Source organism: Streptopelia decaocto (genome assembly GCF_964273445.1).
Source record: "Streptopelia decaocto genome assembly, chromosome: 1".
NCBI lineage: Eukaryota > Metazoa > Chordata > Aves > Columbiformes > Columbidae > Streptopelia > Streptopelia decaocto.
This window is the reverse complement of record NC_138663.1, coordinates 47,529,111-47,601,199: the sequence shown is the minus strand read 5'-3', so window position 1 is coordinate 47,601,199 and position 72,089 is coordinate 47,529,111. Positions and strand designations below refer to the sequence as shown.

Below are 72,089 nucleotides of genomic sequence, written 5' to 3'. Positions count from 1 at the left end.
TTTACAGTGAGAGTGGTGAAACACTGGAACAAATTGCCCAGGGAGGTGGTAGATGCCTCATCCCTGGAGATATTGAAGGCCATATTGCACAGCGCGCTTAGCAACCTGATCTAGTCAAAGATGTCCCTGCTTGTTTCAGGGGGGGTGGACTACATGACCTCTGAAGGTCTCTTCCAACACAAGCCATTATTTGATTCTATGAAAACAGAGTTCTCATGCATCAGTCCATTTGGTAGCCATGACAGTGCATCAGTAGCCAATGCACATCCACTCCTCACACCAATGCCCTCTGCTGCTGACCAGTACTATGGAAATAAAGCTTTCATTGCAAAATCAAATTGTTGTCACAGTCCTTGACTCAGAAGTCTGGGAAAATGTGAATGGAAAGCAAATTCAGTACCTGAGCATCTTGCGGAAGGCTCAGAACAACCACTCTAAGCACTGAAAATTGCCTCATATATCCCACGAGAAATTAATCATCATCTTTGTTAGCTCTTTTAGGAGAGAGAGAGTATGTGATAAAGTTCTAAAGGTCACTGTATCTGGTGCCTCAGGTGGGAAGCATTAAGTCCTTGTTTTCCCTCATCAAGACAAGGAACTAAGATATAACAGGAAAAAAAAAAATCATAACATTGAGGAAAACATAAAGCATAGTAAATACAAAACATTTCAAAAGGTCTTGCCCTCTGTCTGGTGAGATCTTCGCTAAAATATTTGCCTTGAAAAGCTACATCTGTATGGAGTTACCCTTGTATGGAATAACTAACGTTGATATCCTAAACCCCTGATGGATACAAGCAGGCAAACAGAAGAGAGGATTTTATGGTTTACTTTATGCTAGCTAGCAATATTATATAAGTTGTCCTGTAGAAACACTGTTATGTTTGACAGATCTGCCTCTCCATCAGGGACCACCACTGCCAGAGGTGCAGCTGGAGAGCTTCTGACATGATGGTGAGGCCTCTCCAGGTCTCCAACACCTCCTTCCCACCCCAGGATTAGGATAGTCTTGTAAAAGCCCTGTCTCAGGAGAAACCTCCGTGATCTCATGCAAGGTATGACATTTATCAACTTCAGAAGGAAGATTTTTTCAAATCATGATTGAATGGAGACAAGCTTGCCACTTGATCATACCATGTGGGAAGTATGAATGAAAAGAAAAAATGACCAGGGCAACTCTTTGGATTTCAAGATGGGTTTGAAGAGATACTGCATGAGAAAAGAGAGGAAAGAGGAAAAAGCAGCTACTTTGTCATATCTTTTTCAGTGTGTCTCACTACCAGCCTGCCGAAAGGTTACACAAACCATAGTCAGATCCTCACCTGATATCTGTCTCTTTTTGCTGACTTAAGAATTCTGAACATCTTCCACACTGATCAAACTTTTGCCACTGTTTTTCCCTCGGTTGTACAGAACAACTCAATTGGCTTCTATGGAGTTACTCCAGTTTACATGAGATGAGAAGTTAAGCAAGAATACCCACATTATTATGGGAACAGAAATTAATCTCTTAAAACTTAATTTGAGTAGCATCAGATATCTGTCTTTTAACATTAATGTGGGCAACAGTCAGATAAATGTCAGTGTGCTAAAAGTCCAAACAATACTATTTCTTCAGACTGATTGATCTACCTTTTCAGATGTTTGCATTGACCATCAGTGTCTAGACTGTGGTAAATGTTAATAGAAATACACCAATGTAACTCACTGTTAATTTTGTTGACTTGGAGGTAGAAGTTTTCGAGGTTCTCACTGACGATTGGAATGCTCTTCAGCTGATTGAAGGAGAGATCCAACTCAACCAGTGATGTGATATTGAAGGCATTGCCTGGTATTCCAGAATCTGTTAATTTATTGTGGGATAAACGTAAATATTGCAGGGCTTTAAAACCTTGGAAGTACTCATCAGGAACATTGGAGATCTGGTTATTATCAAAATACAGCATGAGTAAGGAGTGAGGCAGTCCTGTTGGTAGCTTTGTGAGTCGATTGAAGCTTAAGTCAAGATACAGAAGTGAATTCAGACCTTTAAAAGCCCCAGAAATAGAATCTGCTTTCAACTGGTTGTTCTGGAGGTGAATGACAGTCAGATTCACAAGGCCCTCAAGTGCACCAGGATTGACTTTTGTGATCTTGTTGTGACTTAATTGCAGGTCATCCAGAGTTTTGGGGAGTGGTCCAACAGCTTCAGTCAAATTGTTGTAGTTAATGTGAAGTTTCTTCAGATTCTTTAGTTTAGAGAAGACTCTTCCCTTAATTTTTGAATTTTCCAAATGATTGTGATCTAGGATCAGCCACTGTAGGTCTGTTACATTATCAAATGTATTCTCTTCAATACCCTCAATCATATTGTTTCGAAGATAAAGGTATTTTATTCCACTCGGTACAATTGGAATGGTTTTCAGTTTTAGATTGTCACAATACATGGCAGTAGGGTAGCTTAGTGGACAATTACATTCTGGGGCACAGACTGCTGAGGATGGCCCAAAAGGATCATAACCGTAATCATCTTCAGGACCATAGTAATATTGGCAAAAAATGCCACTAATCAATAACAGAAAGACAGGTAGGGAGTTTAAAGCCATCTTTACAATACGTCTCGTCCCTGTAAGGTAAAAGGGAATAAAAAGTTATAACTTTGACTTTTTTCTCTCCTTCAGCAAGATGTGAAATTTTACCACATAAATTTTATAATTAAAAACATTAATTATATATGCTACATTAATCATATTTTCTTAATTAATCTAAAAAAAATATTAGTTTTTTAGCATTGCATTGTTGTTGCTATAAATGTAAAGTCCCTGTCTTGCTATAATCTGCCTTTGTGATGCAAAATTGCAGGCCATTCTGCTGTTGTAAATAAAACTTTCTTTACATCTTCCTGCATTCATTCATTAAGTCACAAGAAGGATAATAAAGTCCAAATTTTTTAAACTTGGCACAGTGGAGTTTTCAGTTTTGCTGAAGGCCATGTTCAGAGGCATTTCAGCAATTTAAATTATATCAAGCATTCCTAATGTAATTAATTCCCTCATATAAAAATAACGTGGCAAATTGACTGAAGTTTGAAAGACCCAGGGAAGTTACAAACTGAGGATAATGTGTATAGTGTGTTGTTAAGATGTCTGTAACTTGAAATATCTTCTTTTCATGGATTATATCCAGTAAAGTATGGTCCACTAAGTTTCATATTCACCTGAAAAACAAACTAATAGAAATACATAGCAGAGTCTCCTGGTCATATCAAACAAGCAGCACTGCATCTATGTGCATGAGTATACTCTATCTAATATGGGTCTACAGTGGATCTGAAATGACTGAATTTCAGATAGTGCAAATGTTCTTGCAAATGCTATGTATAACAATAAATGTGTTGATTACATTATATGACCATTCTAAATCAACAGAACAATAAAGCACTGGCTTCACATAGTTGGTCTTCCAGTCCACATGTAGCAACAGGACATTTAGTGTCCTTGGGGATGTTTTGCTGTGATCCAATATGAGTGGTCTCACCTCTACTTTGTAAGGGCATACCTTTCTTGTCAGCTACTCCACAAGATGCTAATCTGTAAAGATAAGTACTTTGCTATTATTTCTTACTATCTAGGTAGACAATGTGTTGGAAAAGTGGGTCTAGCATCACTGAAGTCAGTGAGCTTTGATTTTCACCAGCAAAAAGCAAGGCTAGGCATACTCAGCTACTTTCAGACAGTGAGATGATTAAGAAAATCCTTAGAAAGTTCTTGTTCTCAAGTAATCTGAGAAAGTATGTGAAGCCTGTAAACACACCACCAGACATTGATCTGAGATCTGGGCAATCTTCCAGTCGAGTAAGTTAGTCTTGCTTTTGGCTTTGTTTAGTGTTACACAGAGTACTTAGTGTTAAAATGCAGGGCCATAGCTAGAAAGTCGTACCTAATTATAAATTCCCTTGATTTTATTGACTTGATAAAAGATACATCACATTCTTGTCATGTAATAATCTCAACTAATGTACCTCTAGGCAGGTCCTATTGATCTCATGCAATGCAGCACAAAGAATTTTCTGAAAATGTTTTCATGTTATCCCCAGTCAATCACCTGTAAAGTCCCCCTTCTAGATATTAAGCTGCTGTCCCCTGAAAAAGGAAGAGGATTGTATATCCTTTCCATGGTGTTGGTCCCATCACATTTACCTAACTACAAACTAAAGAATAAAGTAATCATTGAAATATGAGTTATTGGTGTAATTTCCTTTGTCCTTCATTACTGCATGAGAACATGAAAACTCAACCTACAGTCCCCTGCTGGTATAAATAAGTACAGCTCCTCTGAAAGCAGACAGTACAGTGACACAATTCAGCTCAAAATCTGGTCCTATTAAAGTACAAGACATTAAGGATGGGAGACTAACTGCTTCTGTATTCAAAGTATAAGACAGTGTAATGAACTTCTTGGACAACACTATTTGGCCTTACAGTGACATTTTTATACATATGCATAATTTTATAGTTTAACTGATAAAGTAGGATAAACATCCTATTTTAAATTCAAATTTTACTATTCTTCTTGTTTCAAATTATGCTTGTAATGCTGAATTTTATTATTAATATCATAGGCTGAGAGATCTTTTAAATAATATAAAATGTTTAACTGCTTTGCAAAACCCTGGAAGTAATTTAAAAAGTTAGGTAGCAAGTGATTTGAATTATTTTATTAACAACATTTTAAAATGTAGGTGACAGTTCTGTAGTACAGAGGCATGTGTGGATGTGTGTGACAGAAAATAGTACAGTAAAATACACATGTAATGCAGCTAACTTGTTTTAATTATGGATTTCTCATTCATGTATCTAAATGTTTCTCTGTCAGAAGTGTAAAAGGTAAATACATCATGTACACGTGCTTATTTGTTACACTGAACTGTATGAATCCAAAAGATAAAATCAGAATACATTCTTAGAAATTTATAACATAAGCATGCTTGAACAAATTGCCTGGTTTTGTTCTAACTAGTTATGGTGTAAAATACCTGTGAAAATATTTATGAAGTTGTTCAGGCATCTTGCCAAAACATACTAAATAGCAAATCCACAATTTTGGAATAATGCTTACTACAGTACAGTAGACAAAGTATCCAAACTATTGTCGAGCTAGTCTGTACTGCCTTAATTCTAAAGTCCTTGTGAAATAAAATAAATAGAATTTTATCAGTCAATCAGTCTTAAACAAAATATACCTTAATTCTGCCACATAACATCTTACAGAGTTTTCAAAAGATTTAATTTTGAGATTCAATAGTATCTTTAAAGTGTGCTTTAAAATTAACTAAAATTTTCAAAATACCTATAATTTTCCTCTAATTGTTTACTTAATTATTTAAATAGCAGAATACCTTGTCTTATTTGTAAAATGAAGGAAAATGATTTAACAAATGGAGTTTGTGGAGTTCTTACTAACAGATATGAATGAATAAGTAAGCAGTGAGTAGTCTTACAAATTTCTTTGTACTGTATATCAACTCTTCTTTTGAAGTAGAAGAAAACAGACTGTAAATAAGTGCAACACTGATGCACAAAATATGTGAGGTTGTTTTAAGGAAACTGAGAAAGCGAGTCCACTAAGCAACTGTTGATTTGTGTTCAATTTACAAATTGGCAAACTTATTCTGACATGTTTTCACATTCCCATTACAGCTACATTTAAATAGCTGAACATTTTGGTTAAAACATGCAGCAACACTTACCTTACTGCCTTGAAGTTGCTTTCCTTAATTCCCAGAGCAGATGCAATAAGGGACTGTATCAACCAATATATGCTGTAAACAGTGTCAGGAGGTAAAAGTCTGCCAGATCTTCTGTGTTACAAGGGAAAAAAAAAAAAAAAAAGCCCTAGTCACGCTGTTCTCTGAAGCTGCTATGTCATCATGGTGATCTTGTGGTGTGGCATGTACAAAAATGCAGCTCTCTAATGAAGTGCAGGTGGATACCATATTATGTACAAGGACAACCCATCTGTTACTCCTGTGGGATGAGAGAACGATCAGTGTTTCACAAATCTGAGAAAGTTTAGACCACTAGCCATAGCCTTATACAAGGAATTTTTGTGTTTTAGAGGGAAAACTTTTTAGATTATAAAATAAATTGCAAACAGACTTTTGTTTTCCAACTTATTTTATACTGCTAGACATGAGCTAACAAATAGTGCTCAGACCTCAATGCTGCTCTGCTTCTTTAGCCAACTGACTCATTCATTTTTCTGCCGTTTTAACTATCTTATGTCCACAGTAAAAGAAAGTTTTAGCTTGAGGATCAGAACTAAAGGTGCAGGACTGTCTTTGAATTATAACCTTTTCTGCAACATTAAATACTGAGTTTGAAATTTCTCCTGCAAAACATTGGAATTTACTTGGTCTGTAGATTTACTTTGGTGATGGAATGCATGTTTGTTTAATAAAAACACATACCAGGAACAATTTTTTTAGCAGTTACTGTAAACTCACTTTATATATTTGTTCATTTTTGCACTTACAGCTTTCTCCTGCTTTTCAGAATCTGGAACTACTCAGCTTTACATTGTCTGTTTCTTATTCCATGGATGTAGTTCAAGAATGCATCTTAAGGCTTGGATCAGATATTATTTTCACCAGGCAATGCCAAAAAATAATACACTAAGACAGTAACTGTTTAAAGTGGGTCTTAATGTTTCCATAAAAACCTTCCTTTATCCCTAAATGGTGGATGTCTTGCCTTTTTATGGGGCACAAGCTCTTTCTTGTTAAGTTAGGTGGGCACAAACGTGATATGTGCATATAGAGAGCATGCGCAAACAATTTTAAAGTGTCTTGTGTGTTTTAACTGTAACTGTGGGTACAGATCAAGTTTCTCAGCTATTATCGACTGGCTGTCTTTATGAAAAATCATGGTACAGGATGCAGCTGGGCTGGCAAACCCTCACAACTTCCTGAAGACGAGGAGTCTGGATGGGGGCTTCCCCTAAAACCTGCTGCTGATGCATCGGGGCCTCCCTGCCAGTGCAGGTTAACAGGAGCAAGGAGAGGTCTGGTGTAATTCAATGCCCTTCACTGAGAACAGGAAACAAACAAAATTATTACAGACCTCTGTGCTTCTGCAATAACACAATTAGCAAACAAATTTGCTCAAGACAAGAGTGCCAAGTGCCAGTTCAGCCCATGGGGAATGACTGTTACTCTTTTGATGTTCTGACATCGCTCCTGTTCTCCTGGTGTGGGAGAACCATTTACACGTTAGGAAAGAGATGCTGATGACAGACCATAACTACATTATTATCTGAATTATGCAAATAAGTGACTGTGAAGCAGTGGGATTACAGTAGTGAATTAAGCTAAGTAGGTGAAGAAGTGTGCATGGTACCAAAACTAGAAATGTGTAAGTGGACAAAGCTGCTGTTGTTCTGTGTGTGAACAAACAGAGAGCAGATGGAGTTTCTCATGCACAGTATGATACATATCTGAAAATTGCTTCATTAGTTTCAGCTGGCCAAGGAAAAACCTAAACTGTAGCCTTGTCTGCAAATGGAGAAACAAGCAGGAGCATTTAGCAAAATTGGAATAAAGAAAATATTTTGAATATGGAAACAGATGCCCTTTAAGGCAATAATAAAGGTTCTTGTGGTTTGCTCTGCGACAGAAGGTACAGCAAGCTGAGCAATGGAGCATAGTAATTGTAAAGACAAATCCAAGGGAAAGGAACTAGTTGTGCTTTTTCTGATCAAAGATTTGTTTTGAAGGACAAGATCAATATTATAATTTAATACATATATTGATCTCTCACTAATAATGTAGTTTTACATTTGCAGTGCAAACAGAACTGTGTGTTGGCTATAAATACAGGATAGAGCAGGCTTAACATGGTTTTGGCAGTTATATTTATGCACAAGTTGTTTATTACAATGTTTTCTGTAGGTGCAGTACACATCCTTTTTCTCATTCTACTAACAGAAATATAAAGCATGCATATCCTAATAAATTGTAGAAAAATCTTATTAAAGAAATGTAATGATATTTTGCAATAACTGTATGTTAAAAGCTTAGATTACATAAAGTTCAGCTGAGACTTTTTGATTCATATAGTTCCTGTCTTTTTGACTGTTTTAAACTAGTGATATGAGTTGCACAGTCAAGGTGAAGAATCACATGCCTTTCAAAGATAAGTTATAAAACAATAGATTTTCCCTTTTCTCTAATAAGATTTTTGCCGTCTCTCCATACTGTCTCTTCATCATCATTTTTTTATGCTTTCCTAATCATTCTCTTCTGACTCACGAAGGACCCACCTGTTAAATCTCTGGGAGAGCAGGTAGGGACTAAATCCCAGCAAATGGAGGTATGGCTCCTTCTGCAGCAAAGGATGGAAAAATGAATGCTTGATTTCTTCTTTCTAGCCCTAGTTTTTGTGGTTTGGGGTGGGTTTTTTTGGTAGCTTTCCGAAATCATTAAACAGCATGGGAACATACTCTATCTAATTTCCAAGGAGTACACAAAATAATGTGTAAATTCACGTATAACATCTAAGTTGAAAGCCAGTTATGAATACACTTCATACCTGATAATGTCAGAATATATTGATATTTCAACTTTACAGCAACTGTGCTGTTAAATAAGCCATCTCAGTTTGTTTTCTCCAAAATTAATTTTCTGTCTTTTTCCTTAGTTTTCATTTTCTTTAACGGGAAGTGTGATCAAAACCTATTCTCATCCAGTTTTCTTCAGCTTGTGGTACATGAACAGAAATATTCCTTCTATTTGATTCAAAGCTCCTTTCTTGTTAATTGATATTTTCATGGCTGTAAATGGCCAAGAGTCTGGTAGGTTGTAGTGAAAGAATCTGAAGGCGGAGATCACTGCAAGTATAGAACTTTGCACTGGATGAGATCTAGATTTCAAATATTGTTGAGTTACAGTACAACTGTTTTATTTCTTCACTTATCAGTGATATCTTTTCTGCCTTTTGCCTCCTGTAAAACTTTGTTTATAACTTCTACATACTTCTGCATAAATTGGAAACTCCTCCCAGACTGTTTGCTTTTAATCTTTTTTCTTAAAAGTCTCAGGTTACTAAAACATAATAGATATTATCTAAACCAACTGCTTCCTTTTAGTCTTAAACCTGTGTACACATCTGGTACACAGATGTGTACCTTAAGAACCAAGAGATTTGGATGCCCAAAATTCAGAATAGGATATCTGGGTCATAAAAGCATGTAGTCCCAAAAGAAGTGTTTTACATGTTGCCATGTAAAATGAGTAGTGAGTTTTTGCACTGATCACTCATTATTTAAATAATACTCTCAAGATGAAATAAAGGGTAGTTCATTTGAATTGGCTACCTGCAGCAAAAGATAAAGAAATCTCCATTAAGGAAAAAGGCTGTTTTGTGGGCACCATAGAGCAAGACACTTAATTGTAGAGGGGCAGTGTAGTGTTTATGCATGATGTTCTCCATATCTCTTAAACAGTGAATATATAGCCTGTTACCCTATGTATAGTGAATAAACAAAAATATTGTATTGGCTCAAATCTCCAGTAATATTTATACAAATGTTTTTGTGAAGTCTTGCAGCATTTCAAAAATATTACTTAAGGCTGACTCATTTCAAATGAGTTCCACTAAAAACAATTCTGTTCCGGATTCTGAAGGATGTAGGTGCTTATTATTTTTTCATCTGAAAACTTCCATTCCTTCAAATTGAAATTTTATTTGTTCAGTGTCTACACTGCACTTACATGTTAAATGGAAAGTGTTAGAGCACATACTATAACTATTACAAAATTTGTGGTAATCCAAATTCTTTTTTTTTTTTTTTCCTTTCTCCTAAAAAGGAAATAACAGCTTTGGAAATTTACAAAAATGGTAATAGTGGTACGACCTATTAGCAGACCGCAACAGACATTTTAGTTGAACATGGCTCTTTGTGTCGTTCTGAAAAATTGCTCACTGCTTTGCTTCAAACTTGACAGCATCTATGTTCCAGTACTATTAGCCTCCTCCCCATTGTTTTTCAGACTGTTTTTGTACTAGACTGCACTTAATTTCATTCAAATTGTCAATGGGAAAATTCCTTTGAGTTCATCTGAAGGTTCATCAGACCTCTTTTATGTTAAGAACTGCATAGATGAAAGCAAGATGCTGTTTTTAAAACAGATTCCTATACATATGTACTGTTCTTTGTGTTGCACCACTTAAAATGTGGAAATCTATGTATAAAAAAAAAAGCTAGGTGGCCCTGGAACATGAACCAAGTCAAATTATTCCTAATGTAAAGAATGTAATAGGATCTCAAGGAGATGCTGAATTTGTGGGAAAGTTGTGGTTACAGGTAAGAATTATAGTAGCAGCTCTGTATTTTAAACAGTACAGGTAATTTATAGGAAGAGAAAGAGATGGCCTTGGAAAACTTGGTTAGCTCTCTGCCTGTTGTTTGCACATGTGATGCTGTATCAGTGTAGACCTCCTTTGAAAATCATTGGTTACTAAACATCTTCCCCTAATCTAAGCATAAGCAACGTCTGTCTGCTTTCAGAACACTACTTTAAGGTCAGAAAGGATGTTATAACACACCATCTACCCTGAGCTGCTCTATAACACAAAACTTTAAACTTTGTCTTGTTACTGCTGTACTGAGTTCAACAAAGCGCCTTTGACTACATATGCTCCAAACAACATATAACTCTCATCTAAGGCTTAAAAAGTTTGGGAGTTTTCTAGTTCGGTCTAAAATTCTGACAATTTTTGCCCAGGTTACTTTCAGGATCTGGCAGGTTATGACAGACACTCAACACTTTCCCATCTGTGGGCAGAGGGTTGCATCTTGGGGCAGCAGCTGACATAATTCAGACTGCCAGTTGAGTAGGGTTTATTTATCATAGTTTTCATCCTTGTGTCTGCTACTGTTTACTTCCTGGCAGCACCCAGAAGTAGAGGTCTGGTTCCCAGGCTCATAAGAAGGAGCATCTGCTCAGTTAGCACAGACCCAGGATATCCACACTCAGTACATTTGTCTTCTGTTCCCACTTGAAGCACAAACATCAGGAAACTTTAGGCTTAATGAACAAAACAGGGTTGCCAGGTGGTACAGGAATAGGAGATCGCAGGGTGGATGGTGAGGTCCTAGGGAGCTCACAGCTTCTGTCTGTGCATGCAGCTGCAGTGGGCAGGGACTGCTGGTACAGTCTGCTCCAGGAGACCTCAGTGCAGGTGGGAACTGCTGCTTCCTGCAAAGCTATTTTATTGTGTCTTGCTTCTCCGTGAGATACTGTCTCCCAGAGAGTTCCTATAACTGCAACCATTTGCCTAAAGTAATCCAGCAGTATGGTGCTACATGTTTTAGTTTTAGATAGTCCTGTGAAAAGCCAGGAGTTGGACTTGGTGATCCTTACTGGTCCCTTCCAACTCAAGATATTCTATGATTCTATGTAGCAAGCAGCAGTTTGGTGTGCAGCCACATAGCTTTAAACATGATGCCCAGACAGCCAGCACATAGGATTTGCCTTCTCCCAGTTGATGCAACCCTCTGCTGGAACACATCTACTTGGTGATAAATTCTGTTTGCCATGAAGACAGGACATTTTGGGAGCCACTTACTGTGCAGTTTTTTAAAGTACTGTTCATTGTCATTTTTAAAATGAAACACCTTGGAATATTCTACTGCTACTACTAGAAGACCCTGTTATCCACCAAGTTTACAACCTCATGAGCAAGTAAAGGCTTGCTAGATAATATCTATTATATCATTAGTTATCTATTAGTATCTATTCTGACATTATTTGTCACTTAATTCATTACCAACTGAATGCTGTAACAGATTTTTGCATTCTTTTTCCTGGGACTCATGGCAAGTTAATAACCCTGAGACATAGTATTTACCCATTTGTAGGCCATGAACTGTAACAATGCGCTGTTATTCTGGTGTTACCAGGTTCATTAAAATGGATTGTTAATGAACCAAAGATCTCTTGCATGCCTTCCAAATACACTTATGTACAAATTATTATGACAATCCAAATTGAAAGTATTTATTACTAATAAATATTATTTCATTTTTTCCTTTCAGGAAAAAAACCCTTGGTATTCCTCATATGATAAAAGTTCATCAGTCTGATGAAAGTACGTCAGTCTACTACTCTCCAATGTTTACTTATTTTTTTTAACACATTTTATTTCTACCTATTGTCTTGTGCCTGTTCACTTGTGGTTCTGTAACATTACTGGAATTTATTTTCCTCTTCATAAAGTTCAGCTTCTTCCTACTATTTCCAACCATGCTATCTGTGGATCCGTCACTGACATGTTCAGTGCAAATGAGTTTTGGTTTTGCCTTATTATTCATATGCACAGAGACACTATTATGTATATTTTATATTTCCTCATTCTCCATGTCTCATACTTTGTTGTTTTGTTTTTTTTGTTTCTCCCACTTCTAATTGTGTTTGACTTTTCTATTGAAACAAATGAGCTTATGGGTAAAATTGGCCTTTTTTGGTTGTAAAATCAGGGAGGAAAAGGTATGTAAGGACAATCTCTTAAACTCTTTTTAAGTGTAATTATATTTTTCTCCTAATTTTTTCCTCCCAGACAAATTTTCTCATCCTTTTCCTGTTTGGGGACACTGAGCTCCTCTTGGCTGGAAATATGCTTTTGACCATCTTAAATAGTCAGCTTTGGCAACCACCAGATTCCAGTACAGTGATTAACTTGTGTCTATTCATCATGAGGAGGTCCAGAGTGGATTTACCTCATGTTGTATGCAATACCTTTTGTCTTGGGAATTGTGCAGTCTTGAGAATCTCTACTGATGCTTTGTTATGGGCTTCATGACAGTGCTGGTAACATCTCACAAGATGAAATCTCCCATTAGAAAAGCTGTCTATTTCATAAATTACTGCATCTTATATCTTTTTAAGATTACCTTCACATTCTCTGTTCGCATTCTTTTTACAAATGGTCTCAGATGCTGTACCTCAAACTTAGGTTCTGAGAGACAGCAAAAATAGGTGTCTACATGCATGCTAGTAGTCCAAACACTTCTCATGGTCAATGAGGATCTAGTAAAAATAGTTACACAGCCTAGGGAGTGATTCAGCTTTCTAACACAGACACAGTAACAGTATTCAGTTACCTTAATGTAGGCAACTGGTATCATTTGAGATGCTCTGAAGTATGTAGCTCACCTGTATGGGTGATGAGAAAGGACTTAAAGACCTGTCCCCTTTTCAAGTGGCAGTTGATGACAGGGCACAGTACTCCACAGTGCCTAATAACAAGGCATCTGCATTTAGGCAATTGACTGTTGTCAAGGGCCTTCATTCAAATGGTGAGGGAAAGACATCTACTGCTGTCTGACATGTCCTGGACTGTCCAGCACATCCAAGTGGGGCTGGCTGCTATGACTCATGACCTTGAGGAGACCCATTCTGTCTTGAAGTAGTGGGAAGAGACCAAGAACATCTAAACAATCTAGAATGACATTAAACACTTATGTTTTGATACCTGAACTGTGTCCTTGGAGCTCCAGTCCAGGAGATAACCAGTCTCCTAAGTGAGGTAATATCCTCACTTTGTCTAAACCGTCTGAAAGGTATTTTGTCCAACAATTTTCTCTGTAGACTTCTTATAGCTGAGTATTCAGCACAACATCTGCAAAGAATTGTCACAGAAATAGAGCCAAGCAAAATGAGATGTAGAAGCCTAGAAACAGTCATGATCTGTTTTCCCACAGGTATTTTCCATTTTCTTACCACCTCTAAAAACATAGTAATAAACAAGCCAAAATAAGGACTTTTCTGAAAAATGAAATAAAAATTTAGAAAACAGACCTCTGCTTCCAGTAGATCATCACCTGGGTCCTCACTGAACAGTTTTATTTTGTTTTAGTCAAGCAAAGCTTTTCAATAGAATTCATATATAATTTTGTAAGCTATAGACATTGGAAAGTATAGAAACGGTTTAAGAGATTTTGTATCACATGCTTTCACAGGCTTATTTTGAACTGACACAAGAGTGTTTAAAGTCTAATTTGCTCTCTATCCACCCAAGAAGGGACAAGCTGCACCAACATTTCCCTCATCCTGTGAATGAATACACCACTTTCCAAGTATGCTTTTTCACCTTCCATAGATTCTAGACCTCTGCCTACTTAGCCTGACTCTTTTTTCTCTATCTCTCTTTGTTTTTTTGTACTTCAGTAAGCACTTAATTACAGTAATTGTCTTTGGATAATTATGTATCTGTATATTCATACACGTTTGACAAATGGCAAACTGATTTGGACCAAAACCTGGAATCAACATTTATCCCTTTAGCTTCCTTGTAGTATTTTTCATGTTTTCTTAGTATCTAAAATTGCTTTTGCTTATATAGATACATTATGCTACAAAACAGAGTAGCGTTTTCAAAGGTGCTGCACCTTTTTAGAATAGCAATATTAAGCTAACCTAGAAGGAATTTCTTTCCTTCTCTCTTCAAATGCTGGGTTGTAATTTATTTTGGATTGTAGGTATGGAAAGTAAAACATTGCAATCAAATGCACTAATTCCCCCAAACTCTTAGATCAAAACTCCGTGTTATCAGCTGTTCAAAGATATAAAAAGCCAGAGATAAACTTCAACATGAAGGGCTGAAGAAAGCATTCCAGCTGCCTGAGAAGAAAAACTAGGAAAGCATTCAGATAGCAAACAGCTAAAAACATCCTCAATATTTAGGTAGATCAATGCAAAATATTAATGTTGCCGTACTTAAAATTATTATACAAGCAAATGGATTACTTCCCCTTTAGGTTCTACCTGTACTAGTAAATCACATAGTGGCCCTGACACTAGGAAGTCATCTTTTATAGTATAAATTTATTAAAAATGGCTTTTCCATTATTCTGGCCTGAACTGAACAATTCCTAGGCTTGGTTTGGGACTTCTAAATCTCAACAGAGAGTTTAGATGAAGCCATCCTGTTTTGTGGGGTAAGATAGACTTACAGGAGACATGGGGCTAAGCCATGCTAGTTGGTCCAGAGCTGTAAAATGGCAAGATTTCACTTAATAATACAGATGCAGCTTTGGAGTCTGGAATATAACCTGAGCCATCAATAAGAAAATATACATTCATGTTCTAAGGCCTGCTGACATTAGCTGATCAACCACGTGACTTTTATCAAATTATAATTTCAGGATTTTCACCATTTTCTTGAAATGTATGTGTGTTTGCATGTCTGTGTGCATGTCACTCTTGCTTTACACTGAAGATTTGAAGAATATACATCGATTATTTTTAATTTTCAGAAAAGAAATAAATATGTTCCAGAAATAAGCTCTGATTCCAAGCTTTAGCAGAGTAATAATTTTTAAGTGGAAAAGCTGGTTTTTCACTTGGAACTGCTGACACAAACTTAGCTACAGCAGTACTGGTGAGCAATGCTGTAATTTAGGTCATGTTCCTATCCCATAGATAACTTTGATAATATGGCTAGCCAGTTGTGGTATAGCAAAATCCATTGCCCCTTTTCCAATCTCTTGAAAGCAGAATGAGACCTTTTTTTTTTCCAGAGCTGAGCACCACACATTTTTAGTAACTTTGCTCATGAGTGGAAGGAATTTACTTTGTGTTTCAGCTGTTAAATCTTTGCATTTATTTTGGAACTTCTAGCACAATCATTGAATAACTCTTAGAATACCTGATGTCAGAAAACAATATAAACAGGGTAATCATATTAGAAAGATCCACACCTTTTATAAAAGAGTTTTGGTGAGTCTTTCCTGCTTTTCTCCTATCCTGTTGAGGTTTACTCTTCCACCTTTCTGGGACTAAGAGGGTTTTTTGAGTCGTGCAAATGTTGATGAACAAGCAAGGCTGGTTCTGAGCACATGTGTGAGCCTACAACCTCATGTCGTCTCTCTCCAGACCCATCAGAGATTTGTGCTGTCTCAGACTGGTGACTTTTCTGTGGAACTGACATGAGGGTCATTCTTTCAAGTAAGTGGAGAATAGATGCTCAGGTGAGCCCACAACATTTTGATTCAAGGCACAGTGAAAGGAAAATGTGTTGTGGGTATGTTCTGCCTGGTTTTCTACCTCAAATTATTTTACTGACTTGATATCTTGACCTTGGACCTGCCTCATCAATAGGGATCTGTTACTGGATGGTTGGCCAGCCCTGGTTGCAGCCACTGAACCAGCTCTGCTCTTCTTCATTAGGTGCTGTGGGACTGTGCACTTTTCTCATGAGGTTGCTGCCTTGCCTCGTGTAACTACTGGCTCCCAACTTTCCTTCTCTTGCACAGCTGCCCTCTCTTGCTGAACCCTGACAATAACCTCAGGGAAAATACAAGACCCTGAGCTTAAATGTAGCTGTCTAGCTGGACAGAGGCTCTGGATGAGCATGGTCATGGCAGCAAGAGCCTCCTGTTGTACTTGGGGTCCTGGTACCGTGTATGGAATCACAGAGTAGTTTGGGTTGGATGAGACCTTTAAAGATCATCGAGTCCAACCCCCTTGCCATGAGCAGGGACCTCTTTCACTAGACAAGGTCACTCAAAGCACCCTCCAGCCTGGTCTTGAACGCTTCCAGTGATGGAGCATCCACAACTTCTCCAGGAAACCTGTTCCAACGTCTCACTACCCTTAATACAAAGAATGTCTTACTTATATCTAACATAAATCTACCCTCTTTCAGTTTAAAACTGTTGCCCCTTGTCCCTGGTATATGCTATATATATATATGTATTATACATATCCTCTAGAATCACTGTAACAGGTCCATGTCTTGTGCTGGGAACTCCGGAACTGGATGTATAACTCCAGGTGTGGGTCCCACGAGAGTGGAGCAGAGGAGAGAATCATGCCCCTTGACATGCTGGCCATGCTTCTTTTTATGCAGCCCAGGATATGATGGGCTTTCTGGGCTGCAAGTGCATGTTGCTGGCTCATATCCAATTAAGTTTTCACCAGCATCCCCAAGTTCTTCTCTGCAGGGCTGCTCTCAATCCATTCATCACTTAATCTTTACTGACACTGGGTTTGCCTCCACCTTCATGAGGTTCACATTTTATACATTCATGTACTACCACAAATGCTCTCATGCCAGCCCAGAAGATGCCTGTGAGGTTGCCAAGAGGCTAGAAATTGCTTTTATCTCCTCTCTCTCATTTGAACTGGGAGCTAGGGTGGCGGGGGGTGGGAGGCATCCTCAGCTTCCTTTTCTGTAGGGCAGAGCTTGGGTAAATGGTACTTGTCTTCACTGATTCCTATTCCTGCTTTTTATTTTTCAGCTCTGCAACATAATCTAAAATCATTGTTCAGTTGTATTTTTCCATAGTGTGAGAACATTCCTTCTGCCTAAGATGTAGGGAACACAACAACCCTGTGGGTCAGAATTCTGACAAGGAAGTTCAAAGGAGATATTACCATATCAGAATAATTTAGCCCTTTGATAGCAATAAGGAGCCTAACTACTTAACTGTTTCCATAACAATCAAACTATCTGCATCTGTTGAACAGAAATTCACAGAGTCTTCTCTATCTCCCTGTAATCTACATGTGCAGTGGCTCCTACTACACACCAGAAATTACTGAGATGTCTTTAAAGAGCTTGGTGTTGGAAATGAGCAGTAAAGGATAGAAGAGGGAAAAAAATAGCCAAAAGGTTAATATTTTTGTTTAGTTTTGTTGATGTCATGATGGAACATTAAATCGCCTGAGGTTTATGGTCTGCCAGTCTCTCTCCATTAGCCAACACTTAAAAGACAGTGCGTTGTTTCAAGGTTTCATTGCAACATATCCACTTTCTCTTTCCACACGAGAATGATGTGTATGGACAAACCTCTGAAGGATTATTCTCAGAAGGGAATAAGCCTTTTGAAGCGTTTCATTTCCCCAGAGTTTCTAACATAGCCAAACATTGTTTAGAATTATTCTGTCTTTCATGTCAAGATTATTTTATGCATTCTGAAATTCCATTTCTTTTCCTGCACTCTGGAATTTGGTTTATACTTGATAATCTTTTGATTCCTGCAAGGATTCAATACCTTAAAATTAAAAGATGAAAGAATGCATCAGCAGAATACTACGTGATTAGCTTAATTGCTTCTGAGTTTTCCTGTTGAAAGGGCTTTCTGACGTGCGTTTAGTAGCACACACATGGTCCCTATTTTCCATGCCTTTATACTGGGATTTGAACACTTTCAAAAAGTTACTGTGTGGAAAAGCAATAGCCTAATTCATCTCAATTAAAGTCTTCATCTGGAAGCAATAATATGAGTTGCTCAAATCTGAAGTTTAGAAAAATAGTAGCAAAATCCTTAAGGCTTTTTCATTCTAATATTATATGTAGTTTAATATATTAGTTGAAAATTAATAAAAGGCATAAGTATGCTTTATTATAAATTATATATTTCAATACTCTAGAGTCAATAACATAAGGAATTGGGAAAAAAAAATGGAACTTTGCGTGATTTCCTGTCAGCTATGAAAATAGAAAGTTTTGTAAATTGTGACCATTTGGACAGAATAAAGCATATTCTACTGTCCATTTTGCCAAATGCTAGGAGCAACAAATCTACCCATTAATATTTGTGCATGTAAGTAAAATAATATGCCATTTATCACCAGATATCATTACTTGCTTCTCTCTATTTGAGTGTGAGCCAAAGATAGTACCTGGGATAATTTTTTTGGATAAAGCTTTTCTGGATGGAGATGGTTTACTGTTTGTTTGCTTAAAAATTACCTTTTGTATTTAGACAGTGGATAGCATATTTTGTTTAATTCCTCTTCAAAATTGAGTGTCCATCTGTAGATTTCAGTTCTTCTGACTGAAAACACTGGAACTATTCATGTGAGTAAATGCAGATACAAGGCCTATAACATTTGCCATTTTCCAATAACTTCACTGTGTTGCTGGCTGCAGCCATACATGTGGATTCAGAAACATGACTATTACTATCACTGCTTTTCACCACACTGCAGAGTCTCTGATTTTGTTATTAGCTCCTTTTTTTTTAATATTATGTTATAATATTAAAAATGTGTAAATATATATGTATATGATTAGAGCAATACAATTTTTTCATAGTTTTGTCCACTCTTTCTCCCACATATGTAAGTTGTGTTCCAGTTTAAGCAGGCAGTAACAGAGTATTAACATTCTTCTTGTCTGCTGACTTAAAACACCCACATGGAGGTAATCTCCCAAGCTTCCAGGTGGCATAATGTACACGATGAGCAAGAGAACAGCCTGACAAAGCAGTTTTGAAGAAAACACAACTTTGTATTTCAGAAAGTTTGGAGTTTAAGAGGCAGGGAGAGCAGCCCTCTGTCGTGCCTGCATTCAGGATGATCCTCAGGCACTTATGGTACAATAACAGCTTTGGACTTCCAGAGCAGGAAGCAGGGCAGGAGACCAAGGGCTGGTTTATGTCACTGTAATGTATCCATTGATCAGTCTAGCCAACTGTTTGTGTTGAGTTTAATTCAAGCACTAAAACAGTTCTTGTGCCTTTTCAGGACATGCACAGATATTTTGTTCTATTGCAGCTGGAGTTGCTGGAGCATTGTCAGAGCCATGTTTTATGCTAAATTTTATCAACTATTTTTAGTTCCACTGTTTCAGTTTGAAGTTGATGCACTTCATACTGAACATCTCACAGTTCATGTGTCCCCTTCAGTGTTGTGCAAACTTGTCACTAACATGAGCCCTAATTTATTTTTCTTTTTACTGAATAAATTACTTCCAACTAAATTAGCACTGACTAAACCCTTTTGGTGTTTTAAAATTTGGAATGGCAAAAATGCAACCACTTAGTAATGGCTTGGTAATGATGATGGAAAATAAGGCCATTTCTTTTAAGAAAAAAACAAACAAACAAAACAAAACACAAGAACAAAACAAAACCAAAAAACAAACAAACAACAAACTGCAACAAACAAACAACCAAACAAACCCACGAGAAAGGTTGGTCAGTCCATGTAGCAAAACTGATTTCAGACCAATGTATACATTCAGAGAGGATGAGCAAAAACACATCCATGTGCAGAGAGTATTTGAATGTACAAAATGGTTATTGATTTCACAGGTATGGACTCTGATTTAAAAGAAAAAATAGTCAAACAACAGAGTAATTACGTGAATTTGTGTAGACTCCTTTCATAAAGCCTCAGAAACACATTTCCATATGGTTTTCACAGTTTTGTTACTGTCCCTCGGTGACACTAGATGGCACTTCAGAGTAGTGGTAGAATCAGAAAGTCTTTTGTAATCTTTTCTAGTTATTTTGCCCACGAGATATAGAGGCATTAAAATAATGTGAGCATTGAACAAAAGCAAATTTTCTCAGCTTTCTGCTAATTTTTGTATATGACTCTAAAGTAGCTAGTGCTGTCTGTTTAAAAGAAGTAGCAAAAATAAGCAGAAAGAAATTATAACAAAGCTGTTCACAGGTAAGTCAAAAAAGCCAGGTTGTGGGCCAAAGAGCAGTTTTTAGAGGATTTGAGAAGCACTCTGAGGAGGGAACTGAAAAAATCTGTAGGCTTGGAATTCAGAGTAACATGTTGTTGACAGAGATTTAAGAGATGATCCTTTCATGGAAATTAAATTATATGTGAAGACATTTATACATCACCAATCAGGTATATGACAACGGTCCATAACTTCGTGGACTTTAAGAGAAACCATCCAGTTCCCTTCTGGCCTTAAGAGACAAGCATATATGAAGGAACTAATTAATTTGTAGTCAAATTTTGAAAAATAACAATCTTTAGCATTATATCTTTCTGGGAAAAAAAAAAAAAAAAAAAAGGATACTACAAAGGACCTTTCCTTTCCTTTCCTTTCCTTTCCTTTCCTTTCCTTTCCTTTCCTTTCCTTTCCTTTCCTTTCCTTTCCTTTCCTTTCCTTTCCTTTCCTTTCCTTTCCTTTCCTTTCCTTTCCTTTCCTTTCCTTTCCTTTCCTTTCCTTTCCTTTCCTTTCCCTTCCTTTCCCTTCCCTTCCCTTCCCTTCCCTTCCCTTCCCTTCCCTTCCCTTCCCTTCCCTTCCCTTCCCTTCCCTTCCCTTCCCTTCCCTTCCCTTCCCTTCCCTTCCCTTCCCTTCCCTTCCCTTCCCTTCCCTTCCCTTCCCTTCCCTTCCCTTCCCTTCCCTTCCCTTCCCTTTTCTTCATTATTTTCCTTAAGTGGAAGATCCATCGTTCTGTATTTATATGAAAAGCAGTCTTAAAAGCATTTGGCTTCCCACTGCTTTGAAGTCTTCACAGAATCTCTGTGTGGATAGGGTCTTGTCAGTCCAACATTGTAGGTATGGCTACACAATTTATGGAAAACCAACAGTGTGTTTACCTTTTGAATTTGTCATAGTCTTGCTGTGTTCTCATGTTAGAGGATTTGCTTATTTGGCTTTATCGCATAGGGCTGGGGATCAGGAAAGTCCTGTTATCTTTGCAGCCCTTAGTTGTTATAGGAGAAGGTATTTCATGAGGAACAGCTTGTGCTTTAGCACAGAGGACAGCAAGCTTGGTATGGGATGTACCATAGGTGTTACAGAGGAGGATAGCTCAGATATTTTCTTCTGGACTAAAAGTTGCTTCTGTTTTGAAAGAGAAACCTTAGTATGGAGAGATCTTAAAGCCATGGAGGTAGAAATGGGAAGATAGTATATATCTTTAATGAAGTGTTAGGTAATAAATAATCGTTATTATTTATTCTATAAGTCTCTTCCTGTAAATTGTATCTGTATCTGATAATCTGAATCGTGGACATACAAACCCTGTGGAGTTGTTCAAGCTAAGGCAATGCCTTTGCTCTCTATTGAAATGCTAGTGCCTAGCTTTCTGCACACAGTCTCTCTCTGAATAACAGCAGATATCTAACCAAGAACAAAAAATATCTAACTGGTGATTTTCTGCAGGGTTTTCCCTCCAGTGACAGAAGGATATCATGTGCTGGTAGATTTATTCAAAAATAACACTCAGAAAATCTGAAATCCAGAAGAAAAAACATATGCAAATGTGGGAAATCATTGGCTGCTATATGAAGATGGCTAAAAAGAGTGCAAACACACTTATTCTATGTAATGGTTTTAGTGATTCACAATAGTTTCTTATTATTTACTACCTGAAAAAATGACAACTTTAAAGAGAATATATTCATTTTCTAGAAAAAATACCTATAAGTGTTAGGCATGAAAAAGTTTCTTGAGGTAAGAGAATTTCACACGCAGTGACCATGTCAAAGATTTTCAGTTTTCAAGACTCAATAATAATTAAAATTCTGACACACTGTGTTACGCTATCAAAACAGAAAATAAAGACAAACACTTTGGAGTTTGCCTGTATTACATTATCCTTTAATATAAATGACATATAAGTTTTACAAATTAGAGAGATTGACCTTGAAGTATTAAGAGGCTGCAGAAGATCCTTTTAAGGTGACATTTTTACTGAATATATGTTTAGCTTTGTAGATTGACATTAGAAATGTGCAGCCTAACTTTGATGTGCCCATTGGTATGGGCTGATGAATCCCAGTTTGCAGAGGGCTTCAAATCAGTCTAAGAAGATACTTCTAGGAATGGTGTCCCAGCAATGTCCAGCTAGGCCTTGCAGTTATTTCACTTCATATTTTGCTATACCTATTATTTTGCTTATAATCTAAATGCCACAAATTCATCAGATGGGGAGCCTGCATATCTCTACTTGACAATTAAAAACATAGTTTAAAAAAACAAAAACAGTAAAAGATGCTGACAAATGTACCATGTAGAACAAGTGAACAGTGAACTGCTATTATTTTTGGTTTAGATATATACATGGATTTATACCAATGACTAATACCATACTCTGCAAGGCAGTCTCACTGAAGTAATTAAAACTGCTCTCGTGACTAAGGTGAGAGGGATTTGCCCTAGAGAAATGTAGTCATTGAGCTCCAGACATAGGTTACAAGTTTCGTACTGCAGACTACTCATTATTTTGTTCAATAGGATTATGTTAGGCTAATCCTGAATAGCATTGCTCTAGAAGAATGGCAAACTTAAAAGAACTATGTGTACAATATGAATTTATCTTATTTTTCCCAACATAATGACATTAGCAACAACTTTATTTGCCTCTGCTAAATAGATACATTCAGAATTAGCTTAGTGTTATAGCAGATATTTTTAAACCTCCAGGGCTTGAAATAAATTTAAAGGAGGTAACTCTCACCTTCTCAAGTCTCAAGATGATTTGAGAGTCCTTTTTCCCTCTCTTTTTTTTTTTTTTTTTTTTTTTTTTGGTGTGGCTATAAAATTAACCGCAATTGCTATCTCTTTTTTTTTTTTTTTTTAATGTATATCATAGCTTCACAAATATTTACTCCGAATCTCATATACACTGGAATCTGAAAACCTGTAGATTTCAGCAAACTGAAAAATACCACAGAAAGCATGCTGGAAAAGAAGGCTGAAATAAGTCAGTTTAAAGCACAGTTGGCAATTCTTTTTGGTATGCTTGATCTTGTACATCTGTAATGATTAATTTATTCTAAATCAATGGATCATCTCCACTTCAAAGTGAAGCTTCTGGTATTTGGCATTATTTGTTAGCAACAATTTTTTGAACAGGCCTATCACAACAGGTACTTTAGCTGAAACAGAACCGAACGCCATCTTTAGACATCTATTTATAATTTCCAATCTGTACTGCAGAGCGTTCATGGATACATCGGAAAGCAGAGGGCTGGATTTCCCAGTACTGCACGGGGTTGCTGAAGAGACTCACACCGGAATAGCTTGCCTTTTTGGTGTTGTAGCCAAGAGGGCAAAAGTCGTTGATACCGATGGAAGCAATTTTGTTGTTGTGAAGATAAACCACCTGAAAAGCACAGAAGTGCAGAAGTGAGAAATAGAGCTGTCATGGCACATAAGGTAAATAATTTGACGTCAAATACTTGCTATGTATTGTGCGATGTTTTACACAGTAAATACCATTTTTTCCAAACAAATGCTTGATTACGCTTACCTTTTGAAATACCTAGAGTATAACCAATTAGAACTAATTTCTACAGAAAGAGAAGAAACTGCAAAGCGTTCTAAGAACATTACTACAATTTGATCATACTGTAATGTAAAAAGGAGTCAAAGATGTGGCATTATTAACACAGTGCTGTGGTTCAGAAGCACGTGCTGTGTGTAAAGAATATATTTTGTGCTAATTTGTTTCTCTACAGCTCTAATGCTTTTGCTCTCATGAGTGCAACTGTACAAGACTCAGAGCCAAAGAAATCACTAAGGGTGATTTAAAATAGCTGATGATTATTATGTTGCTCCAGAATCACTATTTCTGACAAATTTTCCTAAGCTACATGCAAGTGGTGATATACATTTGGGAGTCTTCATTCTTTGGGAGCTTTCTGTCCTGTGAAGTCTTAAACCAAGTGCAGAAATATTTTAATTAGTTCCAAGAAGCCATATTTCTAGTTATCCATCCACACAGACCTCAAAATACTGCATATTGTGTCTCTTTGCCCTCCTAAAAGCATAGCTTTGTGAGTTACCAAAGGGACTCTTCTTGGGAAAGGTTGCAAAACGTATGTCAGAGTGGAAGTGAAAAAAAAAGCAACAGAAAAAATGTTATTTGAAAGCAATTTTTGAGTAAAGAGGAAATTAAAGTACACAAATAAACCCATATTTGTTGCGTCCCCTCAGACACACGGAGATACAAATGCACACCTCCAGATCTACATACCACTGTAGCCACACTCGCACAAAAATCCGAATAAGAGCCTTCCTGTTGTATGTAACTTTTCCATGCGTATTCAACAGTTTTGCATGAATACTGTATATGTTTCTGTTCAAGAGTGAATAACCACACAAATACCAAACAGAATCTTTCAACTATTGCTCTCTGAGACAGTATGATAAACTTTACCTGGATATATTTGTGTTCACCCAGCCCACCAGGTACTCTAAGAAGTTCATTGTTGTTCAAATGGAGCTCTCTCAGATGAGGTACATTGTTAAGAGAGCCATTTTCAACTGAAGAAATACTGTTGAAGCTAAGACCTAATCTGAAAGAAAAAAAAAGTTAAACTTTCTTGCATAATCATCTTCCTTGGATTGTTTACTTCTACACACTACTGTATAGAACAGACCAAGCTAATTTTCAGAAATATGTGTGAGGTACAGATTCATCACAGAGAACTAGTCTAGATAAGCATATTTAAATATAAGTTTAATGCTTTATGTGAATTATCATAATTGTCATGATATCATTCAGTTTATGACCTTGGTACTGCATAGTTTCATGAGCTATATGACTAATCCCACTGTAAATATGTACTGTGTATCTCCATAGACACCAATCTTCCTCTAAAAGCTGAATAAGAGGTTCTTGCAGGACTTTAGGAGCACTGGCTGTAACTTTCTTTGTCAAACTACATAACCCAGGGTGACCAGAACTGTTAAGCTTAAACCTTCACCACATCCTTCTAACATACTTGTGTAGTTAGAGCCTTGTTACAAACTTGAAAGAGGAGCTGAGTCATATGTAATGATCTGTTCAGCAGGACACAGAAGTGAGTTGTACACATTTCTCCTGGGTTCCAGTCCAGAGCTTTCACCACAAAATCATCCTTCCTGCTTTATACATCCCTGTTCTGGGTTTACTAGCACAATTTATGTCTGGTTTGTAAAATCTGGTACTATCTGTGGATTTCTGTTATTAATACTATTTCGGTTTGCGACTACAAAACTATTAATTTTTTTTTTTTAAGAGACTCTCATAATTTACAATTCTCTGTGTTGCAGTAAGGAATTCAGTGATAATTCTGCAGGAGTTGTCATCATCAGGAGTCTTGTCCTTTGAGATAATTATTTCTATAAAGGCTAAACCTACTTAATCTAGTTTGCTTTATTTTTTTTTTCCTTAAGCAAACAATTTTTTTCCTATATCTTTGGTAGAATTTAGTGATTTTTTTCAATTAAAACTTATCAGAACAAAACTCCTTATGAGTACAAGATTTAGTAAAGCTTGGGAGATTTGAGCCTACAAAGCAATTTGTTCTGAAGATACACAGAACAGCTACAAAGCATTTCAATAATGAGTGCTTATAGTGAATATCTTTAAAAGAATTGGGTTTAAAAAAAATTGACTAAAGGCTATAAATTCTTGGTTGACACATATCTAAATATATGTTCACTAAAAACATAGGTCTATAAACAGATGTGTCACACCTAGGGAGATTAGCATGAAAAAAGCCCGTTTGACTTCCATGTTGGTCTATTGAAGCAAAAGTAACCTCTTTACACACCATAAGGATGGCCAAGATCCAACTCTGGATTAGCTCATGCAGAGAAACTCTTTTAGGGAAAGAGTAAAATTGGAGGAGTCTGTAGAAAAGTGGCTCTAACTCCCACAAGCAGTGAAATTCTATATAATTACACCTCATCTAAATGTGTTACAAACAAACTCTCTAGTCACTTGGGGCCATGTTTACAAATGAAATAAGGCAATATTAGTGTGTAAAATACAGAATGATTAAGAGTGTTAGGAAATAATATGGTCTTTGTCTCCTTTTTCCCATGGGAACAAAAAAGGAAGAATTTGAAAAATCACTCTTACCTACTATATTGACATACTATTTCCTTTTATATTAGTGAATACATAATGTATTTCCAGTGTTTTAGATGATCTAGTTAGTGTTCTAACTTATTGAATAACATAATCAAAAACATATCTAAAAGCTGAAAGAATTATCAAATTTTTTTTTCACCTTATTTTGCCTCCAACATCCCCGCTTGCCAATTCCCACTTTTTTTTTTATTACATGCCCTTTAACAAACTTCATGCTGCTCAAGATCATTGTTATTCAGGACTTGATCTGGAGCTAGATCTTTTCAGTAAACTTTAGTAGGATATAAACTTTAGCAACATCAGTTGTGTAGTGTGTATATCCTCCTGTGGTGTTCATTCCTGCATGAAACCAGTTAAGTCTTGGTTTACATTAATAAGTTGTTGTTGTTTACCATGGTAGCACTATATGAAGATTTTTGGAAGACTTAAGAACAATTTTACAAGGAAAGCAGACAAACAAAAAAGACAAATATTGGCATTCTGCTAGAACTCAAAATTCTAAAGAGAATGAGCAGTAGATCTACATCAATCTCACAGTTCAAAACACCTTAACACAGTCAGGAGAATGACCTGTTTCTCAAGGTCTAACTATGCTTTAAGGCAGCTATTAGACTGTTGAGCATGTGTTGACATGACCCAGCAGGAGATGTTCCTGAAGACCCACACTGATGTTCCTGAAGTCTTAGATGTGTTAATAAAAGATATTTTTTGGTACATTGTTTATGTGACATAAGTGGCATGCGCCCCCTTAGATTTATCCCATATGCTGTGTTGGAGCTCTTCTGTAGCTCCTTCCTTTCTTCATCTGCCTATTCTGTAATGTCCAATGCCCTCCTTTTTCACCAAATCTGTGTTCTACCTTATTTTTAAATTTTGCAAAAGAGGATTTCTGAGTATGCTTAAGTTGTTTGCTTAAGCACAGGCCAGAGAGCGGTTTGAAACTTGGTGCCTGCTTCTCACATTTCCACACCAACAGAATATCCTGTTTCTCTGTACAGTACAACCACAATGGAAGCAGCCCAAGGTTGGATATTTTTAGTAGTCCATCAGCACTTGCTGCATAAAACTTTATGTTTTAAGAAGGACTTCCAACAGTTTTATCCTTGTGATGTCGTTTATTGTGTTTTCTAAATATTAATGTGAAAAAGCAGGAAAACTGGGTCATCTACAGGACAGCTGACATACACACACACACTTCACCCCCTCCAGTAAAGTAAATTACTCTTTACCTGAGTAGTTATGATTTTGTTTTAGTTTTGGAAGTTTCTTTATTGTTTCTCTGGAGGATGTTACATTTTATACTAAGTCTCTATCATTAATAATAATGGCTTCATAATCCCCTAACCCATAATTATGGTATTTTTATTTTTTCATGAAAATCCAGGAGCAGACTCTTTTTCAGTGGGGATTAGTCTGTGATCAAATATGAACATCAAACATGAACTGAAGTGCCTTATTTGACAAGCTCTAGAAGGGTGTTCTAGGCCTTATCACCTGGAATTGCCAGATTCAAAATATGTATTAATTTACTATATATTCAATGCACTAAATTGGTGCCTAAGCTACTACAAACAGTGGTAAATTTAACTACTGTTGTTTAGTAATATTTCTTTTATTTCCATTATCTTCCTTCTTTATGACAGCAGAATGATTAAGATGAAGATCCAGAACTTAAATCCGGCAATCTGATTAATAGTCTTTCAGATCAATTTTCCTTCTATTTTCAAACAAAAGTTTGAAAGTATCATAATATTAATATACTTTATATTAAAGGCCCATGTTACCATTTTAACATATTATCTAATGTGAACTAGTTCACAAATGATTCTGTATGTCTACAGTTACTCTTCAAGAATTCTCCTGCAGTTAGAGAAACTTATTGAACAACATATTCACATACTAGGAAGGTACAAGCACCCTGAAAAAATCACCCTTTTTTCATTTATCCTGTATCATTACATTTTTTTGGTCGTGTTATTGGACTCATTGCAGACTTGCCTTTCTTGAGAAACAGAGGAGACACTGTTGCAAGAATTTTTGGTTCCCACATGCTTTTTTCCTCAGTTTCCAGAGGAAATCACATCAGCAATGCAGTCTCCCAAGAAAACTGCATAAACCAAAGATGGAAATAAAATGAAAGGAGCATGACATAAAATGTCTAATTGTTCTCCTTATCTTTTTTTTTTATTATTATTTTTTTTTTTTTTTAATCAAAAAAACAATTGCCCTGGGCATACCTCACTAATCATTGAAAACTGCTGGAAAGTGGTAGTGGTGGTTAGAATTTCAACTAATGTTTTATGTGAAAAGAAGAAATAAATTCTTACTTTGCCAAGTTGGTTAGTCCAGACAGAGCATCAGCATCAATTTTGCTGATTTTGTTGCCATCAAGGTGAAGTTCAGTAAGGGATGGAGGAAGGCCTGAAAGAGAGAACACCATAAAATTACTATTGATAAAACTGGGTTATTATCCTTCTTTAAAGAACTTGTGTTATACTGAGAGTCTTTGACAGTTAAAAAAAAAAAATAATAATATTTTTTTGACATGGCCAAGAGCAACTCATTGATTGAAACAAAGAACTTTCACAGTTAGGGAAACTGAAAACATCTAGTAACAATTTGTTTGGCATGAAATATGATGAAGCTCCTAAGGTCATTATAGAACAGCTAATTCTTAAAAGATAGCTACATTAAATTCTTCCCAGATATGAATTCTACCCTTGATGATTATGTAAATAGGACATACATAATAGTGTAAGAGAAAAAGCCTGCATTTTAGCCAGACTATACACATATGTAAATCTACAAACCTTTGGAGCCTAGATAATGAAGAAATAACAGCAACAGAAAATGAGATTATAAAGATGAGGTAAAATAATTTTAATGTTATTTCAGGTAAGGCACATACTAGTTTATAAATTCTGTTTATTGGGGAAAAAAATTTTGAACCAATTATTTTAGCTATCTGAGGTACCTCAAAGGAACATCCAAAACAGGAAATGGGGGAAGAAAGAAATAACAAATAGTATTAACTTTCAAAAACTTTTCAACTATTTCAAAACAAACTGCTCACTGAAGTATGAATAAATCGAATATAATTTCCTCTGGACTGGAAAACTTCTGGTTTGTTTTGTTTTATTTCAATGGGTTATATTGAAGTTGTTCTTATTTTGTAGCCATTTGCAATCAAGTGCTTGTAAAAATAGCAACTATCTCTGTTTTATATAGAAATAATATTTTTTGCTTCAAACTCACAGACCTGTGCAGGCTGATTTTATGCTTGTGGAACTTTAGTTTTACATGAGTTTCATGCAAATTCTACATGAGTTTACATGTGTATAATGTTGGTCAGGTTCACAAACCAGGGTTGGAGAGTGAAAACATTTTTTCACTTCTTTTTTCAGTGATGAGAGAAGAAAAGCAAAATAACATAAAATGGTTTATTCTAGACAGTGCACTTCTTGTGGAGCTTCTCATAATAGAAAAACAAGATTTTTCAAACCAATAGAAGTCAGTAGACCAAAAAATGAAGTAGTCAAGTAATAGATACTCTAAGGATTGCCTCAAAAGACTTCCATAATATTTTTTTTTTCCTTCCAGAAGACTATAAGTCACTATATTCTACGTGTTCAAATCTCTTGAAATATTCATTGAATTTCTTACCTTTTGGGATGCTAGTAATGTTGGTGTCTGCGATACGGATGTAGGAGAGCCTCTTCATCCCCTGAAAAGCTCCATTTTCAATGCCTGTACTCTTGATTGGATTGGTGCCTAGTTCTGCCAACAAAACATGGTCGTGAGCTGTGCTGCAGTGTAGCTAACTTTATCCTTCAGGTCAAAGCTAATTTGGAGGTACAATTTATTGGAGCATTCCTTGGCTTTCTACGTAAAATCACTGATTGAACTAAAAACAACCTCTTGAAAAAAACACTGAGTGGATTTTTTTATAATTTCTCATGCTCGTACCTAAGACAATCACTTGATTCAGTCCGTTAAAGACAGCTTTCCTCAACTTGGTGATCTCATTCTCATGAGCTCGTATCTCCTGAAGAGACTTCGGCATGTTTTCTGGGAGTTCCTTCAGGTTGTTCTTGGACAGGTAAAGTCTTTCCAGTTTCTTCAGAGGAGCAAAAGCCAGTGGGCTTATTTTGCTGATTTTGTTGTTAACAAGGATCAATGCCTGTGGAGTAATAATGAAGGAGATCTCAGATGACCACTAGGGAAATTATTTTAGGAATGAAAAATTAAAAAGTAACTATTCTTTTCTAGTGTCTTTTGATGTCTTTTGATGGTCAGTCTAATAAGCTGAAGAAAATGTAATGCAGTAGTAAAACATATAGATTAAGAACCTCTGAAAGATAAACAAGGCCTACACTACAAATGCAAGTGTTATTTCATTGCTGACATACATGCAGCTTCTGTTAATAGTAATAATTTATATCCAAGAATAAGTACAACCCTTCAACTTGAAAGTTGTGAAGAAAAAATCATTCACATATACCCAACAGTATTTTCCCCCTGCCCCAGTTTTGTTTTTTCTGAGGATACTTTTATACCTAACCTATCATCACACAACCATCCTCGCCATTTTTCCTGAACAGAAAATGCTATGACTCAATACAAGGAAGGCACAACCTAGCTTAAAAAAATATGTATATCATCACCTCTTTGCTGTTAGTCTTACAGACTGAACTTACTGTAAAGTAATAACTTCATTTTTGCAGAGATATAATTTATTTTTTTGGTATGCATAACTTGGTATGGATGGGGAGCAATCTGAGGCATGATACTCTAAGACCTGCAGTTGGGAATCATGCACCAAATTCATTCTACCTACTGTGTAGGTGCCTAGTCTAGTTCCCACTCAGTGTAACTCTAAGCAAATTACCTCTCTATACTGTTAGGAGAAAAAGGCATCCATAGAAGCTCTGTTACCTGTAGTAGGTGGTCTCTGCATTCCTCTGAACTTTCAGATTATTGCTGACTCTCATTTTGATTAGCCAACCATGACAAGAAAGGAGAAGAAAGCTCCATTACTGCCAGAGCAGTAATGCAGGCAATGGAAAGGATTTAAAATATGATACATATGAGAATGAGTCTTATCATTCCATCTGTTTGCTATCTACTTATCAGGCTACCTGTGCAGTGGTTTAGGTCAAATGGGCTGTGTAAATATAGATATCAATATCTATTTATATTTATGACTACAGAACAGCTATATATCATCTTTGTTCACTAACGCCACTATACTGTTTTCAGAAACAGAACACAACAGTTGCTGCTAAACCACAGATTTTTTATTTTGCTTATAGTACATTTAACATTCAGTGTATTTTAATACACTTCTAATATTTTCAGAATTACACTGTAGTCTGTTTCTTGGAGGTAAATTGAGCATCCAGCTCCTTCCACAATCAGTTAAGTATTAAAAGAATGCCAAGAAATATACCAGTATTTGTTACAGTACCTCTCATGAAAACTGAAAAAGAGGTGAGAAAACAGTTTAAAATGGTATTTGATGGCTCTTTTTTCCCTAATAGACTCCTCTTGCAGCTCATCCTGAGCAATACAAGCAGTGTGTTCTGTACGTGGTTTCACTGAGTACACGTAAAGCTGAGCATATCTGGTTTTAATTTTCTATGCTAGCTAGCAATAACACATTTGCAAGAGGAGGTAGAAAAGGTCACTCACAGTTCAGCAGAGTATTTCCCTAACAATAAGCCTTTCCCAAAACAAATATATTGGTCAGTGGAAACCATGGCCCCAATTCTCTTTTATTTGAGCCTGACTTATAAGAACCGCCATAAGAACACATGTGGTACACATGAGGTGTGGTTTCCTAAGAGTCACCATTGCCAGAATTGTGATAGAGATGTAGATTCTGCCCATAGTATAGTACAGCTACCTGCCCAATATTAGGACATGGGAAATAATCCAGTTATAATGAGGAGTACATCTTGAATTATGCAGATGAATCTCTTTCATTGCTTTAATCATAACAACTGCATAACTGTATACGCTACTGATAATTACTAATTTTTTAATATTTTACCTTTTTTTTTTCCCATAGATATCCAAGTCAATATTCAGTGAGTTTACACTTCCCAGCATTTTAAATTTTGATCCTGCATCCTGTTTTGCACTACTTATTCATTTAATTTCATTTTAATTTGATTTGTTTAAAATTTGTTGTCTTTTAGATAAAGAATGTTTTGGCTTTGATTATCACAGCTGATGATCTGATGTGATATATTTCTTGCTGGAAATAGATAGGTATACATTGAGCTAGGCACTGTTACGTAAATATTCTTTGAGTAGTTGATGTTAAGAGGATTGTTACAGCTCTTCAGAGCAGAACTGATAGTCCTGACCAAAATCAGAAATTATCTAGGTATGTAGGATTAATCTGTTCTGCTTTCTCAATGCTTTCTCCTGAATACGATCATGTTATCTTGGGGAAACATACAGAAATTTGTTTTATTCAAACATTCAGAAATTCTCCCACTTAGAAATGATGTTATCTATCAAAGGTAGGTTTAAAAATACTGGTTTCACATTGGAAACATATATATGGTTGTGTAAGGTGGGAAGGTATCACAAGCCTGTAGTTTTCCCCCTTTTTTTGTACCAGAATATCATTTCCGACTTGCAGCCTGCTTTGCAAATCCTTGCTCCAAGTATTTTAAACCTGCATTATTTTTCCACACTGTTGTGCAGCTGTAAAGAAGGAAAAATAAACCCACACATCAGAATCTGCAAGAGAAGTTTTACTGTCTCCCAGAGCAACAGCAAATGATGAGGATAACACACCAGCACAGCACCTGGCAAGCCATACCCCTGAGTTCCTTCCCCACTTCACAATAACTCTATTATACACAAGGCTTAAAGAACAAGGTTATTAGCCGTGGAGCACTGCTGTTTACTTTTCTCAGATTGTGGCCCGCATGGTTTGCATGTAACAAAAGTTAAAACAAAATAGAATAAAATACTCAAGGGAATTTAGAATCAGTGCAAACAGGAACTAGAGGAGAAAAACCTAGGGAAAACATCTGCAGGCAGTGCAATTGAGGAAGGGATGTTAGGCAAAAGCATGCCACATGGACTAACTATCCTGAATAAAGCCCACATGGTGTGATGGGGCATTATATTCACATTGTACGTATAAAAATTTTGTACTGGGAAAAATAAGGGTCAAGCTGAAAGTGCTGATGGCACTTGTAATGTGCTGCTACTGAGAAATTATTTGGCATATTGAAGAAACCTGACAGCCTAGAACAGAGCCATAGGAATTGATATTTTTGTTCAAAAATCTTTCTTCCACACTTCAATTTTTGGTGGAGAAAAAGATTTTAAAACAAATGTGCCCCCCACCCAATAAAAAGAAAAGAAAGCAAACAAACAAACAAACAAACAAAAAAGAAAGCATATCATCAATTCCAAATACACAAGGCTGAGCAGGCTGAGAACAAAAATGCACGTTTCAGCATGATTTGGTACAGATGCTAAGATATTTGCCATAGGTAAGAAAAGAGGAAAGAAAGAGAAAAGAAAGAGGAAAGGAAAGGGGAAAGGGGAGGAAAGGGGAGGAAAGGGGAGGAAAGGGGAGGAAGGAGGAGGAAGGGAGAGGGAGAGGGAGAGGGAGAGGGAGAGGGAGAGGGAGAGGGAGAGGGAGAGGGAGAGGGAGAGGGAGAGGGAGAGGGAGAGGGAGAGGAGAGGGAAGGGAAGGGAAGGGAAGGGAAGGGAAGGGAAGGGAAGGGAAGGGAAGGGAAGGGAAGGGAAGGGAAGGGAAGGGAAGGGAAGGGAAGGGAAGGGAAGGGAAGGGAAGGAAAGGAAAGGAAAGGAAAGGAAAGGAAAGGAAAGGAAAGGAAAGGAAAGGAAAGGAAAGGAAAGGAAAGGAAAGGAAAGGAAAGGAAAGGAAAGGAAAGGAAAGGAAAGAGGAAAGGAAAGAGGAAAGGAAAGAGGAAAGGAAAGAGGAAAGGAAAGAGGAAAGGAAAGAGGAAAGGAAAGAGGAAAGGAAAGAGGAAAGGAAAGAGGAAAGGAAAGAGGAAAGGAAAGAGGAAAGGAAAGAGGAAAGGAAAGAGGAAAGGAAAGAGGAAAGGAAAGAGGAAAGGAAAGAGGAAAGGAAAGAGGAAAGGAAAGAGGAAAGGAAAGAGGAAAGGAAAGAGGAAAGGAAAGAGGAAAGGAAAGAGGAAAGGAAAGAGGAAAGGAAAGAGGAAAGGAAAGAGGAAAGGAAAGAGGAAAGGAAAGAGGAAAGGAAAGAGGAAAGGAAAGAGGAAAGGAAAGAGGAAAGGAAAGAGGAAAGGAAAGAGGAAAGGAAAGAGGAAAGGAAAGAGGAAAGGAAGAGGAGAGGAGAGGAGAGGAGAGGAGAGGAGAGGAGAGGAGAGGAGAGGAGAGGAGAGGAGAGGAGAGGAGAGGAGAGGAGAGGAGAGGAGAGGAGAGGAAAGGAAAGGAAAGGAAAGGAAAGGAAAGGAAAGGAAAGGAAAGGAAAGGAAAGGAAAGGAAAGGAAAGGAAAGGAAAGGAAAGGAAAGGAAAGGAAAGGAAAGGAAAGGAAAGGAAAGGAAAGGAAAGGAAAGGAAAGGAAAGGAAAGGAAAGGAAAGGAAAGGAAAGGAAAGGAAAGGAAAGGAAAGGAAAGGAAAGGAAAGGAAAGGAAAGGAAGGAAAGGAAAGGAAAGGAAAGGAAAGGAAGAGAGAGAGAAGGAAGGAAGGAAGGAAGGAAAAGTAAGAGGTACAAATACATGAGGTATTAAAGTCATCACTTAGTCAGGTTTACAGGGTTCATAGCAATTTCCTGTGGATAAGAGAAAAATTAGCTTCCATCCTCATTTTCCTGAGATAAAGCCTTTCTTCTCTTGACATAAATAGCAGGTAATCTTTATGCTGTGAACACTGGCTGTGTCATAGTGTGGCACAGTGGTAATACCCATGGACCACCTTATCATGACCAGCGGTGCTCAGAGAAGAAAAAAAATCCAGGCTTTTTTACAAAAATGACTTACTTTTTACTGAAACACTTCTGATATTAGTGTAGTAAGGAAAAAAAAAAGACTCACTGTATGACAAGAATAGATGCTGGCTAAGATGAAGTCAGTGGGAGTCTGGCCTTTTAGCTCCCTCTGGCCCGGTTTCTACCTCAAATATTTATTCCCAAAACAAAAAGGAAGATTCACAAATCAGGAAAATTTTAGGACACTTGTTGGCAGCCTTTTGTCAAAATACACCCTGACAAACTGCAGAGGTAGTGTGTGGCAATCATGAAAGAACTAGCATAGGGTTGTTCTTCTTGGGGTTACCAAAACCTAAAATTTTTGCCCTTCCTGGGGGTGGAGAGCAGGGGATTTTATTTTTGGTGTAATTTCATTATGTGGGAATCTCAGGGGATTGTTCTAAGGGGTTTTCATCCCTATTTCTATTCTTCTTAGTTGAAAATAGGTTGAAGTGAGAGCATTGCCAAAATCAGAAGTGAACTGTAAAATGATAAGCAAATTGTTGAGACGTAATACACGGTGATACATCTGTTTTGCCAGCTGGGGATGGTACTCTTACCTAACATCAAATCTTTAATGATGCATGCATCCTTCAGGGTTTAAACTGGAAAGTCAATCTGATGACTCAATGGAATTTCCTTAATTTCCTGGGTTATGTATTACATTATTACCTGTTTTTTATTACAGTTCTGCTAGAAACAGCATTTAGAAACAGTGCCTTAAGAACTGTAAGCTCAGGAGTCAGGCATCCAAATAAAAATAAAAATAAGTTGGGTCCTTTTAGTTTGCTTTGTTGTTTTAGTTGTTAAGTCATACTTACAATCTGGACATACAGTCCAGCTTTTCTGACAAACTATTAGGAGTAGATGTACAATTATGAAAAAGAAAAATTAAAAAAAAAGAAGAAACACACACACACACACAAAAAAACAACAAAAAACCACACAAAACCTCACCACACCAAAAATGTAAAACAGAACTTGACTTTCTTCTCCAGTTGTTTTATATCAAGAGACAGAATTCTACAAAAGAATAATAATTTTGAAATTAATTTAAAAAACCATAAACATCGGTATACTTGAAGGAACCAAGGGCCCCTGAATCCAAGGAGGTCTCTGAACAGAATTCCAGATGTTATGTCTCCTGAAGGGCCCCTGATATACAGTTAAGGCAGGAAAAGGATAAAAGTATATTAAAAACATGATGGTGCGCTTATTCTGTGTTTGTTGTTACTTAAACCCTTTGGTAGGGTTTGGTAGTAACCCTATCCAACCTAGGATTGAGTGGACATAGCTATGAAAGGCAAGAAAAAAGGGATGACAGAAAGAAGAGGGAAGAGATGAATGAACTGTGAAGGAAGGAGATGGTGAGGCACTGAAACAACAGCCCGTCAGTGTAAATGAAAGAAGACTGTGGAAACAGTTTGATCACATCTACAGCACCTTGTTGAATAATCTCTCAAAGCCAAGGAGCCTGCTGCAGATCTAGTTGGCATGAGTCTGAGCTCTCACTGATAAGTATTGTGTAACGTGTCCTGCACAGATGACCAGGGAGCAGCTGGCTCTACGTTTTCCTGTTCCAACAAAACATAATCTGAATGCTTTGAAGTTCTAGAGAATCTTTCAACCCTGTCCTTCCCTACTGAGGCATTTTGGTCTTTCATTTGAGCAGAATTTACTTGTTCATTTTTTTGCTGTATTCTATAAAATTGCTTTTTTTTTTTTTCTTTTATTTAGCTTAACATACTGACTCTCTCTAGAATTTTGAGGACCTTAGAGTATTTTCTTGTTTTCCTCACATGAAAAGATCTTTATCCTTTGCACATTACAAACGTTTTGTATGATTGTGATGTGTTTAAGTTTGCTTGTTTCGGTGGAAAATCTCATTGGGTGTTAAGCACAATGCAAAGGAGAGTGTGAGGAAATAACCTCTCCCTAGGTGAGTGCTGTATTTCAGAAAGATTAACTTCTATTTTTTTTTTTTTTCTGAATATTTGTTAGAAATTTACAGCTTTACTGAGTGGAAACAAAAAATTTAAAAAATAGTATTTCTCAATCCTGTTAAGAATGTCTACCACTGATTATTTCAGTTCAGAGGTAAAAATCAGACAGTGTGCCAGCAGCTATGGACTCTTTATTCTGTGAATTGCAGAGCATTATGTTTACTTAACGTCTCTTTTAATTATGCCTGGGAAAAGGAAAGGGAAGCTGCAATGAGTCATCAGAGGACTGTTCTTTCATTAAAATGTTTTGATCTGTTAGGAGTTTTTCTGTATGCCTGGAAGATGTTCTTAGACTTTTCTTCAGTTAATCTGGGCTCTTGTCCTTCCATAGGGAGCTTTCTTTCAATTAAAAATAAAAAAAAAAAAAGTGCATGAAACTTTTCTAATGTAATACATTATTTTTCTACTTGATATTACTACAAAAAGTATTTCAGTTTATTTACCTGTACATTTAGCGTTGATAAACCCTTAGTGTGGATGTGGTCATAACCTTTAAGTCCAAGTTTAAATCCTTTCGTTCATGCTGACCTCTTCTTTCAGTATAGCTACAACTGGTTCTAGCACTGTCGTACGCACAGCCATGGCTTTGCGTAGCTCTGCCAGATTAAATTAAGCAATGTTCCATTTGATTTCAGGCCAGTAGCACATTTGTCTTCTTTTGCTGTACTAACACTGTGCCATTAAAAATTCCTATTGGAAAAGTATGCAGTCACTATTCTGGGGTTTTTTGCTGTTCTTACAGTGATCTAATACACAGTAGTTTCTTTTACCTCTTTTTTCCAAGTGCCAGGCATTATGCTGGTTTGCTTTGGCTTTGCCACACAGCTTGCAACTCCATGTGCTGTTTTTGTAGACTCCTCCTTCTCTGTGCATGGTAGAAGGACTGTTACTCATGTAGTATTTTGGATGCTTTATTGTGTCCATGGGGTCAAAGTACTGTACTCTATCCAGAAGTGTCAGTCTGACTGGAAAATTCTGACGCTTTCATAGACGATTTTTTTTTTTCGTGGCTTTTCCAATTGCACCTCACTGATCTTTTTTGCCACAGCTCTGAATCATAAGCAAGTCTTTTACATAGTATCAGAAAGTTTTCTAAAACCAGAAAACACAGTCCTCACTCCTAAAAAAAAAAGATTGTCTTAATTTTTTTCCCCTACTATCCCAAGTCCTCTGGTAAAATAACTTATCTTTCATTTTTAAATAGTGTGAAGTCTCACTGGGTTTTTATAGTACAACATTAACAGCTTAGCCACTTTTTCCTGGATAAATTTGAAACTATAAAAATATCCCGTGCACCAAAACTGTTGACTCTGGTGTTTTCTGGCAGACATCTATTATTTGCAGATAAATATTCCCTTAGTATCCTCTTTTAATTGCTTGCCGTATTTCCACAGCTGCAAATTCAAACTTCTCTACTTCACTACTCAGTAAAATTTTCTGATACAATGAATATTTTTGTAGGTACTAATTTTTTTTTTTTTTAGGTACTATTTTTCACTGAGAGCATAAGCAGTTACATTTGTGCTGAAAAAGAAGCCACCGGCAGGTTATAGGTAGATCCTTTCTTTTCTCCCTACTTCACCTGTTTTTTAGTACAAGCTGAACTACAGGTTCAGCCCAACTTCTTCATGAAAATCTCTTCCAAAACTTTCATACCTGTGATTGGTGATGTCTATGGGAAGTAGGAAGGAATTTAAAAGCAATATTCAAAAGGAATAAACTGAATATACTGATAATTTTTTCAAGATGTTTGAAAATTAGGATTTAATGATTTTTTTTCCTTTAAGTGATCACTTCATGCAAGAGATAAACTGCATTTTCTGGTCATTTTGGATTTTGGAACAATAATACTGGTAATTTATGTAAATCTTCCCTTTTTTTTAGTAGAGTATAAGAAGGTTTAGTAAAGTCTAAGAAATATAGAAACTTTTGAACATCATATTGTCAAGTGTAATGCTAACACAAGCCATGTTTATCAGGGAATATTATTAAAAAGCATATACATGATTACATGTATATCACATACATATATCTCTTCCAAAAAAGTGTCAGTGGACCTCTGTCAACAACAAAGCTTTTGAGTTATATGTATCTGAAAAAGTATTCTCCTTTCACTCTGACTCTGAAGAATATTTAATTGCAAGGTGGGGAACGGGAATCATTCCCAGATATTACACAAGAAGAAGAATGATGCCTGCTGAGAGTGAAGATGGTGCCTAGTTACATAAATGTACTGCATGACTAAATTATTATTTCAGGGAGGAGATGAGAAGATCATTTTTTGTTCTTGAGTAAACCCAGGAAAACTGCATTGTTTTGAAGGTCATTTGTTATAACTTATGTTACTGCTGTCTCTCTTCTGTATGATTTCCACCCATCCCTAAGCAAGTACTTGGTACTTTTAAGACTAAGAAAAACAAATAAACTCTTCCCTGAAGAGTTGCCTACTTAATTCACTATTAAATTATAGCGGTAATAAAATAAAGAAAAAACAAAACAAAACAAAACATAGAGTTAACCTCAATGATATGGCATAGTTCACAACAGCTTACCTCACAGCAGGGTGTATAACACAGACCTGAGCTAAGGGCCAAGTAAGTAGAAGTCACTGGGGCCAGCGATTCTAATCTGAAGTGCTGTGTTCTGACCCATTTCATGCAGTGTCATGAAGAAGATTAATTTTACTAACAAGATTTTTCTCATTTTTAGCACCTTACAGATGATCTTCACTGAAAACATGGGACTTCTCTCCAAGAGGGAAGAAAACCAAAACAAGTGGACAGGAATTCAGGTGTCAAATATTTTCGGTAGCCACACAGAGGAATTAAAAGTAAATTCTAGGGCACAAGTGACCTAATTCTAAAACCAAGTCAGATTAAATGTGATGTAGAAGCGCCTGCTTTATCTATGTAACTAGCTCAAGTATAGACAACTATGCTAAAATTAGATGACATGAACCTCTTTATGATTTACTCATGCAGCTCCCTCCACTATGGACAGACTGGAATTGTGTCTGCTCCTATAAACTTTTTAAAACTTTTCTTCTTAATGTTGCATTAAAACAAAAAATTAAGAGGGAATTTGGAAGTAATTAAGGAGATAAATCTCTGTAGATTTTTTTTTTCCAAGTATGAGAGGCTGAATGCAGATTCTTGATGGAGACAGTGCCTGTTTGGGTAATGGCATTGCCATCATGAACGGATAACAAGTAGGAGTTGGCTTCTTAGTTGTGAATGAAAACAATAGAATAGAACTAGACTAGACCAGACTAGACCAGAATAGACCAGAATAGACTAGACTAGACTAGACTAGACTAGGGCTGTGAAGAGCCAGGAAAGCAAAGTAGTTTATATTCGTTACAATCAAAAAGGATCAAATGGAATAATACACAGAATAAATTGAGTTGGTGAAAGGCTAGAAAAATATTTTCAGAAATATGTCTGTGTTGGCATATTACTTTCAAAGGAAGAGAAGCAATAGCCTTTTTTCTGATCTGGAAAGAAGGAGATATTTCAACAAAATTCAGGCAAGACTATGAGGTATGAATTTTAAGATGTTGATAAAAAGTACAGAAATAAGGGAGGAGGACCACAGACGGAGAAATAAAATTTTGGAGACAGAGGAAGGTAGTTGTCTGATGGAAAGCTGGAAAAGAAGAGGTGAACTGGAAAAGAAGGGCAGTCACAGAAACCAGGGAAGGAAAATATTTCGGTAAAAAGGAAAATAGACAGTGGTGTAGAAAGAGACTGGCAGGTAAAGGAGGGTGAGCATGAGTTTTGCTACAAGAAGGTTATTGCAAAAACACAATTTCATTTCAGTGTAGGGGAAGGATTATTTGAAATGATACTTGAACTAAAATTATTACAGAAAAACTGCTGACAACCATGGCATATAAAAATCTCCATGAGCTCAGAGGTGGGAGGGGAAGGAATACAGCAATAAGTGAGTGAGGTGACAGGTTTGAGATAGATCTGCTTCTTAAATAGAAAGTCACTATGCCAAAGGGACTGAAAACATAAATAAACAGGTGAGAGAAGTTATGCCTGAGATCAGGAGACTGAATGACAGGAGGCAGGAATGAAGAGCTGAAAAGAGACAAGAAACTTCTGCAGTATGAGGAGAGGAGAGGAATGGGAAAGGAAATAAATAGGCTGGGCTGATGGAGGAAGATCACTGATTATTCAATCAGTTTTCCTTAAAAACCTGAGTACCAGGCCAAAACCATGTTTTCTCTCCATTTTTTTTTTTTCTGGCAAGCACTAGTTCATTTATACACTTACATGAAGATTCTTCAAGTTCTTGAAATCTCCATCTTTAATTTCAGTGATTTTGTTGTTCTGTAAGTCCAGCAAAGTTGTGTCAGGAGGAAGGTCTCTTGGCACCTTTTCCAGACCTAGGGAGAGTGAAAAGAATAAACAATTGACTAGGAAAGACACTTTAAATGAGGGTCACTACTTCTCTTAGTAGCATTTACCTTTCAGTAAACACCATTTCTAAAATTAATTTCCTGAAGAAGCTTATGAAGACTTATCTTATTTCTGTCTCCAGCCATTCAAAGGGAGTTTTATTTTGCTATGTTAAATCAAAATGTATTTATTCCTATTTTCATTCTACCCTTTTCTGAGAATATGTCTGAGTTATAGCTTGAAGCAAAAGATTGAGCTTGGGAAAATTACTTCTAACACGTTTAATTCCACTGAATTGTGAGAATAAAAATTGCTTTCAGAAAGAGGTATGGTATTTATTCATTTCACTGTGTGTTAGCTTTTGTGGACAGAGAACATTTCCTGCTATTTAAAAGGTAGTTGGCTTTTTTGAAAGAAGTACGATGCTTAATTCTAATAATTTCCAGAAAAAATTACTTTGTTTGACAGTAGCTGACTCACCTACAGTAAAGTCCACCTTAAAAAAAAAAAGACTAATCCACCTCCCCTCTTTTCTTTCATCTGAAATGATGTCCAAGCTTTCTGGAGAACAAATCTCTTGGTTTCACTTCAACTGCCAAAAAAACATCAGACAGTTTAAATTAAAGACTCTCTTTGGGACTATTTTCTGAATGGCTGATATGTAAGTCTGATGAAGTCATGGAAATGAAATTATTTAGTGTTAAATAACACTTGCCTTACCCAGCTTTCCTTTCATGCTGTGACTTGGAATAGAGCAAATCTTTTATAGTCATTCTGATTTACCACAAAATTAAAATGTTCTTTCCTAACTAGTTGTCTTTGTTGTCTTTTTTTTTTTTTTTTAGCAGAATGTGACATCCTAAATGAATGGTTGGTAGGAAAAACGTATACTGAAGTCTCTATATTGGCATTTAACAGAAGTGGACCTCTCTAGATAAAGTGTCTTTTTACCAGTAAAGTTTTAAACAATTTTTTCTGAAGCTATACTTGAACTTTCCTGGGAAAGACCTCTCTGCAAGTAGCACCAGTGTCTTCCCAGTATGATGATGGACTGGATGATGTTCTCAAATTAAAGATATATACCTAATATACCTATGTGTATTCTTTTTTTAAACCTATATCTTTTAATCTCACGGATGATGTTGCAAACACAGTGCAAAATGCTTGCCCAGAAATAAGATATGCCTTGCCCACAAAGGTTGTGGAGTCTCTGTCCTTGGAGATACTCAAAAGTTGACTGGACACAACCCTAAGCAATCTGATCTCACTGATCTTTCTTTAGCAGGGAGGTGAACTAGACAGTCTCAGGAGGTGACTTCCAAACTCAATAATTCTGTGATTATGTGATGTTTCATGTTCATCACAAATGTAAGTGTTTTCACAAATGGAATGTAGGTTTCTTTGTCAAAACCCAATGCTAAGCAAAAACCCATCTCTTTCCATCCTTTTCAGAATATATATATATGCGCAAGTAGGGTGACATAGGTATGGTTGACTCTTATTTGGAAGGATTATGGCAAACCATGAAAAGAAGTATATGTTTAGTACTATATTTAACGCTTTTAACCTACCTAAAGAGCATTATTCTATAGTTATTACTTTAAAACTTTACCATAAACTCTAGAGAGGCCACAGTGATGTGTACAGGAGCTTTTTACTACAATTAGTGAGGCACTAAGAATTCATTATAGATTTGGCCACATTCCTAAAAATATCTGCATGAAGATGAGGCCTCCAATTCATCTTTAGGTGCCCGTTCTGAATCTTCTGAAGTGTTGAGCATCTCACAGATACCACTGGTATCTGTCACCACTGTTCAGTGCTTACTAATTCTGGACAGAAGAATTGTTGGTTTTTTAGTTATCTATATATGGGTGCAGGAGACCTAAACTTTTGAAAAGTGTTTGGTCCTTTTAATCTTATTTTTAAATTGAAAATATTAGTCTGTATGGAGCATATTCTCATGTCCCACTATTATAAAAGTTTGGTTTCTGAATTTAAAAAAAGCCCATCCTTGCCACTCTTTCAAATTTATTTTCCCATTCATAAGTTCTCTAACATTAACTAAAAAATTATTGAAATATTTGGATATGATATTTTTTAAAATGAAGTATAATAAAGATTAACCTGCCTGAGTTTAAATCACATCAACATCCAAAATTTTTTAAAAGCGTAACCTGGGATGAAATGATAAAAGCTTCTACAGTACAGAAAGTGAAAAAAGGCAAAGCTCACATCTCATCCTGTTTACCTTACTGATATATGGTGCATGAATATGATATAAATTAAGATTCTTCATATTACTAAAATAACTTTTTCTCATTCAGTCTTGGACTTCATTTTTACTGAAGGTAGCTGCAAAACCCTCATTACTTTAAGAAATGTAGGACTAGGGTTCCAAATATATAAAAATGTAATACCATATAATTTGTATGTTGGTTGTCTTTGGATAGTTTCTGCCCTTAGTGGACAGGAATGATGTCAGCAGCTAAAAATTCTTTCCCAAAAGCACTTCTTTTTCAAGATCTGAATTTTGTTATAAGAAGTTATTACAGTCTAGCAGCTTTTATAGCATTTTTAACATACAAACACACAAAAAAAAGGCTTAATTATTTGTATTTAAAGTAATGTTACTCTGTTTTGGTTGTTACTACATTTATATTAGAAGACTGTAAATAAGTGCTTATTGCAGAAACTAGGGCACATGAGAGCTATACAGATGTCCTTTATGTGATGCCCTTGGATCATACTTTGTAAGAACACTTGGACTGCCACAGAAGGGATAATTTGCCAGTGACTAAACTTTAAACTAAATTTCCAAATGTACTTTTCAAGCTACACATATCAGCTTCTAAAAGCTCAAGTGCTATCCCTGAATAAGATAGAACTGACAATTTATCAGAGCAATTATGTTAAAATTTAAAGGTTCTATATTTTAACAATAAGACAAATTTATGATCAGATAGCGATTTGTGATAAGTGATTTATAAAACCTTCCTGTGTTGTACTGGAAACTGGAAGGATGTACCATACAATAATTAGCTTTGCATGGAAAGAATATAATTGCCATCCCTTAAAGTTTTAAACTTGTTTTCTTTCCTATCCCATGTATTTTCTGTTATGCACTTCCTGAAGCTTATTTAAAAAACAAAAACAAAAACAAAACAAAAACAAACAAAAAAAACCCAAACCACAAACAAACAAAAAAAAAACAACCAAACAAAAAACCCACACAACTTTCAGAAAGCAACTGTAGAAATTACATATTTTTTTTCTTGTCTCATCTGAGTTTTGAAGAGCAAAGCATAGAGGAGTACAGGATGCACCCCTGATGCTGGAGAGACACTGCATTATCATTAAGCAGTTTAGTACATCCTCCAGCTGAAAGCTACATCAACTGCATCAACTGGAGCTTTCTAGTGGAGGAAGATTTTATGAATGGGTGGATCTGGATACTGCCTTGTAAAATCAGCAGCTAAATAATTCAAGACTAAATTAAACTTGAGGTGTGGACTGGATCCAAGTGTTTCACCACTTGTCACATCTACATTGGCTTCAAGAGCTGTGCTTCAGCTTACAGGTCCAGGTCTCTATATAGGTAGATGTATTCCCAGATAGATATATGTAGGAGGAGCATTGGTGTAGTGCAAACTAGTCCCTGTGCTGGAGATTCCCTGCCTGCAGAGCAAACTTGTAAACCTTTGTGGTCAAGACAGGTCAATAGAAAGCCAGTTCAGTTGAATGGAGGAGCCTGAACTAACATGACAGCATGACAGAATTTGAACCGAATCAAGAAAGTTGTAATCTCATTAGAAGCTGAAATGACTTGCGATAGAATTACCATTTCCCAGGAGGATTTTTTAATTTCTCTGTCTGGGAGACCAAGAAGTTTAGAGGGGAACTGTGGGCTGCCCTTACCACTCATTTCTGAGAAATTCAAGTGATGCCCACATAGTTCTGAAGCCATGTTGTACAGTATGACTGCATGTCCACCTAAAGATGCCTTTTGGTGAACTTCATACAACACCAACTGAAAGGGAAACTGATGTTGGAAAATGTTAACTGAGTCATCTCTCAATCATTTTAAGAACAGTTTACACAAGTTTTCCAGCTCTTGGCTGCGATATTTTTTATACCTTAAAGCTTGCCTCTTAAAAAGCCATATGAAAATCTCTCGAAACTGTCTGAATTTTATGTGAATAGTCAGTGCTACAGAGTTTGGTATTCAGTTTCCTGGAAATATTTCAGGCCTCTCATTGCTAAAATTAACTTATAACTGATTAAAGATTTAGATTCTTCTGGCTTTCCCATTGTGTGTTAAATTGAAAATACACATCTTTATTTTGGTCAAATAAAATTAAGGCAGTTGTTATTTAAGTTGGTAAATACATTTTTAAAAATTCTACTTAAGTAGAAATAGTGTATCTTCACCCTTCCAAAATCTTTGTTTACACTGAAATTAAGAGCCTAAAGATTCTGAAAATAGAAGGGATTTATTAAACCAGTTCACGTATCCTTAGTCATAAAAACCACTTCGATTTGCACTGAAATATTTCTTTGGGAGAAATCATGATTTTCTTGTAGAAGCTGAATAGTCATCAGTTCCTGCTGCACAGGTCAGATCTGTATTATTCTTTGCAGATTTCTATAAGTAGACATTTTCTTCTGTTCTACATTATCAGCCTGTAGCACTCAACTACTCCCACCAGTGTGCATGCATGTGTGTAAAAATGCATGCATATGAAAACAGAAAAGGAACAAAACATGCCATAGAACTACAAAATAGGAAAAACAAAACTGTGTAAGTAAGCTTGAAATATTTCCTTTTGTTAGTCAGGATCAGCTGAGCTTTTATTATCCCTGGCAGAAGTTTTCTTAACTTTTTCCTATACAAGTCACTACACCACAGATTTTTACAATAACAAACACAATCAAAATGTATTAAAATCCAGCAGAGCTGGATCATCAACAGATTTCTTTCATGCAGACATCAAGGGCCTACTGTCATTTTTGGAAACTCTGAAAGGTTCATCTTTGATCACCTAGGAGATGTTTGGTGGGGAGAGGTTAACAGGACCAGGAATCCCTCCTTAATGGCAGGATGGAGGAAGTGGTAACTTTGCAGAAATCATGCTTGTCTCTGTGGGATTCTATGTTTTTTCCTTATAATTTCTTAAGCAAATTACAGTGTCTGACTGTTTAGCTGTGATTGCCTCACCTCCTGGAGAGGACAGAAGGCTGATGGGTCTGGAGATTTTATGAGACCAGAAATTAGGCAGAGAAGAGCCAAGGCTGGTATAATTCAACCCTTTTCCAGTCCCTGAGGGAGCAGCAATCAGTGGCTAGCCATCTCCTCTACAGCACTGCACCAGCCCAACCAGCACATGCTGCCATTTAGCCAGCCAAACAGGTGTAGGAGATGTAGAAAGGATTTGGGAGGAGTGTGAGGACTAAGGGACGTTAGGGTATTTGGTATACAAGACAGGCTTTATTACTTTTGCAGCTAAGGGAGTAACCTGCTCAGCTACTGGAGCTATGATCAAGCTGCCGTGGAGTTGTTTAACCCACAAACGGAGAAGGGTGGCTTTTGAACCCTCCTCTCTATGAAGGGGTTTTAGTCTGCTGCTCCAGTTTCTCAGAAGTGAGAGCTACAAGTTAGTCTGCAACTTGGCATAGAGTCATGTTTCTGCTGAAGCCATACGACTATGCAGAAAAGGAATGTGAGATTTATGGGGCCAGCGAGGGAGACTAAGCAAATGGAAGTCTGAGTTTGTAGCCCAGAGATGAGGACACTTCCCTGAGAATCTCATCCTTGCAGCACTGAGACCACATAATAAAAATAACAAATATGCAAACAGTGCCAATTATAAATAACGTTTACAATGGAACAGAGCTTGTGGTTTGATTTTTTTGCTTGTTTGTTTAGGGTATTTTGGCTTTTTTTTCTCCACCTATCCATTTTACAAGAAGCAGGGATGGGGCTTATTCCTCTGAATAAACCTTCCCTTCTCCAGCTGGAGGAAAGGGGCCAAAGGCAGAGAGAGACATCGGAACGCTGTAGCTCAGCTACACGTGTTATTACATTGCAACACTCACGATTATTATCACAGGGGCCATAAAATGGGGCTCTTTTCAAGACTCCTCGAGTTTCCACAAACAGCTGCTGCCAGCTGAGGAATTTGGGCTGAACTACACGTAATTCCCAACTGTGATCATCAGCGGCTGCTCTCCCAGCGGAGGCAGCCTCTCCAGCAGCTGCTTGCTCTCCCCTGCTCCAGGTCCAGCTCCGCCGCATCCCACTGACAGGCAGCAACCCTCCCAGGGGTGAATGCCCTTAGTGATGCCCTGAGTGGACTCTGGAGCAAATGAGGCGAATGGTAAGCTTACGGGGTCAGAGTACTTAGTCATGGAAAATAACAGGAATCAAGGAGTGCTTTCTGGAAGGATGGTAAGTTGCTTGAGGCAGCCTTGACTGTTTTCACTTAGAAAAGTTCACTGATGCTTTCCCAGGCTATGTTCTTCAGTGTTTACTGCAAAGTTGTCCTCTGTTGTGCAGGATTTGCAAATAGGAGTAATTTCATTATTTGCATCCTACATCCCTAAAATAATAAACAATTGTCTTTCATTAAAGAGAAGCATCTACAGCCTCTTTCTCCCACTTGTGAAGTAAAAGTTTGTTCTTGACCTTCTCCTCACTTGCTAGGAAATCAGCAGTAATAATTAAAAAGAAAAAAGTGAGAAAGCCTGAAAAATTAGAAAACTATTTATCTCAAGTTATTTTTAGAAGATATATAAAAAAAACAGTGTCCATTGGAATGTATAAGACTACTAAAATACATTTTTAAAGGTTATTCTCAGCCATTCTTCAGATTTGTTTTCTGCGCAACAGTCTGTAAGAGTCATATTGCATTAAAATCCATTTTGGATTTATTTTTTATCACACATTATTATTTTTGTATAACTCTGACCCTTCTCATGGGAAAAAACAGGAAACTGAACTCCATCCCCTGCTGAGGTGGCATCTCACGAAGTCAGACATACTGACATGTTACTACACAGGGTTTTTTTCCAAATATTTACAACATTGCTTCCCACAACAGAGTGAAGAACACAGAAAAACAGAAATAAATTCACACATTATGATCAAATGCATAATTTCCATTATCATAGTACTAAGATTAATGAAGGTCCTAGCAAAGGTTTACAAATTAGTGCATTGCTGTCACTGCTCTTTTCCATTTCCACCCACTCTGTGTTGTGAACACACATTTCGAAGTATAACGGATGTTGCATGCTACAGATGTTATGAATTATTTTTCAATGCTAGTCACATTTTTGGTACAGATAGATTCAGCCTCCTGGCTCCAATAGCTAATACCTAAGAGTAATGATATATTCTTGAAACTAAAAATCAAGCAACTTCCTTTTCTGTGTTCTTTCTAACTGACTTTTAATTTCAAAGGTCTGGAAGGTATATGAGTTCTCAGTAAGCACAGAAATATTTTCAAAAAGCAGAAGAATATTCTGAAATAATCATGAGACTTCAGGGATTAAGACATTAAGTAAAAAAAAATCAAACATGAGTTCTCTGAACTCCTAGAATTGCCAGCTTTACATTTCCCACTGTCATGGTTACAGACATAAAACATCCCATCAGAGAACAGCAACTGTCCTGTGTGATTCATGCAATCTGCCAGCACCATGTGCATAATGGCTTTAGTCAAAGTGGATGCAATGCAGATGTACTAGTTATGAGTACTCATGCATTAAGGTGAACCATCTATTTCTTATGAGTATTTACAGTAGTCAGAAGAGAGCATTTCAATGATTCATAAAAGTGAGCATTATTTAACAAATTACATTTTGAATTACTCTTTTGAGTAACATAATTTGATGTTTGCTCAATTTGCAGTTTTAAGGAGCAGGTAACAGACACCAATTTAAGGCTAGCTCCCTCAATCTGTACTTTGGGATTTACCAGAATTAGCACTACCATAACGGAACAGCAATAAAGAGTTATTTGGGGCAGGGCGCGGGGGGGAGATATCTTCTCAGGTTTCAAGTAAACTTACCCCTTCCTGTTCTGACCACATGGTCATTGCACAGCCCTAGTTTTATTATGACCTGGGGGCAGAGATGTGTTCCTGGTTATTTTGGGTACTTCCAAACATAACATAGCCATTTTTCATAAATGTTGTAGGGTTGTTTTCAACCTAATTCCACACATGAAAACAATGGAAGGAGACACTGTGACTCTGTCTGAACACAGTGAATAACATTTAAATAAATGTTGAGAGAGAATTTTATGACTCAATCAGGGAGTCTGCAGACCTGCTAGTTCCCTCTTTCTACTAGATGATGTTGGATATATCCTTGTAACTCTTAGATATTTTTGGCATTTTACTCTTTTATTTTGTTAGTTATTTAGTGATAGACCTTCCCCAGCTCAGCTATCTCTGTAAAAGTCATCTTCTACAGTCCAGAGGATGTAAACTCTCTGCCATGGAGCAAGACAATAAATAAATGTTGCCTCCTAACCCTGAAAATAGTAAGATTTCCATTCAGTTACCATTTTAAGTTCCTCCTGTATCTGAAACTTTCTGTACGTCTCCTTTTCTAAACTTTTCTGTTATTACTTCCCTTGAAAAAGCAAGATTTTCCTTTCCATGTTCATACTGCCCCTTATTTTCTTCAAAGCATTCCTATTGTATCTATCCTGGTCTCCTTCCATTGACTTTCTCCTTTTTCATTTATATCCTAGAATCTGCTCATTATCTAGTATCTGCCTTTTTTGTTGTTGCTTTCTGGGCTGCTGCTACTATACAAACTTTATTAGCACCTTTTGCCTTTCCGTTTCCATTCTTACTTCCCAGTGGTAAAGAATCCCAGTTTGAAGGTGTGGAAATCAAAGCTGAAGATCTAATTGAACTTATGGAAAGAAATTACATCAGAGCTGAATGATAACATAGTTTTATAGTCCTGTTTGACTAACTCATTTATGTCTTTGCTCCTACACCTCTTAGGTAGAGATATTCAACAAAAAGTTTGGCTATTGCACCACTATAAACACTTCTCTTCCATGTCACCCTAAAAAATAAATTAATCGTGAGCCTGTTCAGTTTCTGAGGCCCACACTGGAGCAGTGGAAGGGAGAAATTGCACTCCAGAGTACAAACTGAGGTCATCCTAGACTTTCACACTTTAGATGGTTCAGGAGGTGCAGGCAGAAATTGGTTCTGGGACAACCTATTGCACATTTATTTTATGTTGATGATGTATTATAGTACCAGACTGTAGCCTCATTTACGCTTGCAAGTTTTAAATGCTTTAACATTTCTATAAATAATCTGTCATTTTGTTCTTTTGCCTTTAAGTCCCTAAAGTTGCCACAAAATTAGGTTGCAGTAAAGGTTTCTTGTTTTCACTGCTTTTTAAAATATGAGTATTTATTGCATTCCTTTTCTTATGGAAATCAAAACTGAAAGCATCTTCTCTTTAACAGATTTTTGTAGCAACTCAAAACTCTCCAAATAAATTCCAGGAAACAAACACAAATGTGTATGGGATACTGTCCTGGGTGCCCTCTCACTTGAGAGCATGCACACAGAGAGCACAAAAATTCTTTAAGTACGGCTTTTCACCTTTTTCATTCCCTATTAACTGCCTAAGAAGTTTTCAGTAGAGTTGCCTATATAGCAAATGTAACCCTTCTAACAACAAAGCTGTTCAAATCCCATAATTGGTCCCATAAGTTGAAAACTACAACTCAGCCACCCCAAACTCCCAAAAAAAAACCTGCACAGGCACAGTCCTTGGTCTTAAGATCCCTTTGTGTCTATGTTCATAATTTCCATCTCTTTACTTGCAGAGAAGTCAATAAGCAAGTTCTATTTCATTTATTTATTTTACTTTCATAGAGGACATAGTAGGACAACAATGCTCTGCATGAATGACCCCTTAAATATAATACAGCCAAAGAGACCAAGTATTCCAGTATTTGTCAATATTGTTTGTCAAGGAAAGCATGTAAATCAGGAGAAAGAAGTTAAAAAATTTCAATGTATTTTGAAGGAAAAGATAAAATTTTATCCAGAAAAATACTGTTGTTTTTTTTTTTCCTGTGACCTGATTATCTTCTTTTGTACCACTTCCTTTTAATCAGGTCCAGGGCATGCGTAAATTAAAATGCAGACCAGCGAGTCTACAGCTGACAAGGAGGGGACACTGTCAAATCTGTGTTAGAGAGACATGTTTTGAGAATTTGTTTAAAACTAAAATCTTTTCTAAATACCATGGTAACTGGACTCTGAAAGCACAGTTTTCCTGAGTAGCTGAAGGCTAGTATTGGCAGTTCCTTGTTGTGGCTTCACATAGGACCCACATTTCTAGATCTCCTCCCTGTTGGCAGAGGGTTCTCTGTGACCATTGGGAAGGAGCCTTTGGACTCTTCAGCTCTTTCTAAGGCTTGGCTGCGAACCTTTCACTGTTGAATAGCACAGACTTTTATGTTGTGAAAACACAGACAGTTTTTAAATAGTTATACATCTTACCAAATAATACACTCTATAAAAGTGTTAAGAACATAATACACATACTATAGATGTTTATAATACTAGTAGGTGTCAGCAGTGATTTAGTATGTTTTAAGCACTGAAATCACTTTCCATGGCTTATAATAACTAACTCACATTTTACTAGCTACCTATTACCTATTTCTTTGTGCATTGGGAAATTTTAGAAATTAAACCTTGTTACAGTGCAACACAGAAAACAGTCATTTCTTGTATCAGTTGGACTTGGCAGCCAGGATTTCCATTCCTGCCACCAGGCCTTCCTAAATGGCACTGCCTAGTTTTAAGAAAGTAAACAAATCTAAAAAAAAAAAAAATTTAAAAAATAATAAAAATTTGAAAACACACAGAGTTGGTAACTGTCACCTTGGAGTAAGCAGCTAACAAATAAGGGATGTATTTACAGTAAATTAATTTTCACCTGGAATCATGTTTATCGACCAGAGCATCAGCAATTCAGGTTGCAATGTAACAAGGCCTGTCTTTCACTGTTACACTGGCAAAAGCTAATGACGTTTTTTTTAATATAAAGCAGTCTACATCCAGGTCAATATATTTTTTTTCTTGACAACTTTTGAAGAGTATTTACTAATTATTGGGTTCTTGACTTAACTTTTCAGGCTGTGCTGAGTACAGGGTTTTAATTCATGCTTCCAAGGCATCCCAAAAAATTGTATCTAAGAAGACTGTATACAAAAATTTTAATAATCCATGGCAAATTTATTACAAAATAATGCTGGTAACCCGAGTTTATTTTTTCCATGCTTTACTTCTATCACACATAACTTTATTAATCTGAAAGGAAATTGTATAGCCTCTAGTGATCATTGAGGCCCTGTATTGGCAGTTTAATTCTCCAAGAGTGATTTATCATTTCTGTCACTGACATCCAACTCAGACAGGATGAAATGCCCGTTTGGGCAGCTACCTAGCTGTCCCCATGGCTGTGAAAGGAGCACAGATGAATCATAGGTAGCTAACATCACCTGAGAACACTCCTATATTACAGATAATACCTGTAATCCTTCATATAGGTCCTCCAGTCTGATCTCCAACATATTAAGTGTTACAATTGACCCAGTTAGCATGTGGAAAGCCCAATGATTTGTGTTTGACTGCCATAGTTATGTTTGGCTAAAAAATGTCGTCAACAAAGGCTGTTGTTTTAAAGGCTCAGCAACCAGAATGCAAATTAACAAAAGCTTTTATGTAAAAATTATATTTGCTAATGTTTGGCCACTTATGGATCTATGCTTTCTCTTATTTCATCTTTAGAAATCTGCAAGATTTTGAGCTAAACATTCAGCTTTAAAAACTATGTTTTTGAAGGGCTGGTAAACATTCAAATAATGGCAGGGATTCTAAAGCTAAGTACACAATACTAATTAATCCTATCTGATTTCTTGAACTCAAAAAATGACTGAAAATGATCACCAAAGAGGTATGTATTATTTTTCTTTAAAAAGATTTCATGTTGACAGCAGAAGTTCACACCAATTTATATCCCCAAGGAGATAATTTCCTTTATAATTTCCTTTATAACAAATGGAGTCATGATCAGAAAATGAGTGTTCAAATGTTTATGGAAAATTTTATACAAGGAGGTAAATCACCTTTTGTCAAAAAATAAATTAACTGTTATCACTTTACCATGGTTCAGCTGTTGAAGAGCCATCAGTTAATACAGTTCAGACACTGTATGTGTTCAGATAAACTGCCTCATGTTACCAGATCTTTGGAATAATGGTTTACATATCTGTGTGATTTTCTCCCACTGGTCTCAAAGTGCTTTTCAAACACATACTCCAACACCCATGCTAAGCTTTAATATACCCTTATTTACTTTATGGCTGGAGAAACCCTGCATTTCTGAGCTGTAAGAAAACTTCAGTTTAAGCTGTGATACTGCTTAAACTTTGATTACTGACGTCTATCTCTTGCACACCTTTTGGAGACCACAAAACCTCCATGGAGGCAACAGGGCTGAAGGGACGCCCTACTTCCTGTGGAGCCTCCAAGGAAGGTGATCTCATTGCATCCTGCAGAACATAGGCACTTCTCACTTCGTAAGGGGCTGCCAGACTCCTCTGAAGGTGAAATAAAGCTCTGACAAATGCACGTATAGAGCATTCTGCATCAGCCGCAGGGCCAAATAATCACACATGCATCTTCCTGCCTTCCAGGGTGTTCTGGGAGGAACCTGTTCTTGAGACTCCCTTTGGGAGGATGAGACTTTAAATGGAATGGTTACTCCTTGCTAGGGCTTTTAACGAGGCATGTTTGCCTGCCAACTGACTGCACATCTTCCCTGTATTTATTATTTTAAAACAGGAATTGCTGCCTCTGACCAGTTGTATCAGCTACTCCCCACCTGTAGTGTGTGCTAACTAGGAAGGTGTTTGAGATTTCTATGGAAAGCCTGGCTATAGCATAGTAATGTCTTATACTGAGACATGATTAAAAAGTGCACCTGTGGTTCCCTTTTAGCAACAGGAGGCAGATTGAGAAAAAGCAGCACTTTAAAAGATACTGAAGTGGCCTTCCTTGATGAGATCCTTGAGCCTGTTGCACAAAGGTAATACATCTCATATAAACTGAGCCCGTGGGGTTCTGCTCTTGATCTGTCAGTAATCACAGCTCAGAGAGAATTCTTCTTCAGGGTGTGAGAAGACAAGAGTTCTCCTTCCTGCTAACTCAGCCTTTGGCTTGGAGGCAAAATAAATTAATTCAGAGGTATGTGCTTAGGAAGATGTGACTGAAGCTTAAAACTGCAGGAATGCAAAAATATAGCTGACAAGAGTGTAATTGGACCACTGGGCATTTTTTTCACTGTTTTTCTTGAATTTGTTTTTTTTTTTTTTAATTATTCCCATTCAATGTTCATGAGACAAGGGGCAAACCTGATCTCTGGACCCTGGATGTGACAGTTCTGTGGTTTATTCACCATCAGACAGTTGTCCTTTTCCCTACAAAGCAAGAGTTTAGAAATAGCAGATGTCCCTTTGGGCACAAAAAGGAGCATGATGAGGAAGACAAGACCTCTCCATAGGTAGCCCAAATTAGGGTCCCCCATCTGACTTGCTCTGACATACTCTCTGCACCCAGGGGCTCATGGCTGCAAAGAGACCTCCTTCCACACCAAGGAGTGAGTGGAAGAAAGGATCCTGATCCAGATCTCAACTTTCCTGTGCGGGACTTAATTTAGTAAGCTCTTAATATATGCCTGGGATGAGTCTTGTTTTTGCCTGCAGTTTTTTTGTCAATTAGTGCCCATGGGACTAGATGACTAAATTTGATAATTCTGGGGGAGAGAGGCAGAATTTGGTCGGGTCAGAAACACCCAGAGCTGAAGGGAGGGGCAGGCCAGGAGCGGTAGTTTGCAGGGAGCTGCAATTGCCATTGCTGATTTCATGGCTCCCACTTGCACATTGCCTTCCTGATCACTGCAGCCCAAGCACCCTTCATAGAATCATAGAATCATTTTGATTGGAAAAGTCCTATAAGATCATTGAGTCCAACTGTTAACCTAACACTGGCACTAATCCATGTCACTAAGAATCTCATCTATGGGTCTTTTAAACACCTCCAGGAATGGTGACTCCATCACTTTTCTGGGCAACCTGTTCCAACGCCTGACAACGTTTTCCATGAAGTTTTTCCTGATATCTAATCTAAACCCTCCCTGGCACAACTTGAGGCCATTTCCTCTCACCCTACTGCTTGTGCCTGTGAGAAGAGAACCAACACCCTCTATGCTAGAACCTCCTTTCAGGTAGTTGTAGAGACTGATAAGGTCTCCCCTCAGCCTCCTTTTCTCCAGGCTAAACAGCCTCAGTTCCCTCCAGGAGCATACTAGGTTGTCCCGGCAGGACCTCCCCAGTTTGCAACAAAATTTTGAGCTGTTGGGGCCAGCCCCTGGCTTTCCTCAAGTCTGCAGGTAAATCTGACCTTGTCTGAGTCTCACATAGAAATGGATTCAAGGCCACAGGAGAGTGGAGGGCAGACTTGCCTGTGAGCTGGCAGCACACAGCTGTCCTGTCCCTGCTCACAGAGACAGCCATTGGACCTCTGCCCTGGTGAGCCACTTGGGCCACGACCCATCAGGAGCTGTCCAGCCCACATGTGACAAGGATGGATGAGACTTAAGGCTGGGAAACTCTGATTGATTATTACTTCCCTGAGCTCTGCCAGGGAAATATTATTTATTTTTCAGGGCTGCATATTTTAAGCCCAGGGAGATGTCTCTTTCTTCGTGCCCAGAGGCTGGATGTTATCAGGCCAGCTGCTTCAAAAGCAGAGTCTCTTTGTTGCAGTATCTGCAGCATGTGGGTCTAAACCAAGCTCAAAGTATACCTCTTATCACCCCTCTTGAAACTATCTGGGAAACACAGACCTGGGGCCTTAATTGCTGTGTTTCTGTGTCTCCTTGTCAGTATCAGACTCTGTTAACCCAGAATCATCTGTAGACAGTAGACTGTCATGCAACCCTTTGGAAACCATATGTGTGTGAAAAAGAACTGAACGAACATGGGGGCAAATACAGCAACAAAGGGTTCCTGTGTGAATATCTCTACTTTTTGAACAAGTGAAAGCTCCTTACATTCTTCAGAGTTGAAGCAGACTGGGGACGAGTTCCCAAAATAACTTAAATTCCATCAGCATTAGCCAGTGTAACAGTAAAACCTACAACCTTCATAGCATGTGGGGCAACTTCCTCCCCACTCCCCACCCCACGTTTGCTACTTTCTGGTACCTAAATGGTAAAAAAAAAAAAAAGTAATAATCTTTCAACAGGACAGTACTGTGAAAGCTTTATGAATGCATGGCTAGGTTAGTCCGTGCTCATTTGTGCAACTTGGCTCTCATTGTTCACTGGGTCTTTGCCAAACATATCTGTTGCATAATTATGTGGCTCGCTTTAATAAATTCACAGAAGTTTCTAGGGATGTAACTAATGATTCCCTCTCCTTTCTGTAATTATACGACACCCATCACGATGAAACTTGGGTCCCAATTGGTGGATATGTGCTATGATTTACAGCAATTATCAAAGCCAATGCTATAACATAGGAAAATAGAAACACTCAGCTATATATTTAAACAGCTAAGAGAAGATTTAAAAACCAATTAACTCTGTAAAATCATAAGAGAATTTATTTGTCTGTCCAACAAACAAATGGCCTAATTTCCTTGTGAGCAAACCCAACTTTAATTTTCTGCACTGCACACTGACTTTGAATAATACTGGCTTAAAACAAGAGCAGTCTCACTGAAGTCGACTTCATTACTTGAGATCTCTGCATGGGAAAGTCAAATACAATGATGCCAGGCATGTCTTCACATCCCGCTGGTCTGACTGCGCAGACAAGCCCTTGTACGTGAAAGAGCAAGGGAAGCTTGTGAGAAAGGTTCTCATGGTTTTAGCTTGAATAATGTCTAAGAAAGATATTTAATAAGGAGCTCCAAAATGTGTTCATTGTTTTGGAGTCTTTCCAAGCTCTTTCTTTCAAAGAGCTGTTTCCAGCACATATGATTCAGGGCTGGTTATTCCATGCTCATATATTCCAATGGAAATGGGATGATTTCCATGTTGAGGTACTAGACAGTATTATTAAGGAGCTTAGACCATGCAATTTAGAACCTTTTAAAATGTTTCCATCCCCACATCTGACCTCACTGAATGTATTTAATATGCATTTGAAGGCATAGCCTTGAAAAGTTATTTTCTCTGCTACAGAAGTCTGAGGTATTTCAAAGAACAAATGAAATGTACATACACAAAAATGTACATTAAAAAGTCAAAATTTCTTTGTGGTCATAACAAACATCCATCTTGTCAGGGCTTTATGGCCTAATTCATATAGTACATTCTAGTTAACAGTAATTGTAGGATATCTCTTTGACAAAACGCCAGTTACGGAGTGGCAGTGTGTAGCAGCCTCACCATCTCAGCTACAAACCCCTGGCTAGAATGTAAGTACATACCCTGCGAAGATACTCTTGGGCTTACCTAGGTCAGAGCACTGTACCACGCGAAGATGGCACTGGCAGCGAAAGGGGCACACTGGTCCAAATCCAGATATGACAGGGTCATCTGTTGGAGGCATATCGGCCGACCCTTCATCCTCCAGCATAAAGTCAAAGAGGCCCTGCTGGTGGAACGGCTTGGCCAAGCATTCTGGCAGCAGTAGAACGAAGAGAAGAGCCAGCCTCATGGCTTAGTTCATAGACTCCAGGCACAACCTAGGAATCAAAGTAGGAGATTTACAAAAAAGTAGCAGTTTCCCATAGCTGCACAGTTCCTGCTGAAGGAGGTCCAGTGTATCCACCAATTGCATAACTGTTCCTTTCAATAAATGAAAACTGAATAGTGAAAATAGGACAGTTATGTGATAGGACTCCAGTAACTGCTTGTCAATAGGCTTTTTTTTTCTTTGACAGAGCAGTTTAAAGGCAACTGTAAACACATCTGTTTGCATATTTAGAGTAATATTTATTAGGAACAGGCAGCACTGTCAAATTTGTTATGCAAAACAGTCAACACAATAAGCCACATTTTCCATGTGTCTGTTTTCTGCTAGTGTAACAGTCTATTTGATTTCATTAGTATTTGTTTCATAGCAAAGAGTTTGTCCCCTGGGGATGAACCTGAGGTTCCCAAACTCACTGTGATGCAGTATTTCATGTCTTGAGAACTATTTTTTTTAAGTGCAAGCTTCCTGTGTGTTTTAAATTATAGCCTAGTAAAACTGACTGAGAAAGGGTAGGATCTAGTGATGGGGTGGAGAGAGAGGGGAAGATCTTTAGTTGTTTAAATGAGCTATACTTCTTTTCCAGTTTAAACAGCACAACAAAATGGAACACAATGTTGTGTTATATTGGACATTCTTGGCTTTCCTTACAAATTTTTGGCTTGGGGATTTTATGATATAAACAACGGACCCTGAAAATCCTCCGCTTTGCACTGCATAAGCATTTGAATTGATGCTTATAGTATTGTCAGCACACTTTCTAATGGAACTTCAGGGCCTCATTCTGCAGACTTTCATGCTTAGGAACAACTTCACAGAAGTATATATTGCCATAGAGGTTAACAAGGAAAACTGCTTAAATACGTGTTCTCAGGACCTAGGCCTAAATGTATTTAAACACACTGTACATTGTGCTACTTGTGTTTTGCACTAAGGAGAAACTACAAAACAGCTGTTTGCAGGTTTTGTATCAAGGCTGTATAGATCAGCTAACTTTCTAAAAATTATTTTATTTTTCTATTTATTTTGTATAAAGAAACTTCTATTTTACAAACCTTCATGGGTCTAAAAACAACTCATGAAAAAAAATGAAGAAAACTGCCTTCAAGTATCCAAATGACAGAAAGGCAAACTTGTAATTTATTTAGGACCCTTTTCTTAAAATGTCCTGAATACAGATGTTGCTCTTTGTAAAGAAAGTGAAAATGTCCACTTGCTTCTTCAGGTCAATAACTTCTGAAATGCCTTGTCTGGGCACTAGCTGGGATTCATTTTTTCTCTAGCAGAAGTTATCTAACAGTTAGGGGCGGGGTATAGCATTTCTCAGCTCCATATTGACTAATGGAAAGATTAAAAAAAAATGGGGGAGAGACAGAGTAGGAGGACTGTCTCACTCTTTACGTTGACATATGGAACCTACCAGGTAGATGACTAACTTGGACATCTGATGTTAGGTGAGAGTGGCATACTGGGGCCTCTCTTTCTAGAATACTATATCCAGGTGCTCTAACAGGTGTGGTTAGTATGAAAAAAAAAAAAAAAAAAAAAAGCTAAATAAATGAAAAACACAGGTTTGGAATTAGATACAATCTATATTGTGTCTGGGTTCAATTTCCTTTATGAATTTTTACCTACAGTTGCCAATAATGTAATCCTGCAGAAACCTTCAGGGCTCAGTATTGAGACAATGATAAGGTTACCTTGTGAGATATGCTAGTGTTTTAAAATCATAGCTTACATTTCTGTAATCTACCTAACAGGAAGATGGGTATCTAACATCTTCAGATGTTCCAAACACTTCAAAGTGACTTCATGTGCAGCAAAACACCATTTCTGTTTCCTCTTTAATGGGCATAATTGGTTTATTAGTTGCATCTGAAAGTATTTTCTGTTCCCGGAGCAGACATATTACCTACTGCATGAACTGAGGGGTTTTGCAGACCGTACTGTCAACTGGAGGACCAGAGCATTTTAGCATTTCCTGTTAGCCCAAGTTGGTGCCATGCAAACTTGTGCCATGTCACAGGGCCAGGCTGTGTGCCCATGTGGGACATCCTCCTGTCCTCCTGCCTGCCCTGGCCACCCACCGACATTGGGGCTGTGCCCCTTCCCCAGGAACACCCCCTTGATGCATGCAGAGTGCACAGGGACAAGTAAAGATGTCACAACAAAGCAGTGTTAATACATGGTGATGAGTTCATACCATGATTTAATCTAAAACAAGATTTTAAAAATAATCATTGTTATGTATGAATTATTGTAAAATAAAATAAAAAAATAATAATTAAAAAAAAAAAACAACAAAAAACCAACAACCAAACAACAATTTATTGATAAGCTGAAGCAGGAAGACAAATTTGCTAAATCATCACCATTCATCCTAATAAACTGCCCTGAGAAAATGATCAATAAAACATTACCCCAGTACAAATTATTTTTCAGAATGTACATTAACATCAATAAACATTGGGAATACTGCACACCAACCCTGGCATGAACTGGCAGTTAGTACCTTTTAAAGAGCTTCCCCAGCTCTTTTTTACATATTTGTATATTTTTAAAATATTTTAAAATATTTAAAACTGCTTATATCCCCCCCCAGGGTCACTGGTGAAGCACCATTCATTTCAAGAATCAGGATCTTATCCTGAAGTTAAATTACTACCCCTCTAAAAACCCAAAACAATGCAAAGGCATTTTGGAAGTGTCTTCACACTTCTCATTCACATTAATATTGATGATTTCACTTATCTTAGTTAAACCTTGTAGCAGGCCCTTTGGTCCCTGTTCTGTCAAAATTATAATAAAATCAGTAAAAGCTGTGTATAAATGAAAACTGTACGACAACAAAGGATATCAAGGATCAGAGAAAACAGCAGATACAAGCTACATATTAGTCAGGAATTAGGAATAGATATTTGTCTGTATATTTTTCTCCGTACATGTATTCATACTGTGGACACATATCTGTTGCTATTGTTTGCATGTGTAAATGAACATAAGCAGTTAGAGAAAAAAATACATACAAAACTGTACTATTTAGAAATATTTACATTTCACTTACAAAAAAAATAGAGAGGAGGAAAAAAATCTGAGCTCTTAAAGGTCTGTGACACAATATTTATGTCTGCAGGACATAACTGTTTAAATTTGCTTTAATTATGTGTTTACAATGAGGAAGACTTTTCCACAAACAGAGGAAACTATACCATAGACTTGGCCACATTTCAGTTTAAAATACCACTGGAAAAATGCCTCATCAGTTCACGTCACCACTGTATTGGTGGTCTTCTTGTCAGTTTACCTTAATATTAAGTTTTAAATATTAGTTCACCTACTGTCAGATATCTCTCAAAATACCACAAAAGACAAGTTAAACAATATGTGCAGTTAAAAAAAAAATCCCCTACATTATATGTTTTACCCATTTTGTGTAATAAAGTCTAGATGTGCAAAAATAGGAGTTGAAAGTTTTAAAGAGATTAAAACTGTATTAACAGAAGTAACAACTCCAGGAATTTTCTATTATTTCATTCATAGAAACCTTCTTTATGTGCAAGTCCCTTGTTTGTACACTGTAACATAACACTTTCTAAGATTACAAAGGCATACACTGAGCCTGTTTAACTAACTACTAAGTATTTTTTTCTCTGAAATTGAAACTATATTCATTAATGTTTGGAATATATATGAAGAAACGCAAATGAAAGAGAAATCACAGAGTGCAGTTTAAAACAGAAATGTAAGAACTCACACATTTTTTACACTCACTATATCAACAATTCTAAACACTGGATTGCAAACAGAGAATATACTGCTGCAAAAGTTTACAGCAAGGAAAAAGAAAGGGCTATAGCAGTGCTTATACAAATCAAAACAAGAGACAGAACAGTCAAATAAACAGTAGGAAATCTGCACAGTCCTTGAGAATGCATACTCGTGTTCCCAAGAAACAAAAGTGCTGGATACAAAACTTAACATTGCTAAACATTTAGAAGGATTTTTTCCTTGCTTCTCTTAAAATTCAGCTAGTTCTTGCCGTAGACTTGCCTGAAGTTTTATTAATGCAGCATAGTTCAGGAGAATTACTGAAAACCGTACCTTTTAATCCAGGGATTTGCAACAGGAGCTCTCAAAGCTGAGATGTAATTAAACTAAATATTCAACCCAGGCAAAAGGCTTTGCAGGTGTGGAAAGGAGGAGGGGGTAAGTTCAGCTCAGTGACTGTCACTTGGTGGAAAACCCTCCTGCTTCTATTCCATAGCACAGTTAAAAAATAAGGTTTCTCTCAATGAACACAATCCAGGCTGACACCCACATTAGATCATATGGTAATGATATGTCTCCTGTATTGTAGCCAGAAACTTTATCAGGTCTTTTCCTTTCTTTTCCTCCTTTTCTCTTTTTCATTTGCTTTATTTCTTTTTCATCTGTTTAGAATCCCGAACTACTTGCACACTATTAGACAGATGCTTAGCTGTAATTCAACTTATTTTTTTTTATGTCCCTGGAACATATATTTAGGAAAGTTTTCTTGGTTTTAACTATGTGGGGTTTTTTTTCTGACTCATTACTGAGAAAAATTTTTGGCTGTTCCTCTTGTTTATAGTATTTGTAATTCAAGAGAATGATATAAAATTAATCTTGGAGTTAGTAAAAGTGGAGATTAATATCAGAAAAAGGGGGTAGCTTTAGGTAAAACTATTTAAACAGATATCAACCTGCCTTTGCTCTTGCTATAATCATTGTCAAACCAAGTAGTATATAGCGTAATATACTATTATCCTGTCTAATAATAGTTTTTATGTATTTCTTGAAACTACAGCATGTTTTTCGTATATATGAAAATCATGTTTTCATTAGTAGAATGATTCTAATATTTGTGGTTAGAACTGCTTTATATAAACTTCCCCCTTTTTTTTTTTTTCCTTCTTTTTTTTACTACTTTCTCACCAAGACAGCAAAGCAGAGGGGAAATTAGCTTTAAATGGGGTTTTGGGGTGGGGTTTTTTTTTGGGGGGCGGGGGTTGAGTGGTTTGGTTTTTTTTGGTTTTGTTTTTAGTTGGTTGGTTTTAGTTGTTTGGGATTTTTTGGTGGGTTTTTTGTTTGTTTGGAGCTTTTTTAAAAGATAAAAGGAAAAATGTATCTGGCTCATTGTTCAGATTTATATTTTATTTTAGTAATTTCTGGGTTGATGCAAATACCAGTGGAAGCTAAACTGCAGTTTCTCTATTCCTGCACAATTTTACAAGTCTAGCGAACTGAAAGGAGAGCAAATGCAATAATTACTATTTATTTAGTAATCCAAACACATTGTGAACATGTGTAGTTTCCCTGTGTTGTTAGCTGTCCTATCTAAAGACTGGAGGCTTGTGCCTCTGTGTTTTGACTTGTATCCTTTTATTTCTGCCCCTAGGCTAAGACCAGGTGCAAATCTGAAGTTAAAGCCTATAAAATGTGAAATGATGTTTAAAAGAAGTCTGAATTTTTAGAAATGCAATAAACTCTTGACATTTTAGCTATTCTCTTCATTTAATTTCAAGAAGAACCATTAAAACTGCTCTTATAATTGTTCTTCTTTGGTGGAAGAAAACATGGTAGAATAATTGACTGCTAGTTTTGGTCAGTGTAGCACAAAGGTGTAATCAGACATCTTACATTACACCTTCTTTATATAGTTCACTCTAGAAGTTAAGGAAAATGTATTCACCCCTAGCCCATGAACTAACTTCTTTCCTCTTCCTCTCTACTGGATTCAAAACTGCTAATGGTTTTTATTGTGACATTTTTCTACATAAGATTAGTGGTGTTCCAAGCTTTCATGCTTAAAACAAAGACTTATCTTTGTCCAGAAGTGTCACCATGAGGCTTGCTGAAATCTTGGCAGCATCTTAGTAATGTCAGTTATTTGAACCTTGGTCACCAGCTGCATCTGGTGTTTAAAAACATTTCAAAGCAGGATTTTGATGAGGAACAGGTCAGGGTAAACTTCTTGTCGGTTTGTTTCACATAACCCATTTTCCCAGTAAAACCATACTACATTTGTTCTGATATCTGTTACAGGGTCAAAAGGTATTACAATTTAATAGCTTAGTCACCTCTTTGGAGGCACAGGAAGAGATAGACAGCCACTTCTCCATTTTTGTCCCAGATATTAGGAAGAGTCAAAGAAAAATATAAAGATCAAGGTGGGAACAGGAGGAGTACAGTGTGTTTACTGGGATTACCACCTTTAGGAATTATGAAAGCACTTGTGCTGCCTGTTGAGACCCAGAAGTAGAAGGGGCATGTGTCAGGCATCCACCCCCTCTTGAAATGTTATGTGGAGTACATGGAGGTCTGAGCAACTGAATGGGAGAGTGCTTAGGACACTGAATGTTGGTGCAATACCCCATTAATTGTTTTGAGTCATTTGTGTGTTTTTATGGGAATGTCAGATCCTTTCTGGTACAAATAGTCCTTTAATCCCACTCTTTGCCCCCTGCAATGTCACTCAGAAGATAAATAACTTTGAAAAAAACCCAAATGAACAATAATATTAAGTTGCTATATTATTTTAAGGCCCATGACCATAGACAGGTCCTAGCATTTATAAACTCTCCTTCCCAGTCTGATCTGCTTTGACTACAGCTTAGTCAATATAGAAAAAATCATTATTAGAGCAATCTTGGTTTGTATATGACTTTATCACTCCGGTTTAACAAACTTACAGGGCTACATGCTGTTCCAAATACAGATTCCCAGAATGTTACAGGCAACTGCATGTTAATGTTATTTATGTAACAGTCTTTTTTATTAAATTTTGATGGATAGCATCTGCTTCATTTGCTCACAGCTTATTTTGTGGACCTTTCAAAGGGCAGTGGCAGGAGAGAAGACAGGAAGCCTGCCTGCCTGCCTGCTGTTGCCTGCTCTGCCCGGGTCCAGTGGAAGTCTCTGCAGGAAGGAGATGAGCAGCTGCCTTGCAAGGAGCAAACATACCCTGGGGGAAGAGCTCCTGGAGCGTGGGGCTGGGAGAGAGGCACGTCCAGCAGGCACCCAGTGCTGCCAGCACAGGTTGCAGACTCCTCAGAAGAAAGGGGAGCTGACATAATCTGCCCCTGGGGATAGAAAGAAGAGTGCTTTTTTAGGGAGCATGAGGGGAAAAAAAAAAAAAAAAAAAAAAAAAAAAGGTAGCATTTATTGCAATCCAGAATGTTACTGGAATCAAACCTAAGCAGGAAGACAGGATCTGTCCTGCAGGAATACATTGGCACAGAGATTCAGATTAAAAAAAAAAAAAGGGAGGGGGGGACATTTTTCTTGGGCTGCCTTCTAATAGATCCCAGATTTGATGATCAAAGGCTGGCTAGCATTGTTATGGTTGTTGTGGTAAGGAAGAGGGGCAAGCAAATCTGCCTCATGAACCAGCTAGGTGAGTGTCAGTTCCCATCAGGAAGAGATGAAACAAGATCCCCTGTTTGGCTGTCCCTTAGGGGCCCTCTCCACCTCCTCTACATTACATGCCTGAGCTTTACCAGCTCCCTAGCATGGCATCCTCTGCATTCTCGAATGTACTACTTCCAGTCACCTGCAGTAAACTGTTATTTACCATAGCAATGAAGTTCCTCTACTAAAAATGCAAGTAAATATTGACCTAAGCTTAATAAACATTGATCCAGGTAAATATTGACCCAGGCACAAATTGACAAAGTAGCTAAAGAGACAGAAATGTAATTTCTGGGTATTCTGAGTATCAAAGTTTCCTTCAGTCCTCTGTGACCCTTCAAAGAAAGAGCACTCTCTTTGGAGGAATAATCTCTTCCCTCACTGTCTGTCTTCCCTTCTCTCCTTTTTCCACTCAGCAAGACCAAAGTACTGTGTACCCCCACAGTCATCTCCCTGCTCCCTTCTGAAGGGAGTCTGTGGGATCCACAGGTCACCCTAGGAAAAAAATTCAAACTGTCCTCAGCTGAAGTGTCTGATATGATCATGTCCTTTACTTCGGACTCTTTCTCTATGGAAAGGCCAATCTGTTCTAGTACTCAACAATGGCTTTCCTTCCACTGGCATTTTATTCTCTTCCAAATAAAATCTTTTTGTGCAGGTGTAACCAGCAGCTGCAGCAGCTAACCACATATCACTGTAGCCTTACTATTCACTAGGATTTCAAATGCTCTGAACTTCCACTGTTCAAGACAAAGCCTGTCCTAAATATTCCTCACACTTTTGCAGTGTATGCATGCATTTTGAGATCACTGTTACCTCTCTCAGCAAATGCAGCAAATATGTAAAACTAGACTCTGTATGAGTCCTCCCAGCTCCTAGCCATCCTAGAAACAAAGAGAGAAAAGTAAAAGTGAAAGTGGACCGAAGACTCCAGAACCTCGCTTTGGCTTTACCTCTTCACTTTTAATTAGTGTTGAAGAATCATGAAGAAACATTTACTGTCACACACACTGATAGCCTCTGTACTAGTACTCGGTACCATTTGCTGTGTTTCAGTAATACACATCATTGGATTTTGTTCCTGCCTGACTTCTGTTCAAGCATCAGCAGTCTCCTGCCTTTTGGAAAATCTCCTAAATGAAGGAAAGGGTGTGCGGGTAGATGCCCCTCATCAACAGTACCAGGAAGCTACAACTCCCTATGGAAGACACCTTCCCAGGGAAGTGTTACTCTGAGAGTGTGGGCCATGAAAGTGGGAGTGATGACTTCAGAGGAGAGAGGATTGGTTTAGATAAGAGGAGGTGAAATTTCAAGTGAGCAGCTGTTTAATCAGATTTTGGCCTTTCTTTGTATTTCGCAGTACCCTGAGTTGGAGTCCAAATATTGCCAAGGTTCAAACGAAAGATCCAAACCTTAATTCTCATTTGGATGGCCCTTAGATCATGCTCTGAACAAGCCTCATCATCCCAGCTGGATTACACAATACCCCAGAAAAGGATGACAATAATTCATGCAAATGTTGGAACTATACTCCTTGCATGTCCTCTGTTAGTCATGGGTTATGAACCAGCATTCAGAATGAGACACATCCTGTGCAGATATTAACATCCTATTCCCAGATTACGAAAAACATGTGAATGGCCAGGTCATCCTTGATTTCCTATTTAGTCGTCACAGAGAGTAAACTTCTTCAGGGAGGGCTAGTGACTATATTACCAAGGAAAGTCCTGAAACAGGGAGTGGAACAGAAATAAAGGATGTTTACAATAGGGTTTGTGTCCATGTCTCTGTATTAAAATGCTCCTTTTTTTATGTTGGCAATCTACTGGGGAAATAAATAATTTCTAACTTCAGCTAAACATACAAAAATATGACTTCCAAGATATAAGCAATAATATAATAAAACCTAGCAGTTTTGTTTGGATTGTGTGACCTGACTATGGAGAGGAACTGCTGAGAATCTTAAGTTAGATGGTGATGAGTTACATGAGAAACAACCCTGTCTAAACAGGGTGTGCCCTGTGGGGTTCAAATGCAAAAGACATAACTCTAGAACCTTTGAAGTAACTTGCTGCATTTGAGACAATTTAAAAACATAATAAAGAAAAATAATGATGTGGGAGAAGAGTCCAAAAAGCACAGATGATAATCTAGCATTCAAGGTGGAGAAGTGACGATGAGAACACTATACACTTTAGGCAAATTTTACCTGATTTGAAAACATGGAAAAGTGGAATACAAGCTTCTTCAGGAAGGACAAAATGGAAGTTCGTAAAGAGAGGGCAGTAGAATGATTTAAATTCATTTTCACACTATCATGGCTGAGAATTAAAAAAAAAAAAAAAAAAAAAGAAAAAAATACCCAAACTTGAATATTTTTTAAATCTTTTTCTATCAATATACTATCAGATTTTTTCCACTTCCAAGATCACTTGGAATCAGGGTCATCAGCCATTAAATACTTCCAGGCTGCAGTATTGTTCACAGAAGAGTCTTCAAAATATCCATTGCATTTCATAAAGCATCTAAAGACTTTAAATTGCCCTTAACCGGATCTGGGCTTTCTTTTAAGTACTACTTAAAGAATTTTCTACTTTTATTCTTGTAAATAAGCTCTTTTCAGGATTGCTCAACAGTAATTTTCCACATTCAACCTGGATAAAACAGTGAGGTTTTCTGAACAAAACAGAGTTTAATTCTACATGCAAAAATTCCTTATGTGATGGCAATTCCTTCAGTTCTTGAATTACAATGGAATGTTTACCCTATTGGCAAACAGAAAAAAAGTGAAGACTATCCTTTTTCTACATTGTTCATTGGTTTATTTCCTTCTTTAAAACCTGTTTTTCAGTTATTTCTTTGTTCTATGCCATGTTACTGGAGCAACCTCCTGTTCCAAAAGGACCAGGTACTTTGTGATTTAGAGAATAATGCACATGTCCATTGTGTTTCCACTGAATAAAAGTTAAACTATACTTTAATTATTAATAGTCTTGGTTTGCATTTATTTGTTTCACTTTTGGTCTTTTTTGTTTTCTTGGGTTTTTTGGGGGAAGGTTTATTTTAGATATACATACATAACAGATGAATTTATGAGCATGCTGGGACACACCTCCAGGAGACATAAATCACACCATTTTATTGAGATTGCGGCATCCTGTGATGTATGCAATTTCAAAATTCAGCCATTGAATTTCTTGACTCATCTTCAACTATCACAATATACCAGGAACCTAAAACATTAGAGACCTAAGTCAAGATTTGGAAGAATGACTAACAGGTTTCAAAACTATCTTTAATAGATTTTACTTCCAAAGACCATTTTTTTGAAATCAGGTATTGTATAACACAGTGGAAGACAGACGTAGAAAACAACCAGGCACCCACACCGACTAATCACTTTTGAAATCTCAGTGTACTGAACTAGTTTGAATCTACTAACTAAATTTAAGAAATGAGTTACTTTGCCTTACATGTAGAAATAAAACAGGATGTTTCAAAATGGATGTATTAGCTCTGTAACAAGATGGAAAGCTTGCCTCTGAAGAAGCCACACATGTGCTTGCAAGCAAAAATCTATTCATAGACTGTTCTTCGTTTATAAAACCAAAACCACTGGAAGTTGGATCTTGAGACTTGGACAGGTTGGAACAGTCATTTGTCATGTTGTTAAAGGTCTTACAGTGTGTTCCTGCACTCTGTGTCTCCTCCAAATTATTTGAATCAGCTACACAAGAGAAATTACCTGTCTTTCAGTCACAATTCGAAAATTCGGGTCTCCAAGGAGTTCACACTGTATGTAAGCCATTGATAGACGGAAATGCCATTTTTGTGTCACTTTAAAATGACAATCATTTGGTAAAAGAAGCAATGGAACTAAGTCACAAAAACAAACAATTGTTTTTCAAATTATAGGATATAAGAGAGAAAAACAGGTTTCAAAAATACATCCAAGAAAATTCTAATAAATTAGAGGACTTTGTAGATTCTTCTAGGCCTAACAAAAGCCTTACTTTTGTGGCTTTACTGTTTTAGGGGTTTTGTTCACCTATCCGTTTATGGCTGTAATTTATGTTATATTTTAGCCTAAAGGACATCTGCTATTTAGTCTGAAGTGCCTGTCTACTAATCAGAATCTATTTGTCAACTTCACATCCAGGACAGAAACCCATATGGTTTACAAAGAGTCTATTTTGCAACATCAGTTTTCCTTCCAGGTCCCAAAGCTCCAACAGAATAAACCTCTGGATTATGGATTACAGCAGGTTTGAAGGGGAAATTTAGGGTTACTTTGGGCTAAGATTGCTCTAATACATCTTTATTTTTTTTATGTGGCCTCGAAACGTTAAACTTCAAGTCACCTGAAGTCACCAGGCTCTCTTATATCCTTTGTTATAAGAGTCACCAGGACATACAGGAGATGGCATTGCTGGGCTGAGAGACTCAATGGCCTGACTAGTCTGAGGAGCTCAAGTATTCAACTATAATGACAATAAAATGTGTCACTCTAGGGGTAGATCTCTATTTCATCGCTTGTCACCACTTCACATAGCCTTATTTCTCGGTATATTCTGACTCCTCTGTACAAACGTTGCTGGCCAGCCATTTTATATTAATTTAGAACAAAGTTAGGGAGTTCCCACCATTTACTGAAATTATCTCTCCTTTCCTGCCACCCTCTCCACAATCTCCTAGATTTTTTGTTAATTTAAGCAGCTGGTGCTATTTTGCAAAGCAAACAGCTTCCTCATATAACTTCTTTTTTAAATGGTGAATTGATAATTTATTATGGTCTGTTTCAGATTAAAGGAGAGCAAAATTGGTGGCACTGAAAAAGTACAAAACGTATGAAATGTAACTGCCAAGTACGCTAGAGACAGCAAAATGGTTTTCATAGTTTTTAAAAGTATTCTTTGAATCTTGAAAGATGTTTCAGCCTGTCTGAGATTATTATTTTTTCATGGTTTCTCTTATAATAGTATACCTCAAGATATTTTATTTTTTTAAAAATGAAACCATAATATGATCTCCTGTTTATAATAAAAGATTGGTGGCTGTGGAATATGAAAATTCACATTCTCGTGTTTCAGATCTGAAGCTCTTAAAAATAATGTCAGATATCTTTCATCAAGGAAAGACAGAGTCAAATTACTGCTTTATAATGAAAGTGTGTACAATACTTATTGTGGCTTGAATTTAGTTTTCTTACTAGAATGAGAATTGCTCAGCCTGTTCTAAAAAAAAAAAAAAAGTGAATTTGGCTTTTACAGATTCTCATTTTTCACCAAAATATATGTTTAAGTGTGTATTTTCATCTTGTTCAGTCAAGAAGTGATGTGTGTTTAGGGATTTGCCATTTTGTACTCTTAAGCAGAAGGAACTGCTGTTTGATACTGAGGAGAGATAAGCCTTGTGCTGGGTGCTAAGTAAGACTGTAAAAAATATTGTGGTGACTCTATGATCCCTATGACTATAAACTTTTGAGTCAGGGCTGCTGGCAATTATATAACAAATTAGGACAAAATGCAACTTAATTATTTAACTAATATGACATTTCTAAACATCCAGAGTACTTTACCCGCTTTTTTTCCTAGTTTCATTTTGTTTGTATAAAGCTGGTGAACAAAAGTGACCAATATGACATACAAAACAGGTTTACCAATCTCTGATCCACAGTGTGCCCTTTGCCTAGACTTCCTAGGCTTCAGTATAAAAGCTTGACTTTGGTTTAGTTCTCCTGCTTACTGAATATTGGATTTTGTGTTAGCTTTTCTGAACTCCAAGAGGTGGTCCAAAACCAATCAACTCATGATTACAGTAAGTACAGAAAACTGTG

The 72,089-nt window shown here is 37.1% G+C and overlaps 2 protein-coding genes across 2 annotated transcripts in view; both read right to left on the bottom strand.

The window, feature by feature from the left end:
• LUM (lumican) overlaps positions 1-5,942 on the bottom strand; it is an 11,541-nt gene extending 5,599 nt beyond the window's left edge. The window contains exons 1-2 of the mRNA XM_082057900.1: positions 5,729-5,942; positions 1,709-2,605 (exon numbers count right to left, since the gene is read on the bottom strand). Of these exons, the coding sequence (XP_081914026.1) occupies positions 1,709-2,585 (877 nt within the window). The 5' untranslated portion in view covers positions 2,586-2,605; positions 5,729-5,942. The remainder of the gene's footprint in view (positions 1-1,708; positions 2,606-5,728) is intronic.
• Positions 5,943-22,321: 16,379 nt separating this feature from the next.
• Positions 22,322-63,198, bottom strand: DCN (decorin). Its single transcript, XM_082063691.1, has 8 exons — positions 62,927-63,198; positions 58,585-58,817; positions 41,878-41,990; positions 30,577-30,790; positions 30,274-30,387; positions 28,938-29,031; positions 24,907-25,045; positions 22,322-23,850 (listed from the first exon to the last, which is right to left on the bottom strand). Exons 2-8 carry the CDS (start codon positions 58,787-58,789, stop codon positions 23,656-23,658), a joined length of 1,074 nt encoding a protein of 357 aa, XP_081919817.1. The 5' UTR covers positions 58,790-58,817; positions 62,927-63,198; the 3' UTR covers positions 22,322-23,655.
• Between the last annotated feature and the right edge of the window lie 8,891 nt (positions 63,199-72,089).

Coding starts and splice junctions, on each gene's coding strand:
- DCN (XM_082063691.1), bottom strand. CDS start 58,789: ATGAGGCTGGCTCTTCTCTTCGTTCTACTGCTGCCAGAATGCTTGGCC. Junction 30,388..30,576: donor GAATCAAGTGATTGTCTTAG/GTACGAGCATGA, acceptor TTTTGTTGGCAG/AACTAGGCACCAATCCAATC. Junction 29,032..30,273: donor CATTACTAGCATCCCAAAAG/GTAAGAAATTCA, acceptor TCTCTCTTTCAG/GCCTTCCTCCATCCCTTACT.